We start from the raw sequence: 72089 nt of genomic DNA, 5'->3' as shown, positions 1-72089 counted from the left end.
CTCCCCGAAAGCTTGAACTCAGTTCTACGGGTGAACATTCTCTTGGAATATTTGGTACACTAGCAACGTATTTTTTTATTCCACAAATAGTTTTAAAAAATTGACATGTTTATATATATTTAATACTTTATCCTTATAAGACTCTTATCAACCCCCTAACTTTGCTTGTGGAATCTAAAATCTTTACTGACAGTGTATCAAATTTTTTCCCATATATATGTATGTATGTAGTCCAAGTGGCTATGTAGTTACCCATAAGCGCCCTACATGCTATAAGACATGGGTTCAAATATCATCAAGAGTAAATGTGAAGATTTCTTAGTGGGTAATCATGTGCATTTGTATGGTCCACCTTATTAGGCATTCGACAAGGCGCTCCCACTCTATGAACCAGTTGCATTTTTAGGACTTGAGCTCTTATTAGAATCAACAGAAAAGAACTCAAATTGGGGATAATACTGACCCATTAAGCGGCCCATCATATATCAATAGACAACACTTCGAATATTTCTCTTGACGAAGTCAATCTTCTTCAACAAGGCCTTAGCCTAATAGGATGAAGGCCTTGGGAACGTTAAGAGCCTATGATTAAGTCTTATTGTATATAAACCATGTGTGGGTTATTAATCTATATTCATTATAGTTTTTGTTCCATTGTATGTAGACTTTGCATAGATTTATTCTTGTATAGGTTTGAATATATTTGTGTTATCATTATGATATTGCTTTATAATGATTAATTCTAGTTATAATTATTCAAATATATTCTTTGTAATTGCAATTATGGCTATATGTCTTAAACAAAAATGAAAGATTAAAAAAATGATAAAATATGTCACAAGTTCATGTACTCTTCACAAATTTAGAATTTAGTTCATGTATTTTTAATTCTAGGAATTTATTGGCTCTATTTTTTATATTTCAAAATTCAGGTCCGATTTTTAATACTGTTAATTCTGTTGATGTAACATTAAAAAAAACTCATTTGATAGTTATATAACTGAAAAAATGATATTTTAATAAATTTAAAATTTTTAAAAAAATTTAATAGTATTAATAAATAGACTCAAATTAAAAATTTTAAAAAAATAGATTAAATTATTAAAAATAAAAGTATGAATATTAAAATTTAAATTTAGGAAGAGTTAAAAAATTATATTTGTAAATGTAATTGGACTGAATAAATGTGGATTGAGAGAGTGGGAGACAGTTAGTAAAGTAAGAGGTTAGTGTTTGTGGTCATCACGTGGTGGCATTTAATTGGTTCTTTGTCTTGTCTACCTAGCCAGCCTATCCTACAACCTTTGTGGACCCCATTTTTCTATTTACATCTTTATTATATTATATAGTTTTTTGTATTCCTCAATGGACCGTCACTGCCTTTTTTACATTAAATGCCAAATAAAAATACATGATGTTAATATAATTTTGTATTTTTTTCTATAATTTTTTTTTATCTTTAACAAAAAAAAACCTTTTTCTTCATTTTTATTTACTTTTATCCTATTTCTTAAATATGTAATTTTTATTTGTATGTATATTTATCAAATATTTTTAATTTATACATTTTTATATATTTACAAGTTAACTAATTGAATTGAGATTGAAAATTTTAATTAATTTAGCCTTCAATAAATGCTTTTGGAATTAGATCGCTGTGGAAACCGGTAAATTATTGTTTCTTAATTAATTTAATTGGTCTCATTAGTTTAGGTAGTTTGGATGGTTCGAAGTAAATAAATTATTAAAAGTTTAAAAATAAAAAATTATAAAAATCAATTCGTATCGATTTACAAGTTAATTAATTTTTTACTACACTAAAATAATGTTCTAACTGATTTAACCAACCTTAGAATGTAAACTTGACTTCAACTTGAGGGGAAGATTCTATTATAGTTTTACTTGTAGGACAATAGATTTTATATTATTAGCCATGAGAATATAAAAGAAAAAGATAGTGGAACATTTGATTATTTTTTTAAAGGTAAAATATACAAATATTTATTCAATTATTAAAAATTTTATTTTAGGCATTCAAAATAATAATAAGTTTACAATTTAAGCACTTATGTTATATAGTTTAATCATTTTGGTCACATAGGTTAAAATAACAAATGACATGCAATTTAAAAATTGGTATAATAATAAATTTAACCCTCAAATTTTACATATTATATCAATTTAGTTATAATTTTTAAAAATTAACCCTCATACAAATATTCTCAATTTAATTCTAATTCTAAAAAATTCAAATAAATATATAAATATATATAAAAATTTTCAAAAAATATAATAATAAATTTTTAAAAAATATAAAAACAAATAAAAATGATCAAAAAAATATAATAATATATTTAAAAGTTTAAAATAAATAAAAATAATTATATTAATATTAAATAAAATAAAAAATTCCTCCCCACCCTAGACCCTATATACTTCTCACCCTGTAATAATAAGCCTAAAAAAATTAAAAAGTCTCATGCCAAAATAATTAATCTTGCGATTAATGAATTATTATTATAGTATCTAATTATATTGTTACCGTTATTTTAACATTGACCGTAAATAAATATATCGTCCATCCAGACTTACCCTTAAACTCTTAAATAGAGTAAAATTCTTTTAATCTTATTTATTGATGATTTTTATACTAATAAATTAAAAGTGGAAATAGAATAATTGGGTAATATTATCTACGTTCTTCTATGAGAAAGGTTAGAGGAATCTAGAAGAAAAATAGGAAATTGGATTAAAGAAAAACATGGACCACATTGATGTTACAAAAGGTATGCATTCATACATAATTGGTGCAATACTTATCTTGTAATAAATTTGTCTATGGGAATAAAAGTGATGGGTAGGAGAGGTAGGATTAGGTCTTCATGAATTTCTTACCAACATAAAATATCGTTTTCCTTTTATTTTAATGCATGTAATAACTAATAACTTAAATATATTCGAACTTAAAGCAGAATAAATCTAGAAAAAACTCACACGTGGTGAGAATCGAACTCGTAATCTTAAAATTCAAGGATTTATTCTTTACTATTAAACTAAAATTTCACTTATTAATTTAATAATATATTTTTAGACTTTTATAAGTATAAATACAATTTAAGTACAAAATAAAATTAAATTATTCCGAACAAACAATCTAAATAAAATCCACACATACATAAGAATTTTATTGATAATTTAATAAATGAAGTGTAGATGTTAAGATTAGAATCTCACAACATAAACCAACATAACTAAATCCCTTTTCAAATTAATAAATTTGAAGGTATTTGCTTTTTTATAATATGGTAGCTTAAAGTGTCTAAGGATACTATTTAGCAAAGTTGTTTTATTATTATTAAAATAGGAAAGTGTAATCAAGAAGAAGTCAAGAATGTGAGGAGAAACTAGTTAATTATTTTATATATGGTTTGGTGGTATGTATGTACAATTAAGTTATTGAACTTATAAATTACTGTCCCCAACTTGGTCCAACACTTCCACTAGAAAAGGAATATTTATTTATTCGAATCATTAATATTTAGAACTAATTGCCTAGCTCACATGCCTTCTCTTGATTGAGAATTTGCCAGAGAAGAGGAAAAGAAAGAGATTCTCTTTCACCTAAGATCATACAATCTTGCTTTTTGTTATTGTATTCCCAAATTGAGTTGTGATAAATATCAATTATAAATATTTATACATAAAAATAATATTAATTTTAAATCTTAAAAGTCACCTTCTATTCGAATAGAGTTAATTTTAAATCGTAAAATAAAATAAAACACTTGTGATTATGTTAAAAAATAGTATGATTAGTTTTAGAGTCAAAATTTCATATAAGTTTTATGTATGTTGACACCATGCCTAGAGTATAAATCATGTATGTGAAAACCTTGCACCTTTTCTCTCAAGAATTGTATAATTATAATGTTTGTTTCGATAAAAAAAAATTAGGTTAAAATAAGTTACAAGTTTCTGCACTTTTTTAAAAATTAAAATTTAATTATTTTATTTTTAGATTTTAAAATTTAGGTCTAGCTATTAATATAGTTAAATTTTTTAATGTGACGTTTTGGATTTTAAAAAGAAAATTCACTTAGTAGCCATATAATTAAAAAAAATGACGTTATAATGATATTGAATTTAACAAAATAAATAACAGTGTTAACAGTTTGACCTGAATTTTAAAATCTAAAAAGTAGATGACTAAATTTTTGAAAAATAAAAGTATACAGACTAAAATCCAAATTCTTGAAAAGTACAAAGAATTATGGCATATCTTAACAAAAATACTAATATGGTATTACAAATACTAATTTCTTTTTCATATCCAGCTCAAATAAGAATTTAAGGTTGGGGAAAAGATTTTGATTCTTATTAAATTAATGTTTTCAATGCTTTGATTGATCACACATTGAAGGGATATTCTGTGGTGAAGAATCCTTGCAAAATTCCTTTTAGGTTATTAAGGAATTGAAAGTGCACATCAATGGCTTTTGGAGGAAAAGTTTGGTCCTTTTATTATGCTTTTTTTTGGGTCCCCTAGAGTAAGTTCAAAGAAGGCATAAAACAATGGTTGAGGGTACTTCTCCTTCAATAGGTCTAAAGCTACACTTTATCTATAGAATACCATTAAGGGTTTTCTAGTTTCTCTTTTACCCTTTGATTGAAGACCTCAATTAGTGGGAGGAATGTTCATTATTTTTAACATTTTGAATCAAAGTTGTAGTAGGTCTTTACCCTATTTTTTTTATTTGGGATTCACAATCATAAAATCAGTTAATTTTCTTTTTATGTCGGGCTAAAATTTAATGGAAGACATCCAAGAGTATATAATATATATATATATATAATGATTAACTCAACCCTTGACTTGTTAAGAGTTTATCAAAGCTTTAGATTGGAATTTTTTTGCTATACTTAAATTTAGTCCTTTGAAAAGGTAAGAATTATCTTTGATTTGAACCCAAGATTATATGTAAACTTATATTTTGATAATAATCGAAATTTTTTATTATTACACCAATGATTAATTAATTTAATATCTTTTGATCTCTATTTTTATAATGTCATTAGCTTAAATAGTTACACCGTTAATTATTCTAATTAAAATGTTTAACTGAATTTTCCTTAAAAACACTCCTTCTAACAACAAGAAGAAAATTGTGTTAACATGATACGTGAAAGGGTATTTTTTTTTAAAAAAAATTAAGGTTTTTTAATCAGAAAAATAAAAAAAAATCAAAATTTTCATCATTCCTATTAAACACATTCAAAATATACATTCTCTATCTTTCTATCCCTTCAATTTTCTTGCTTGCTTTGCTAACGCTACACGATCACATGGACCAATTCTACCTATCTAAAGATAGAGTTAGAAAAGGTGTGTGTGAGAATTTTGGGTCTTATCCAGTTTAAAGAGTAAGATGGGCTTTGTGCTTTGTTGTTTATACTGAAATTGTTAATATATCAGAATCGTCTGCCCAATCTGGAGTTGGTTTTTTGTTTATAGCAATTCTGGATCATCTACATTTTCATATATCCCAATGTAGTTTACCAAAGTGATTGACATTGAAGTATTTAAAAAGCCTAATTCTCATTATATTATTTGAAAATTTAGTTTCAAATACTGAAAATAAAATTTTCTCGAAAAGATTAATTATTATAAATTATAAAACCGATATAAAAAATACTTTAAATATATATAAAAAAAAGTTTTAATTAATAATATATCCTATCAAAACTTTAGAGACATTGACCAGGATATCCCTACTCCCAACATTATTTAATACTTTAATTTCCAATTCCAATTTTGATCTTGAAATGACTTTTTGGTTTCATTTAGATTTATTTTGAATTTTTTAATAGTGTTTTTATGTTATATCAATTTTTTTTACAAAATTAAACTAAATATATTTTATAAAATCTTATAAAATTACAAAATTGCAACCGGGATATATAAAAACATAGTTATAGAATTAAAATATATTTTATGATATTCTTTTATAATATTAAGAAATTTTGATTAATAAATAAAAAATAGTTACAAACACTAATAAAGAGGCAAGACATACCTTATTATTGAGACCGATTCTTTGAACATTGTCAAATGAATTTTGAATTCTGTTAAGAGACTAAACACTGACACATTTCATAATGAGATAAGAGATGTGCGTGTTACATTTATTTACATTAGCGAGATATTGTTTAAAAAAATTGGGAGACATGCTAACGGTGTGGCAGATTCATTGGCAAAGTCTGGGTGTTTTGAATCTCAAATGTGTTTTTTTCTTTGCCAGATTGGTGATTGATGGATGTTGTTGAAGGCTTTATGTAGTGATGATGGAGCATGGTTGAGTTGGATTGAGATAATGGCTTCATTGTTGTTCTAAAACTGTCAAGCAGCTTTATTCTGTACCTATTTGAATGTCGTTATTTTTATTTTAAGGTGTCTTGTATAAAGGTAGCTCCAAGTGTGTTTCTAATCATAATTTGGAAATCATGTAGAACTACCGTTCAGAAATCTTTAATGAAAAATTGATCTAACCTAATTAAATTAACTTAATTGGGAAAACGTTATTAAATATTAAAATATTATTTGAGGTATTGATTTTTTAATCAATTCCAATAAATAGTTTAAATTAAATATCTTAATTTAAATTTGACTGAGTTTTTTGAACAATACTAACTTTAAGTTGTTAAAAAAGGACACCAATAAATTAATAATTCTTATTCCAGAGAAGAGCTAACCCACCACTACGTCCCAATTCGTCGACACAGAAGCACAAGTCAAACTTTAAGCTGACATGAATCCCCTCCAATTTATTAGACGACACTAAAGTTTCAGACAAAAATAACACGTTTGCTTATTTGACTGTATAAGGTCCCGCAAGGATAAAATTGCTCAAAGATTAACCAGTCCTCAACAGTTCCAAGCAAGGCAAATCATTGTTCCTGGCAGGCCAGGAAGAAATTGAACTAGCCGACGTATTAACCTTTTCACCGCAAGCCACATAGTAGTGCAATGGATCGAGCATCGATTCTCTAGGGCATTTCTTTACTGCATCTACATCCATTAAAACCTTTTCTAAGGACTTTGGACATTGTATGCAGCTTTTGGATATCTATAAATATATGCAACCTCCGGATGTAATCCTTTAAAAATTACATGATGATTATTATGAAATTATTTAGCCCCATCCAATCTAATTATAATTTTATCCTTATTAATGTACCAAAAATAAAAATCTATAAACTATAAAAACTCACTAAAAACCAGACATCCAATTATAAAAATACTAAAAAAGAAAAAATATTCCTAATAGAATTATTCCAAAATTAAATATAATTGATTTCAAAAACATTATTTATTGATATTTATTATAATTAATTGGTTTTATTTTAATATTATAAAATGCTGATTGTTTATCAATGATGTCCACCACTTTTCACACTATGAACTCCTCCATTTAGGGCTGTTTCTTAGTTTGAATGAAAACTGTACTTTAGGTAATATATACGATTATATATGTGATATTAGATTATAAAATTTTCAACCTAACCAAATATTATTAAAATTTTTGATAAAATAAAATTTATCAATTTGATTAAAGAAAAAAAATGCATTTGATTCAATTTAACTCGATGCAATAATATAAAGGGAGGATATAATTTTTTATCCTTGAAATTAGTAATTAGGTTCACTTTGATGTTTGTATTTTTTTGGTCTATTTTAGCACTTGAATTTGACAACTAGGTTTATTTTAGTCCATGAACTTAAAAATATAAAAATTTGATGATGTGACACTTTAAGATTGTGCTACTTAACCACTTGAGAATTAAAAGAATTATATAAATTTTTAGGTGATGGTGTGGTATAATATCATAGTATCACATTCAGTGTTTTAATAATCGGATTGGTGGTCAAATTGGTCAGACCACTAGTTCCCAATTCAACCACTTTGACCACCAAACCAACAATAATTAGATAAATAATTAAAAATTCATATAAATCTAAAAATATAAAAAAATTATTAAACCGGTTTAACTTGTATAACTGTCGATTTTTGTCTTGATATTCAATTTTTACCAATTTCAAGTAATTTATAAGTCAATTGATACAAATCATTTGTTCAAACCGTTATATCGATCAGTTCTCAGTCTATCCGATCTCGTCTTATTCAGTAACATTGGTCATATTAAAACATAATTCAAGTTCAAGAACTAAAATAGATTTAATTGTCAAGTTTAATAACTAAAGTAGAAAAAAATACATGTATTAAAGTGGACCTAATTGATAATATTAAACCTCGTTTAATATAAAATCATTATACTAAATAAATAATCTAAAATTAAGATCAAATAAGAGACCTAAAGGCTCATATTCAAAGAAAAAGAAAAAGATTATCACTCCACGATAAATTTAATACTATCATTTAAGATGCTTAGCACAGGTCTAAAGGTCGGGGTTTTCTTTTATTAATTTTCAGTAAAAAAATAATAATAAATGAAGCAAATTCTATATAATGTTTGAATTAACTTTTGAGTTTTCAATGTGGAAAAGAGTATAGGTTAGGTTAGGGGGTTCCTCATGCATAGTAAACACCGGCCTACTTAACCCAGGTTAGGCCAAGAAACCAACTTCCAAGCTTCCTATTTGGAGAATATATATATATAATTAATAAAATTATTGATTGAATATATATAAATATTTTATATGTTATTATGATTAATTAGATTTAAATAATATATTTTACTATTTATTGTATGTGACTTTTAAACACACATCTATATTCTAAATTTATAGTTTCTATATGCATTCGTGTGTGATACGACTTTCAATCATTTATTTTCAACATAAATATGTATTTTTATCGACTAAAGTTATACGAAATATTTATAATTTCAAATAAATTATTTTACCATGGATGAAACTAAAATATCTTTGATAGAGCAACCATCTGTATAACTTATTTACATATAGAATATAGGCTACTTTAAGATATTCAATAATCACATTTTGCTCTAATTACTTTTAATTTAAATCAAGTTAGATCCAAGAGGAAAAATTTTCTGTATAGCTTTTAATGTTACGATAATTATTGTAATATGACATATAACACTGTAAGTGACGTTTTTAATAGAATGGAAAGTTAGACAATTTTGATTTAACTTTTTAATATTGAGATAATGTTATAAATATAAAATTTACTTGTAAAAGAAAATCAAATATTCTTAGAGTCCTTGTTTCATGGGTTTATTTATTATCCTTATTTGATACAATCACGACCTTGTGTTTGGATGATAAAGAGGTGATTAAGTGATTTGGGTATTCATCAATTCTTGTATTTATCTAGATGATGGTGATACGACTAGTTTATTTTACTTGCTTATAAAAGCTCGACATTGAAATTGAGATTGAAGAGAGCACAAATCAGTCAAATGTTAAAGAAAATTCGAGTGTATAATTGTTTTTTTTATTATTTCACTTTCTAATACATTGAATTTAGCATTTTATAGTAAGAGTGTATACAAATTTAATGAAATTGAGGCCATAATTATTCTTGTGGAGCTCAGGTACATTAGACTATTAACAAATGTTGTATTAAAATTTTGTGTTAAATATGACTCTTATTTTCAGTCAAATTTGAGAAATAATATTTCAGTTAAACTCTATTTACTTGTTTCAATCAAACACTGATTAATTTAGATTATTTTATTATTATTTGACTTATGAATTTAGCCTATAAATAGGCTCTTTTACAACCTTAGAATACACACCCATTAGAGATTAGAACTCATAACACATTTAGAGAATTTTGTGTTTACATTTTATGGGTTCTTTGTTTTCAGGTTTTCGAGGTTTAGTTTTTATCTCCATATTTTGTACTCTTCGTTTTTTTGCCATTATAGTAAAATTATCTTTGCCTGTGGTTTTTTATCCTCTTTGAAGGGGTTTTTCCATGTTAAATTTGTGTGTTTAATTTCTTAATTTATTCCGCTATTTTCTTGTTCGTTGCTTAACGGGTCGAAATCCTAACAAGTGGTATCAGAGCTAGTTCAATTTTCATATATCAGCCCGAGTGGCAGCAACAAGATTTGAAATTGAGAAGTTCGATGGTGAGGCAAATTTCAATTTGTGGCAAGTTCGGATGATGGCAATTCTAGTTCAATCTGGTTTGAAAAAGGTTGTTACTGAGAAAAAGCCTGAGAATCTAAATAAAACAGAATGGGAAGAGCTTGATGAAAAGGCTTTGTCTGCAATCCAGTTGTGCCTCGCGAATACGGTGTTGCAGGAGGTATTGATGGAGAAGACCTCATCCGCCTTGTGGAAAAGGTTAGAAACTCTTTATGGGACTAAGTCTTTGGCTAATCGTTTAGTGTTGAAACAATGTCTATTTACGTTTCGCATGAATGAAGGTGAGCTTCTTAGAGATCACATCAGTTAATTTATTACTCTTTTAAATGATTTAAAGAATGTTAAGGTTCATATTGACGATGAAGATCAAGCTATGCTATTATTGTGCTCTTTACCCCCTTCATACAAGTCTTTCAAGGAGACCCTGATTTATGGCAGAGACAAACTCTCGTTCGAAGATGTGAAGGGTCATTTGTTGAGTAGAGACAAACTCGGTAATGAGCTTCATTTGGATAGCAAGACAGATAGGTAAGCTTCCGTTTTGGTAGCATCAAAGAAACGAGACAAAATGTGTCGCTATTGTAAAAAGTTAGGTTACGTCAAAACAGAATGTTATAAACTGCGAAATAAAATAGCTGCTGAGAGTAACGAGGAAGATGTAGCTGGTGCTAATTTGGCTGATGAAAACGGTGATGATTTCTTGTTATTGTCAACGAGCGATAACTCCAAGTTCACGTCCTAGTAGATCCTAGATTCTGGATGTTTTTTCCACATGTGTCCCAATAGAGAATGGTTCTCCACATACAGTTCAGTTGAAGGTGGAGTTGTGCGCATGGGGAACGATTCATCTAGTAAGGTAATTGGTATTGGTACTGTTAAAATTAATATGCACGATGGGACAATTAAGACACTCTCAGATGTTAGGTATGTACCTGATTTACGAAAGAATCTCATCTCCTTGAGTATTTTAGACTTGAAAGGATGCAGAATTAACATCGAGTCGAGCGATATTAAAGTATCTCGTGGAGCTCTCATTTTGTTAAAAGGTAAAAGAATCAGCAGTCTTTATATTCTGGAAGGTTCTACAGTGACTGGTGAAATCGGACTTCCCTCGTTAGTTACGGAGTTGAAGTCAACTCGTTTGGAGCGGAGACAACTAGGTCATAGGAGGGAAAAAGATATAATCGTTTCGTTGAAGAGAGGTTCTCTTTTGGATACAGGTTTTGAAAAGTTAGGGCACTGTGTTCATGAAAATCAAACTCGGGTTAGTTTTGATTTGGCAGTGTACAAGTCGAAGGCTAAAAGTCTTCCAATTTCTAAGCACAAATTCGACTCAGTTAATTCCCTGCATAGTTCAAGATTGGCTCGTGGTGGGCTTTGGCAAAGATGACGTTGTGGAAATATGAGTCAAGGTGGAGATTTGTTAAATATGACTCCTATTTTCAGTCGAATTTGAGAAATAATATTTCAGTTAAACTCTGTTTACTTGTTTCAATCAAACACTGATTAGTTTAGATTATTTTATTATTATTTGACTTATGAATTTAGCCTATAAATAGGCTCTTTTACAACCTTAGAATACACACCCATTAGAGATTAGAACTCATAACACATTTAGAGAATTTTGTGTTTACGTTTTGTGGGTTCTTTATTTTCGGGTTTTCGGGGTTTAGTTTTTATCTCCATCTTTTGTACTCTTCGTTCTTTTGCCATTATAGTAAAATTATCTTTGCCCGTGATTTTTTATCCTCTTTGGAGGGATTTTTCCACGTTAAATTTGTGTGTTTAATTTCTTAATTTATTCCGCTATTTTCTTGTTCATTGCTTAACGGGTCAAAATCCTAACAATTTGTATAGTAGATCTATTCTCTATGCACATATTTAAGTTTATCTATCAAACTACGTAAATAATCTATTGTCTTATCTGTTATTTGTTTTTGCTATTCTTAATCATTTCACTACATTATTATAATCCACTGTTGCAAACATTCATCTAGAGTAATCTCTAGACTAGACATTTTTCAATTAGTATTAGAGTTTATAACCTAAATTATCATGTGAGATCCCGTGCTTGGTTTGTATTATGGAGGCAATGAAAAAAGGGAGTTTTGTTTCAAGTCTAACAATGTTGATTGGAGCTTCTAACTTGCCTATTAAGAAAAGATGGAGGCTTTTATGAAGGCTATTGATGAAAGGGACTAGAGAGCTATTGTCAATGGTTGGACAAGACTAGTTATTACTAATTGCTTATAGCACAACAAGTTCTAATAAAGAAAAAAAAAAGATAATAACTAATGGAAAAAGGCTAACCAACTTCAAATTGAAAGCCCTAAATGCAATATTTACTGGCAGTGATATTGGCAATACAAAATGATTTTAATGTGCAAATCTACTAAAGATGTTATGACAATTCTTCAAAATCAACATGAAGAGATTGTCACAATTCGCATATCCAAACTTCAACTCATCATTGCCAGGTTTGAAAATTTGAAAATGAATAAAGATGAATCTATTTTTGAATTTTATGCTTGATTATATCATAATTTTAGTGAGGCATTCTATCTTGGTGAACATTTTTCCGAGGTTAAACTGGTGCGTAGGGTTCTTCGATCCTTTCCAGAAAGAATTTCAATATAACATTAAGAAGATTCTCCAAAAAGGGATACACCTTAGATGTTAGAAAGCATTTAAGCAAGAACAAAGAAAAAGTCACGATGAAATATGGGAATTTAGTGTCAATATGTGAGGGGGTATAGTTGTTGGATCTGGTGCCCTGAATGAAGTATATTCATTTGTAAACTTGTAATTTTTTCTAATAGACTGGTTAATAAAACAAATTTATTAATTATATTAATATACTTTGTATGATTGTCCTCATATGGTTTTTGCACATAAAGCAAAATGGAAGCAAATGTTGCTCATTGGTTGTCTAATGTTTAAACTAATACTAAACGGTATTACATGGTCGAATCATAATACAAAAAGATAACTTATATTAGTAGACGAACCTAAACATGTCCTTAGTCTAATTAGAAATGAGCAAACTGATTGAAAAACTAATATGTTGTCTATTAAACCCAAATGAGGAGATGTTTTGTCTTAGGTATTGGAGTGGATGACTCCTAGAAGATAAAGACATAGATGTGACTGACTAAACTGATAGTACATCGGGCTAGACCCAAGAAGAATAGATCCTGAATCCATTTACGGATTTATTCACTTATGACGTTCATAGTGTTGCATACCTAAATCCTAAATGGATGACAAACTATGTATGTGTGGCTCATACACTTTGATGTAAGTAAAATCTTGAGTTTTATAAATAAGGAATCAAAAGTTGGTGCGTTGGGTGTATGACTTTTGCAGTATGTAGCGTCATTCACAGCAGTGGAATTCATAGCCCGAGACATGAGTAGACTATCCTTTTATTAACATTACATGATTGATGAAAAGTAAGCGTGGCCACGGGTCATTCGTCTTTGTGATAGATGACTTGATTACTATTTGATAGTAATTAACTTTTAATGAAGGAAAATATAATGGTTACCATGAGATAAAATAGGATCATATTGGAAGAATGAATATTATCCCCAAAAGATTAAAGATATCCTGTGAGGGTAACACACTTATGACAAGGTCACTGGATGAGTATTGATCGAGTTGCTTTCATAATGGTTTATCATTAGGGAGAACTCAGTCACGATACTATAGCGGAATGATTTCGTGACTAAATGAGTTTATAATTAATAGGTGAAAAGCTGGAACTTAATTATAAATCATTTAAGCCTCAATTACATATGTCCAATCAGTCCCTCCTCTAACTCTTTGAAACTATAAATGAATTGCATGTTTGATCAAATGAACAAATGCGAAATCATTTGGAAATGATTATAGTTTTCTCCAAAATAAAAATGAAAATGAAAATGGAGAAATAGAATCATTTGTAAATGAATGTGGTTTTCTCCAAAATGAAAAATGAATTTATATTTTTCGAATTAAATGAAGTTCGAAAATAAAAATAAATCATTTGGTCATAGTGAACCGTTAAATATAAAATATTAAATAAATTTCTCATAGATTCTTTTACGGTAAAGTTGTTATGATTTTAACGGAATTAGAATTGGGTTGAGAAAATTATTTAATTGATAATATATTTAAATTTATTTTGGGAAATAAAAAAATAAACATTGGGTTAGATCAATTTATAAAGTATTGGGTTAAAAGCCTAGAAAGTACTTGTAATTGGACCTGATATGGAAGAAGCCCAAAAGCCCCTTATGTAAAAAGGTAGGACGACACCATTAGTATTATTAACTAGGGTTGTCACCTCTCTATACTCCTAGTTAGACTAGGAGTTCATTTTTCTGGTTGAAATAAACTTTTACAATTTAACAAGAGTTCTACCTTCTCTCTTTATAAATAGATGGCACAATCCAATCCGGGTTCTACCCTCTCTCTTTATAAATAGATTGCACCAATAGCGCTATGAACACAAATTTAGAAAAAGGGTTTAATAACCATTTTGAGGCTTTGGCTAATTGCAATTTAAGTCTCTAAGTCTTTGACCAATTAAAAACCTATAGGGATTAGACTTTTACAATTTAGTTCCTGCACCTAAATTAACTATTAATTTGGCAAAATTAGTATACTAAACTTAAATATATTTTTATACCAACTCCGTAAATATTCATATTTGATATTTAAGAACTCAATTTATAGAAATGAGATTCTGAAACTGCATTTTTCGATACCATTCAAAATTGAGTTGTTATAGTAATAATTTTATATTATTGGATGAATTGTTTGCATATTGTGCATACATTGGTCTATGTTGGATTTGATTCAATGCTTGATGATTTTGATGAGGAATCAATATTGAGGGAGTTTTGATTATGCTTTGATTTGATTATTGGACTAATTAGCCAAATACAAGTATATTTATTTCTAGTTTCCTTATAGTTCATTTGTGTGGGTGTGTGAAACTTATTTTCTGCAAGTTTTGTAAAAGAAAAAAGAATGAAAGGAGAGATGGTTATAATAGTAGTTGTGTAGCTTATAATGTTGCAACATGATATTGTTAGAATAATGTTGCAACATGACATATAACATATTACACTAAGAAGTTGGCAATTTTTATTTGTAATCTTCTCGTTATTTCTTACTTACTTTGAAATAAAGCAGCAAAATATAAGATTTAGTTGTAAAAGAAATTATATAGTTTTAAGTCCTTATATTGTGAGATTATTTGAGATAATCAATGAAATTTTGCTTTTTTCTCAACAATACTTTACAGATATGACTACTCTATTTTACTTGCTTATTATAAAAGCATGTTGAAGTGTAGCACGTGTCAGTTAGTTTTAAGGGACATCACAGTGCATATAAATTGTATGATTTTGAAGACCTAATAATTATCCTTTTGCTCTATTTCAATTTGAAATTTTGGATTTTATTTATTATGTAAATGGTAGAAATGAAATGCACATATTATAATTGATATTCAATATAATGTATATAAATATGGATTTGTCAAATTAAAAAAAAATATTTTAAGAATTTCAAATTCATTATTAAATAAGTATATGATATATCCATGAATTTGTGAAATTATTATTAGAGACGAAGCTAGAAATTTTTTTTAAGAGAGTCAAAATTAAATTGTAATTTGTACGATAGTAAAAATATAATTTTTAAATGATTAAATCAAAATTTTATCGCTTTTTAGGAGACCAAAGTATAATTTTACCTTTACTAATTTAAAACTTTAAAGAACAAAAATAAAAAAATTTCTATTTTAAAGAAATCCATCTTAAATTTGTCCCTGATTATCATAATGTTACATTTTTAAATAGTTCACCACTCAATTTATAGTATTTTTAAAATCCAAATTTTAAAATCTCACTTTCCAAAGTTATCTTGGTATTAAATGTTTTACTAAAGTTTATATAATGAATTCATTCCTTTAATTAAGACATTTCAAAAATAAGTTTATCAAATGAACTTCATAAATATTTTTTTCATTTATTTTCGCAGTTGCTACATACTTTATAATATTGATGTAAAACAATCTTTAAATAATATGTTTTTCACATTAATTAAAAGACATAGTTTTGTTGATTGAGTCTTAACGCAATTTATATAATTATTATTATATTATACAATAAAATGTAGGTTCAAGGGCGCTTACGCATGTATTACTCTCTGATTTAGTTTGAGGGTTATGAATAGTTTTTGAGATTATATTAAAATGTATAGAGTTTTTTTTGTTATTGTTGAACCTTAATAAAAAGGTTAATATATGTTGTTAGTTTCTATACTTAGACAAAATTTAAAATTTAGTCATTATATTTAAAAGTTAAAAAATTAAGTCCTTTTACTTTTTTATTTAAAAATCTGTCTAACTATTAACATTGTTAATATTTTCTGTCAAAATTTACTGTAAGGCCCAAATTTTGCCCGGGGCCCAATAAACCAAATAAATAAATGCAATACCCAATTACAGCCCAACTATTAAAACCCTAAAAGCCCAATTAGCCCACAACCTTAACTAATTTTCAGTAAAAAAAGAAGAAGAAAAAACCCTAGCCACCTCCACTTGCTCCACTTACACATGCAAAAGCCAAAATAAGAAAAAACAAAAAAAAGGGGGCAGAAAAGAAGCAAGAAAACAAGGAAATAGATAATAGCAAATCCATGGTATTTCAGCTGAAAAGCCTGAAATCCCGGATTTTTTTGGGGTACAAAAACAAGAATATTGTAAAAGGGAGAGGATTTCTTTTTTGATTGGAAAAAAAAAGATTGAAGAAAAAAAGTGTAATCTCTCTGAAGATTTTTCTTTAAAAAAAACAGCAAGCAATACAAAAAAAGAAGAGATAATAACAAAGCCATCAAAAAAGAAGTGCAAACCGGCTTAAGGTTTTTCTTTTCTTTTTTATTTTATTTTATTATTCGAATCCATCTCTTCTCATTCATGTATTAAAATATATCAAGGTATATATATATAAGAAACATAAAAAAAAACCTTTTTGTAATTTCCGGCCACAATTCACCCCTATACCCATTAAATATAGGGAGTTGTACCAGAACCTGTTCAACGCTCATGTAGTATCCCCTTTTTACCTAGAGCCACTGCAGCCCCCGTATCCCAAATGGTATGACACAAACGCCCAATGTGAATACCACGCGGGAATTACCGGGTACTCAATCGAGAATTGCACTGCGTTCAAGAAAGTAGTTGAAAGACTCATTAAGGTGGGGATTGTGAGATTTGATGACCCAGCCACGCCCAATATAGCAGGAAACCTACTCCCCAATCATACCGACCAAGGAGTGAATGAGATAAGTGAAGGCTTGAACAAGAAGACCAAATATGAGGTGGCAGAAGTCAGGACCCTGTTGAGGCGGGTATGGAAGGAGATGGCCAAGAGAGGATTGATTGTGTTGGACTCGAGGGAAGAATCCAAAGAAGAGAGAAACTACTGTGAGTTTCACGACAAGGTGGGCCATGAAATCCAAGATTGCGTGGAGTTCAGAACCCTAGTACAAAACATGATGAACAATAAAGAAATTGAATTCTATGAAGAGACCGAAAACCCCGTACAAGGGGATATATGTGCATCGGAGGGAGAATCGACGACACAAAATCGAACGCCTGACTATCCCGTGGTGATCATTTCGAGACCCAAAAATAATGAAGCCGGAGTACAAATGCCACCGAGGGTCATAATCCAAAGACCTGCAGCTTTCCCTTACAAAGACAGCAAAAAGGTCCCATGAAATTATGATTGCAGTGTGATGATGCCGGGAAAGGAGAGCCCGGTTAATGCTTCAAGAGGGGACCAAGGCAAGGGTTTCTATACACGTAGCGGGAGGCGTTACGATACAGCGAATGAGGAGGTGCAGCCCACAAAAGGAAAAGCCCAGGTGGTTGAGGAAATGAAGGGAAAAGCAACCAAACCTATTAATGAGCCAGTTAACGAAGAGGAGGCCAATGAGTTTTTAAAATTCCTAAAGCATAGCGAATACAGCATGGTGGAACAGCTACGTAAACAACCAGCCCGTATTTCGGTGTTGGCCTTACTTCTAAGCTCGGAAGTTCATCGTAGCGAGCTAATGAAAGTCTTAAACGAGACATACGTTGCCAATGACATCTCCGTTAATAAGCTGGACCGTTTGGTGAACAACATAAGTGCCGACAATTATATCTTCTTTAATGACGACGAGATACTACCCGGGGGCATGGGGTCGACTAAAGCTTTGCATATTACCACGCGCTGTAAAGGGTACATGCTGCCAGGCGTACTAATTGACAATGGGTCGGCTTTGAACGTCCTACCTTTGACCACGCTAAATAGATTACCTATAGACAACTCTCACATGAAGGAGTGCCAGAATATCATAAAAGCATTTGATGGCACGGAGAGAAAGGTGATGGACAGAATCGAGGTACCTCTTCAGATTGGGCCAAACACGTATGAGGTGGATTTTCTCGTAATGGACATTAAGCCCTCATACAATTGCTTATTGGGAAGGCCCTGGATACATTCGGTTGGGGCAGTGCCTTCCTCGTTGCATCAGAAATTGAAGCTAGTATCGGAAGGGAGATTGATAACGATCAAGGCTGAGGAGGATATTATTGCAACTGTGAGTAATAATGCACCCTATTTGGAGACAGATGACGAAGCAATCGCATGCTCATTTCGATCTTTGGAATTTGTTAATGCGATGTTCATCCCTGAGGGAAGCAAAATTCTGGTGCCAAAATTGTCCAAAGCCACGAGGATGAGCCTCCAGCTGACGATCGGAAGAGGGGCCCTACCTGGAAAAGGGACTTGGGAGACATCTGCAATGAAGGGTTAAAACGTCAATGCCGAAAGACAAGAGAGACCGCTTCGGTTTAGGATTTAAGCCGGATGCAAAACAAAAGAGATGGGAGCTGGAAAAGAAGCAAGAAAGAAGAAGAGCTCGATTAACAGGGAAGGAAATCAAGTGGGAACCAATAACATTCCCCCATATATTGAAAACATTTGTGTCCGGGGGAATTATTCATCCCGAGAGAGACACACCAATGAAAGGAGCTATAGAAGAAAGGCTAGAAAGCTTGGACATCAGCGTCATATGCGAAGAGAAGACCGGAAGAGAGAATTTGTCGGGCATTTGCCTCTGCAAGCCTGGAAGTGTTCTAGACAACTGGACTGCGGAAGAGATTCTTGTAGCTTTTAGAACGGATTCAGAGTAATGTCCAAAACACACTTATTGCTCTAGGCCTAGGAGTAATAAGAATCTTTTATGAAATGGGCCGATGTTTAAAAACGACATTTCAATAAAATGCACGGTTATTATCATTTTTGAGCAAATGTTATCTCGTCCTTTCAATTCCATTCATAACCATACAAATGATTACTTTCGAATTCTTTTATTCTTGAAACATTCTTCTAAATATTCTTTCATTCGTCATTCATAATCATATCACGTAAATAAATGTCTCGAATTCTTTTGATTCTTTGTATCTGCCTTCGTCCTCATAACAGGTCCCCAGATATTAATGATACGAATGACACTGCTAGCGACTCAGAATTTCTTTTCGAGCAAAATGTGTGTATGGATGATTCTCAGGATTTTGAAGATGACCAAGGCTGTAACCTACCTCATGATTTGTTGAAGATGGTAGAACAAGACGAGAAACAAATCCTACCTCACAAAGAATCAGTCGAAATTGTGAGTTTAGGAGAAGGACAAGAGGTGAAGATCGGAACATGTATCACCACGGAGATGAAGCGAGACCTTATTGAATTACTTCAAGAATTCAAAGATGTCTTCGCATGGTCATACCAAGATATGCCTGGGTTGGACACTGACATCGTGGTGCACCGACTCCCCATAAAAGAAGAGTGTAAGCCTGTTCAGCAAAAACTCCGAAGAACGAGGCCTGACGTCTTGCTAAAAATAAAGGAAGAAGTTCGAAAGCAGTTTGATGCTGGATTCCTGAAGGTGGTAAAATACTCAGATTGGGTAGCCAACATCGTCCCTGTCCCTAAGAAAGATGGAAAAGTGCGAATGTGTGTGGATTACAGAGATTTGAATAAAGCCAGCCCAAAAGACAATTTTCCACTACTTCATATCGACACCCTAGTGGACAACACGGCGGGACATTCACTGTTTTCATTCATGGACGGTTTTTCGGGATATAACCAGATTAAGATGCATCCTGAAGATATGGAGAAAACCACATTTGTAACTATGTGGGGCACGTTTTGCTACAAGGTGATGCCGTTTGGACTGAAGAATGCAGGGGCAACTTATCAAAGAGCCATGGTAACCCTTTTTCACGACATGATGCATAAAGAAATCGAGGTCTATGTTGATGACATGATAGCTAAGTCTCGAACAGAGAATGAGCACATACAAGTCCTAGGGAAATTGTTCTTGAGGTTGAGGAAGTTTCAGCTAAAACTCAACCCCGCCAAATGTACCTTTGAAGCCAAGTCTAGAAAGTTACTCAGATTCGTGGTTAGTGAGAAAGGGATCGAGATTGATCCAGACAAAGTTAAAGCCATACAAGAGCTATCTCCGCCGCGCACTCAGAAAGAAGTTTGAAGCTTTCTAGGAAGATTAAATTACATTGCTCGATTCATTTAACAACTGACCGAGAAATGTGACCCTGTCTTTCGCCTCCTCAAGAAACATAACCCAGGTGAATGGAATGAAGAATGCCAAAGGGCTTTCGTCAAGGTCAAACAGTATTTATCCAATGCCCTGGTGCTGATGCCACCTAACCCCGATAAGCCGTTGATACTATATTTGGCAGTATTTGAGAACTCTATGGGATGCGTATTGGGTCAGCATGACGAGTCGAGGAAGAAAGAAAAAGCTATTTACTATCTCAGTAAAAAGTTCACGGAATGTGAGGTAAGGTACCCGCCGATAGAGAAGTTGTGTTGTGCCCTAATTTGGACAACCCGAAGACTGAGGTAGTATATGTTATATCACACCACTTGGCTTATCTCAAAATTGGACCCCTTAAAGTACATGATGGAGTCAACAGCTTTGAATGGAAGGATGGCCCGATGGCAGATTCTACTTTCTGAATTTGACATAGTCTATGTGAACCAGAAAGTAGTAAAAGAAAGTGCAATAGCAGATTTTCTGGCCAGTAGAGCCTTGGAAGACTACGAGCCTTTGAACTTTGACTTCCCGAATGAAGACCTAATGTGTGTTGCTACCATTGAAGAAGGTGCCCTGGAAGAACTTCCTTGGAAATTGATCTTCGATGGGGCGTCAAATGCTGTGGGCAATAGAATCGGGGCCGTCTTGGTATCCCCAAATGGAGATCATTATCCATTCACTAGTAAATTGAATTTTGATTGTACGAATAATATGGCGGAATACGAGGGTGTATCATGGGAGTCCGTGCAGCTATAGAATGCAAGATTAAAGTGCTAGAGGTGTATGGAGATTCTACGCTAGTGATTTATCAACTCAAGGGAGAATGGGAGACCAGAGACCTCAAGTTAATCGATTATCGGAAGCTGGTCCTGGAATTGGTTAAAGAGTTTGATGACATTACCTTCCACTACCTTCCACGAGACGAAAATCAGATGGCTGATGCTTTGGCTACCTTAGCCTCCATGATCAAGGTGAACAAATAAGAAGAAGTCAAACCCATCCGGATGAGCATTTATGAAACTCCGGCCCACTGTTATAATATTGAAGAAGATGAAGAGAGAGATGATCACCCTTGATATCACGATATATTGCAATACATGAGAATCGTGAATACCCGGACCAGGCAAACGAGAATGACAAAAGAACGCTAAGAAGATTGGCCATCGACTATGTCTTAGATGGAGATATCCTATAAAAAAAAGAAAGGATCAAGTGCTACTAAGATGTGTAGATGCTGTAGAGGCTAAGAAAATCTTGGAAGAAGTCCATGAAGGCGTTTGTGGGACACATGCTAATGGCTTTACAATGGCCAGGCAAATTATGAGATTCGGGTATTATTGGTCCACCATGGAAGGAGACTGTGTCAATTACGCTAAGAGATGTTATAAGTGTCAAATCTACGGAGACAAAATTCATGTGCCTCATTCACCGCTGCATGTCATGGTTTCTCCATGGCCATTCTCTATGTGGGGCATGGATGTGATTGGACCAATATCACCGAAAGCTTCCAATGGGCATCGGTTCATCTTCGCAGTTATCGACTACTTTACCAAATGGGTAGAAGTTACTTCGTATGCTAGTGTGACCAAGTCGGCAGTGAGCAAGTTTCTGAAAAAGGAGATTATATGTCGATATGGAATGCCAGAGAGGATTATATCTGACAATGCATTAAACTTGAACAATAGTACGATAGCGGAAGGCTGCAGTCAATTCAAGATCAGACATCACAACTCATCACCATATCGCCCAAAGATGAATGGGGCAGTGAAAGCGGCTAATAAAAATATTAAGAAAATTGTGGGGAAGATGACCGAAACCTACAGAGACTGGCATGAGAAGTTACCATTTGCCCTCTTTGCTTATCGAACGTCAGTCAGAACTTCAACTGGGGCAACCCATTTCTCTTTGGTCTACGGAATGGAAGCGGTGTTGCCAATCGAAGTCGAGATCCCGTCTCTTCGAGTGTTGTCAGAGTTAAAGTTAGAAGAAGCTGAATAGATCCAGTCTCGATATGATCAATTGAACCTAATTGAGGAAAAGAGGTTAAGAGCTATCCGTCATGGTCAGATGTACCAAAAGCGAATGATGCGGGCTTATGACAAAAAGGTTCGCCCTAGAGAATTCCACGAGGAAGACCTGGTTTTGAAAAAGATCCTTCCCATACAGAACGACTTTCGAGGGAAATGGATGCCTAATTGGGAAGTGCCTTACGTGGTGAAGAAAGCTTTCTCTGGAGGAGCATTAATTCTAGCCGAGATGGACGGTAGAAACTTGCCCAATCTTGTAAACTCGGATTCGGTCAAGAAGTATTTCACCTCAAAAAAAGGAGGCCAGAGTGAAAACTCGCAAAGGGCGCTCTGAATTCGCAAAAAAAAAAAAAGAGGCAAAGGTGAAAACCCACAAAGGGCACTTTGGAACCAAAAGGGCCTTTGAGTTGAAAACCCGAAAACGGGCAACTCAAATTTTGAATATGGGGCATATGACAGTCTTGTCCTCCCGAAATTAGCAAGACAGAAGAATGTTACACCTTGGAGCATCAACAAAAGACGCGGGATCTCCTGAACACACATTTGGTTCGAATGAGCCTTTGAGAAACTAGAATAGTGAAACTTGTGCTGCGATATCTGGGGCACCTTTTCCTCATTTTATTTTGAGCCTTACCAGATTTGTTGTCCTGTTTAATGTATTCACTTCAAGTTTTGCTCAATAAAATTCCATCTTGTCTACTATGATAATCTCTTTCGAGCATTTTTTTTTTAAATCACGATTTTTGGACTTATAACATTCACATAAAAGAGGTTACGCATATTACTCTGGAAAGTTTCTAAACAGTACAAGGACCTGAAGCAGAGCCACTAGGCAGAATTAACCAGACTCAAAAGCGGGAAATATTGGAGAAAGAATAGTCCAAGTTGTGACTATTTCTTTGAATCTTCTATCAAAGATAACGACTAAGCAAGAAGACACGATAGTGCATCGATGAGAACCCGGATGAACTATTAGCAACGATACCTTAAACATTTCAAAAGAAACCACTCTCATGATATTTATACATTCGTAATCATTCATTTAGTTAGGAGCATTTAGCTCAATCGAGTCATAGCATCCTAATCATTAGGCATGAACTCATATGCATTATACAGGTTAAGTCCTTCAAGGGACAATGAATATCGATGTGCCTTTATCCCCTAAACAGTAGGGTAACATGCTAAAGCGTAGTAGATCTGACCTTCCTTGAAACAGATAACAGATTTGGTGTCTCTGTAGCGGCGGAGAGCAGATCGAAGATCATTTGGCATCTCTGTAGCAGCGGAGAGCAGATTGAAAATAACAGATTTGGCGTCTCTGTAGCGGCGGAGAGCAGATCGAAGATAACAGATTTGATGTCTTTGTAGCGGCGGAGAGCAGATCGAAGATAACAGATTTGGCATCTCTGTAGCGGCGGAGAGCAGATCGAAGATAACAGATTTGGCGTCTCTGAAGCGGTAGAGAGCAGATAAAAAATAACAGATCGGTGTTCTTGAGTTTTTAAGAAGCAAGTTGAAGATAGCAAATTTGACACTCCTGAAGACATCAGAATACCTTTAGGGAAGATGAGGAGCAAGATTTTGAGATTTAACCAGACCGGGCAAATTTGGTCCTTTTTATAGTCTTTGCTCCATTCTCGTTACACGACAATGAGCAAAGAGGAGCAGCTGTAAGGCCCAAATTTTGCCCGGGGCCCAATAAACCAAATAAATAAATGCAATACCCAATTACAGCCCAACTATTAAAACCCTAAAAGCCCAATTAGCCCACAACTTTAACTAATTTTTAGTAAAAAAGAAAAAGAAAAACCCTAGTCACCTCCACTTGCTCCACTTACACATGCAAAAGGGGCAGAAAAGAAGCAAGAAAACAAGGAAATAGATAATAGCAAATCCATGGTATTTCGGTTGAAAAGCCTGAAATCCCGAATTTTTTTGGGGTACAAAAACAAGAATATTGTAAAAGGGAGAGGATTTCTTTTTTGATTGGAAAAAAAAAGAGATTGAAGAAAAAAAGTGTAATCTCTCTAAAGATTTTTCTTAAAAAAAAACAGCAAGCAATACAAAAAAAGAATAGATAATAACAAAGCCATCAAAAAAAAAGTGCAAACCGGCTTAAGGTTTTTCTTTTCTTTTTTTTATTATTTTATTATTCGAATCCATCTCTTCTCATTCATGTATTAAAATATATCAAGGTATATATATATATAAGAAACATAAAAAAAAACCTTTTTGAAATTTTCGGACACTGTGCGCGGTGGCCGGCGACGGTGGCCGGCGGCGGCGGATGGCGGCGGACGGAGCCGGAGTTTTGTCGAAGGGAGAAGGCCTTGAGAGAGTTTGAGAGAAAGGGGTTAGTTTTTTTTTATGAAATGGGAAAAATGAGTTTTTTTTGAGGAATTTTGACTTATATAGCCCCATCAAAACGACGTCGTTTTGGGTTTAAGCCACTAATGCCAAAACGACGTCGTTTTGGCTCTTAACCCATGGCCGACCCGCGACCCGACTCGCTCCAACTTCAGGATCCGCGTGTTTTCAATTGAGGGGCTATTTGCGCGTTTAGCCCCTCCACTTTTTATTACTTCGCAATTAAATTATTTTTTATTTTTAATTTGGCACCAAAATTTGTCGCAATTTTCAATTTAATCCTAGCTGATGCTGTGCATTTTATAAAGGGGGTTATTGCACTTTAGGCCCTCTGTTGTTTCACGCGCATTTAAATAGGCCCTTTTCTTTTTTTATTTTTTAAATTTACCCCAAAACTTCGTTTTTAATTCGAATTTAGTCTCTTTTTTAATTTAAGTTGATTTTTATATTATCTTTGCTACTTTAATTTTTAATATTAGTTCCAATAATATTATATATATGCTTTTAAATACACTCTTTTATTTTCTTTTATTATAAATATTATTATTTTATTTTCTTTACGTTATTATTATATCGTATCGTTTTTTTTATCATATCGTTATTATTTTTCATGTACACATTATTTATATTATTTTCATGATTATTATTGTGTTTATTTTTACTACTATTATTGTATTTATTATTAGTATTAGTATTATAATTACTATTATCATACTTATATGTATATATATTTATAGTGAAAGTTATCAATGGTTATTTTAATATTATTATCATCTTAATATTAATATGTACTTATTTTTAACATATATATGTATATATATATGTATGTATATATTTATGAAGTATTATTAATAATTGTTTTGTAACATTATTATTATTATTTCTAATGTGTATGTATTATATATATTTTTAATACTATATTATGTATATATTATATTATATATATATAGTTATTATATTTTTATGTATATATTTTTAATATCACATTATTCATATGTTTTTTTATATATTATCCCATGTAAATACTTTCAATACTATATTATGCATATATTTTTGTCTCTATTATATATATACTTTTAATATTCAATACTATTATTATGAATATGTTTTTGGTATACGTATGTATATATATATTCATATATTATTATCATTATTTTCTACGTTGCATTATTATTATTAATTATTATTGTTATTATTATTATTTTTATCATTGTTTGTGTTATTTATTTACGTATATATCATTTACTTAAGTTTTTATTTTACTTTTCATTATATTTGATCTGTGATTATTTCGCGTGTTAGCTAATTTTTGTTATTCTCGTCTCTTATTTTATTTTATATTAATGCATCTATTATGCTCATGTATATTATCCCGTTTTTTTATTTTATTTCGATTTACAAATATCACTTTATGATTTCTAATTCTCTAAATCTAATTCAAGTTAAATTAGTGTATTCCAAGCCGGTTTATAATTATTCGTTTAAAAATTCTTTAAAATGGAGACGATGTTCGATGTTTAGCAATTCGGGGAATCGTGCCCTATCGTGCTGGGTTACAATTTCTTGTTTGCCCAAAATAATCGGATGTCTCTTTAGAATTTCGTTCATGTTTTCTAAAAACTTTTTAAAAACAAAGGAAATGTTCGACGTTCGGCAATTCGGGGAATCGTGCCCTATCATGCTGGGTTACAATTTCTCGTTTGTGCAAAATAATCGAATATCCCTTTGGAATTTCATTCATGTTTTCCAAAGCGAGACAATGTTGAATGTTTGGAAATTCGAAGAATTGTGCCCTACCGTGTTGGGTTTCGATTCTCTCGTTGGACTAAATAATTGGGCATTCTTTTGCGGTTTTCAACATATAAATTTTTGAAGTCAAAATTCATCATGTTTTCGAGGGCTTAAAGAATCATGTCCTATCGTGCTGGATGTGATGTTATATTCCTCTTAGGCAAGAGAATTTTGATGACTAACTTGAGTTACTCAAATGTTATCAAAAAGGAATCACATTTCAAAAACATTTTTTAAAGCTTAGACATAAAGACAGTATTTAATCGATTTGGTACCAATTTTGGGCGTAGTGAGGGTGCTAATCCTTCCTCATGCGTAACCGACTCCCGAGCCCTTTTTCTAAGATTTTTGTAAACCAAAATTGTTGTTTTAGTAAATCATAAATATTTTATTAAAATAACCAAATTTTTAGGTGATTCGATCACACCAAAACAAAAGATCGGTGGCGACTCCATGCATTTATTTTTCAAAATTCGATTACCCCTTTTTTTAAAATTTTAAAATTTTTAAAATGAGGAATGGTTTCGACATTTACCAACTTGTTATGTTTAGTAGAGTGCTCTTATATGAATAAAGGTGTTAAAACGATCGGTTCGATTCATACTCAAATTGAACTAACAATTTTTTTCTTTATTTTTAATTGAAAAAAGTGTAAAATAAATTAAAAAACAATAACAACATTAAATTAAAAACATACTAACAAACATTACATTAACAACATTAATTTTTACTTTTCTTTGTTTATTTACTTTTTGTTGATTTTTTAGTTTAAATTTTGTTTTTTTAAAATACTTTTTTCAACTCCAATATTTATAAATTCATTAATTTTTATATAGTGAAATTATCTATAATATATTGGACCTATAATATATTATTAATAATTTAATTTAATTGGTTAATTATATGGTTTTGAACTAAATTAACTGATAACAAAATTTTTTAAAAACCTTTAATCATCTCTCAATTGAATTTGATTTGGCGATCAACCGATTAATTGAAGTAATTTAGTTTTATCGGTTAATTCAGATAACATCGAAAAATACACACTCCTAAATATGATGTTGCGTATGATTGATAAAAATAAATATATTAATTTTGATAAAATTACAAATAACAGTAATGATTGAACTAAAAAAGTAAATGGATTGAATTTTTAACTTTTTAAAGTATAAGGATTAAATATTAAATGTGAATAAATACAAGGATTAATAGCGTATTTTAACTAAATAAATAAAAAGAAGATTCATAAATCTGCAACCGTCACACCAGAAGATACCGTGGATAATCGAGAAGGAGATAACAAGGAGGTGCTGTCTTACAATTGATTCGGACACGTAAGTGGATAAAAAAGAGCCGTCGGTCACCGACCTTTCACCATCTAAACACTGGGAAGATTACACGTGGCTTAGCATTTACATCATTCCATTTTTTAATTTCTGAGTATAAAATTAAAGTTAAGATAGCATGGGATCACTATGATCTTGGCGGTCAATCTATCACAACCACGTCAAAGCCACTTGTCACCTCGTACAACGGCTCCAACCCTCTATCTATTGGCTCTATGACTACATACAGAACTAGGGGTTAGTCATTAGTGTGGGATGATTTAGTTCAGAACTCATCATGGGCATGCTAGGTTTGGGTTACTACAATATAAAATTTTAGGTTTGAATTCAGCTCGATTTGAAAAATAAATTTAAATTTTTATTCAAATTTAATTTAAATTAAAAATATTAAATTTGAATTTAATTCAGTTCGTATATATTAATTTTTTAAAATTATTTTTATAAAAAATAATTTTAAAAAATTAATATATAAAAAAAAATAATTTTAAAAAATTAATATACTAAATATACTAAAAATATTAAAATAAATATTCTCTAATAAATTAAAAATATATTAAAAATATTTTTATACATAAAAATAATACTAATATAATTATAATTTATCAAGCAAATGTCTCTAAAATAGTAAGAAAATTAACAATAAAATTAGTTATATAATATCCAAAAAATAATAACAAAATAGTAATATAATAGCAAAATGATAGTAAAACAATAGCAAGAAAGCAACGAAACAATAACAAAATAGCTGATTCGAGTTGAGCCGAGCCTAACCCAAAAAAATCTTACTTGTCTTGACTGTTTAGAAAATGAGTCTTATTTTTTATTCTAACTCATTTTTTATACCTATATTTTTACCTAAACCCTCCAATCCATAATCAAATCTAATTTAATTATTAATCGTTGAGACGAAGACTCTCAAACAATCACACCCAAACAATCATATCAACCCTCACTCATCGTTATATTTGGTTCTAGTCATAGTGTCTGGTTTAGAATGATTTGAATCATATCATGGTATCACTCTACCTTAATATATAGTATTAGGCCACTTGCATTCAAGGTGAAATTAGAAATGTGTTTAACAGGGATTGAAATTTAATTATAATTTTTTTCATAGATCAAAAGATAAGTTTGTTATATATTAATTTATAATTTCATCATTTTTTAAGGGACTAAACAGTTTTTTTTCATTTTTAAGAGGATTAAAATATAATTTTATTATATATTATTTTATAATGTCTTTATTTATAAGACTGGATTAATTTTTTTTTCCTTTCCCTGTGCCTTTAGATTTGCCTGTAGTTTCTCTATTTATAGGAAAGGACCATTACCTTCCTTCCTTCCCATCAAAACCTCTATTCCCTTTATCTACAACTTCGACCATCCTTCTCATCAACCCCCCACGCTGTCATAGATTAGGTGAACCGACCATCTTTACCGTCAACTCGGTCTTGCATCAACATTACCAGAAAACACATATCTTTTGGAAGAAGAAAAATTTTGTAAAAGTCACACAAGTGGGGTATAAGTTAAATTCCTTTATTAAGGATTAAAATTGAATTATAACTTTTTTAGGGGATGAAAGTGTAACTTTACTATTTTATTAACAAGTAATTTTACAAATTTAAAGGATCAAAAAGAAAATTTAACAAAATCAAGGGGCCAAAGACTCCCCTGCCCCTGTATATATATATATTAGGGTGACTTCATCTTCATTCTATTTTTCCTTCGCTTTGTCTTTGATATCATCAACTAACCATAAACTACTTTTTGTCTCTTTATTCATCTCTATCCCAATCTCCAATTTCTCTCTTCTTCTTTTTTCTTTGTCCTATTAAAACTTTCCCCTAAATCCACAATAAAACAACACCATGAGTCGTTTCTGGACTTTGCTCTCCAATCTTCATGCTTTAGCTGGGTATGTTTTCTCCTTACATCCTTCTTGTTTTCATGTTTCAATAATTAAACTTTCTATTTGATTTTTCCTTTGAATTTGTAATACCCGCAGGCCTGTGGTGATGTTGCTGTATCCCCTGTAAGTAAATTTCAACTATACTAATCAATTTATATGGGTTTTCTCAATTGTTTTCTGGGGAAAACTTTTGGATTTTTTAAATTAATTTCAGATATGCCTCGGTGATAGCTATAGAAACACCAGGGAAAGAAGATGATGAACAGTGGCTTGCTTATTGGATCCTATATTCTTTGCTAACTTTAACAGAGATGGTGCTTCAATCAGTCTTAGAGTGGTAAGCTACAAAAAGGAAATATTTTTTACCATATTTCAGACTTGGTTTAATTTTGTTATTAGTCCCTCTACTTTTACAAATTTTTAGACTTAGTACCTAGTCCAATCATCATCGTTCTTAAAATAACATGTCGATCGGATGCCACATAATATAGAGAGGGCAGCTTAATCGATAAACCTAATTGATTAAATTTTGATAAAAGAAATTATGATTTTAATGGTTGGATTGGGTTTTTTAAATAAAAAATTGGAAGTATAGGGACAAATAACATAATTTAACCTATTTCAAATTTATATATATATATTTAGGTTTACAAATTGAGTTTGTGAATGGAATGAATTATAGGATACCAATTTGGTACACAGTGAAGCTAGTGTTTATGGCATGGATGGTATTACCACAGTTTAGGGGGGCAGCTTTCATATATGAAAGGTTTGTGAGGGACCAAATCAAGAAACAAGGGTTTTTGAGAGAGAATAATAATAATAAGAGCCATCATCATCAAAGTGGGAATACTAATTCTCCAAATGGTAAAGGAAAGAAGAAATTTGTGCACTTCATCGTCCCCAATAAAGTAAGTTAAGAATGGTGAAATTATTGTTTTAGTCCCTCAATTTTGGATGATCCAACTGTTAAAAAGATTCTTATGGGTTTGATTGATGTTGATGTGGATGGCAGGCGGAGCAAGAGGCTTACTGAGGGAGTGGCCAGTGGGGGTAAATGACAAGTATGTAATCAAAATATGATATGATATACAATCACTGTAGTGTACACTATACATCGTTCAGCGTATGAAGAAGTTGTTGACAATAACTTCACTTTCAAGTTTCAGTTCAATTGTGTGTCTTGTCATAATGGTAAGAATTGTTGGAAGTGGTTTACAATTTTTCTTTTTATCCATGCACGTTCCCATTATTGGTGGGTCCATGCTCTTCGATGTTGCCAACCATGAGTACATATCCAACTACTTGTTTACAATTTTCCATATAAAAGCTAATTATTTGTCCCAACGTCTCAAAGCACAAGATTTATAAAATATATTTCAGGTTATTCGGCCAATGTCGCCCTTCATCTTCGAACCTACCAATTCGGTTTCTTTAATCTAGTTTTAAAATTTTAAGAAAAATATACGATTACCAAACCAACTTTACCTTTTTAATTTCTTCAGCTTTATTCAAAGGAGGGATTCATTTACATATGGTTTTACCCTCTTTTAAATTTTTTTCTATAATTGATATTTAACAATTCAATTATTGAATTTTGAATTTATCAATTGTACTAATTATGTATGTGAAATTTTGAATTAATCCGATATATATGGCTCAAAAGTGTTTATGAGTTGGGTTTGAGTTGATTTTAAACATAGTATACATACATTGTATGTTTACTTAAGTTTGACTCGATTTAGAATATAAACTTTAAATTTTATCCAAATTTACTCTTATAAATGACTAACCAAACTTTATTTTAGGCATACTCATCCTATTTTAAAATTTTAAGAATATTTATATTATTTTTAATTTAATATCTAATAATTTTATATATTTTTTATTTATTAAAACTATAGATAAGCAACTTAAAAAAATTAATAAATGTACAATATAATATTATATATTACTATATATTTAATTTTTATGTGTGATAAATTATATAATATATAAAAATAATATATTATAAATTTAGAAAACAAACTTAATTGAATTCTAACCTAAATATTGAAACTTCATTTCGATTCATATTCTAAATTAGCTTAATTTTTTTAATTTAATATTGTTTTTACCAAAAAAATTTTGCGAAAGGTTCTCATACCACACTAGAGGAGCCTCCATGATCCATAGATCAACAATAGATTTCCTATACAATGGGAAAATGGAACACTTGACTTATTTACGATTAAAAGGAAATTTTCAACGCTAGAGGTACATAAATTGGATAAGGCAGAATGATGTATTTTATCATCCAACTACATAAATAATTAGCTTCTCAAATTTACCTTTTTTTTAATTATCTTAAAATAGATAGAAAAATTAATATTTTTTTATTTTGTTGACATATGCATGAATGACATGTAAACATTTAATTAATTTTTAAAATTAAAAAAATAATTAAATTATTTAAAAAAGTATTAAAAATATAAAAAATTTTAAATTTTAAAAAATTAATTATATGTTGACGTGTCATCCGCATGTATGCCGCGTCAATAAATGTAACAAATATTAATTTTTCCATCTATTTTGAAATAATTTAATAAAAAATACAAGTTCAAAAATTAAAAGAAGTGAAAAAATTAAATAAATGACTAAAATGACTTTTTTTTATAAAATTGGAAGGTAAAAAAATCATTATGCCTTTGCATAATAATTTTTAAAATTATTAAAGAACTCAATACTAATTTTACCAATATTCTTCAATTTTTTAGGTTTTCAATGATTTGTTGTTACCTTTTATTTTGATTTGAACTTAGTAATACTTGATTGAAATGGTTCTCGAGTCATTAAACTTTTCATATTTTGTATTATTAAATTACGATGTTACTCGTAATATATATGATTAACCCTGTGCTTCTCAAAAATTGGTAGGTTAAAATATGTGTATAGCCCATGTGCTTCTCAAAAATTAGGAATTTAGTCCATGTACCTGTAAGTCTAGAAATTTAATCCCTCTAGCTACTTTTTAGATTTTGAAAATTTAAGCTTTTTTTTTAAAGTCAAATTAATTATAATATTTTTTTAATTACATGATCAATTTTTTTTTATTTTTAAAATGTCACAGCAATAAAATTAACTAAAAAAATAACAATATTAAAAATTTTGAAATTAAAAAAAAAAAAGAAAAACTAAATCCCTAGAAATATAAATATAACAACTATAAGCATATTTTAACCAAACTGATAAATAAATTTAATTAAACCGAATATGGAATTCAAGTTTGATATTAAGAGTATTGAGAATCAACCCTAATCCTACCAAACTCTCAATGTACGTGTCGAATTCCCTACATTCAAAACTGCTACGTTTCAAAAAGTTGTAGACCTTGAAAGCCATGAAATTTCAGTTGTTCTACAAATCTTGAAAAACTGGCTTCCATCTCAAAGAATAACATTTCCAAAAGAAGCCATGGACTTGGCCCATAAGTTGACCATGCTCTTATTATATAACAATTGATAAATTTTAATAAAAATTACTTAGGATGATGATAGTGATTGGATTATAATTTTTAAATTATATAAATTAAATTTAAAATGTTAATAACATATTATAACCTTATTTAAAGTGAGAAATGGTTAGGTGAAATTTAGAACCTTATTAATAACATATTAGAACCTTAATATGATCCAAATAGTCCAATATCAACACTTTGGAATGTGTACTTCCTACCCTAACGTTAGGTGAAATTTATGATGGTGGTTTCCCATTAAAAAAAAAAACCACCAAAACATATCTTACAATTACACATGTAAGATGTGAAAGTTGGGCAGCAAAAAAAGTGGGGAGCATTCCCATAAACAAAATGCATGTCCAACAGATTTAAGTATTTTGAAATTTTTAAATATTATAATTTTTTTAATTAATTATAATTTAATTATAGTCATATAGGAATAAATTCATTTATTCAAAATAATTTTTTTAAGAGTCTCAAAATTTTCATGTGTAATAAAAATCTATATATTATATATTTCCCACTCTTTGTTTTTGATATTAAATAAAGTTATAACTGTATTTTTATATGAATAAGTAAAATATTATTTAAAAAAAGTTGATTATTGCGTTTTAATTTTTTTGTCTTTAAATTTTGCTTTATTAACCCAAATATGATTATTTTTATATTATAATTTTGAGTCTAAAATTTAATTATTGCATTATAAAAAAATAATTAAGTCAAAGTTGAAATGATAATGCAACTTTCATGAAAATGAAAACTATTACAATATTTTATTTCAACCTAAAATTATAATATATAATTTAATATTATATTTTAATCAATACTCTTTAATATTAATAGTAAAAATATTTAATTTAAACTTTAAATTTGGAAAAAAAATCATTTTATGAAAATATAAAAGCAACTTTATTTTTAAAATTTAAAAGGTAAATCCCATTATATTATAAAACCAATTCATCCATGTTTTAAATTCATTATTCCTTTTTTGGTAGATGAAGATAAAATGTGTCTCATACAACAACCACCATAATAATGATGATGCCAACTCCATCCACCACAGTCATTTTTTTTGTAACTTCAATGATAACCTTTTCTATGGGATATCAAGAGATTTTGTCTGATTTCATATGGCATAGTGCCCCATCTACATTTATTACGTTTCAACTCTACAATTTAAAGCATATGACACGTACTCTGATGCACATCAAATATATGTACAGTGTGACAATATAATTTTAAGTATATTTTAATGTTTAAATATTTATTTTATAATTTGATAAAAATTATAATTAATCATATTAGTATGTATAAAGATAATGTACATATAGGTAAGTTATACATTAACAATAAATTATGTGACGATACATCTATAAAGTTTTAATTATTTGTATTTGTTTTTTAAAGTTAAAATCCCGTATGAGACATTAACCCTCTATAAAAACATCGCTACAAACAAGTGTAAAACAAACCACCATTTTCGGTTCTCTATACATCTCTTGAGTTTTCTTTGGCTGCAATATCAATGGCTAATCATATAGATGTGATTACAAATATCATGAATGTGATAGTGCCTCCGCTTATGCTCATTGTTCTCCTTCTTGTTTATCCACTTTATCTTATTTACAAGTTCATCAACTTCATAACAAGGCTCCTAACCAGTGAAAATGTTGCTGGAAAAGTAGTGCTCGTCACTGGTGCAGCTGCAGGGATCGGAGAGGTTTCATATCCCATAATTAATCTTAAATTCCTAAATGAGTTATAACTATTGCATGCATGGTTAATTTTTTTTTTTTCATTTTTTGAAGCAAATCTCTTATGAATATGCAAGAAGAAGAGCTCGGTTGGTGTTGGTGGACGTAAGAGGGGATCATCTAGGAAGGGTTGTGGAAAATGTTAGAAGCTTTGGATCTCCGGATGTTATTGCCATTACAGCTGATGTTTCCAAGGAAGAAGATTGCAAGAAATTTGTTGATGAAGCAATCAAGCATTTTCATCGATGTAAGTTAAAACTTTACACTTTTTTTTTTGTCAAATTTTTATTTTAGTTCCTTTCAGATTTGGGATTTAGTCCATAAAAGTGCCATTAAGTCAAAAAGTAAATTGATTTTTTTGTTATAAACTTATCTTTATATACCAACATGACGTATATGTGGTACGTCGCATATCATTATCTGATTATTTCATTAGCTACACTAATTTTTAAGTTTTAAACGATACAAATAGATAAAAATATTATAGGAAAGGACTAATTATTTGCTCATTGATTTAACGTATAAGGATTAATTTATCTAATTTTTTAATAAATAGATAAAATACAATTTAATTCCTAGTGTAAGTTCCTCTAAGGTATTTTTTGGATTTAGTCTTCAAATATGTCAGGTCATAGAACTAACCTATACAAAACAGTGGAATTTTTTACTAAAAGAAAGAGGATTGAAATATGTTGAAATTAAAGTATATGAATTAAATATTAAATTTTATCATATTAAAGGACTAAAATCATAATTCGACCTTTGTCCCTTTTGTTAAATTGTTTGATTCTTGATTATTTTATAATTGAAATTTGAAACATGCATGGAACAGTGGATCACTTGGTTAATAATGCTGGCCTTGCAAGAGTAAAATTGTTTGAGGAAATCCAAAACTTCTCTGATTTCTCTTATCTTCTGGTAAGATATATTACTTCTTTTAATTCCTTCTCAATTTACATTTTAAACCTATAGCACAGTGGATCAAATTATAATTATCAAAAAGTTTTAAAAATAAGTACACTCAACTTCATATTTAGTGACTTGTCATCATTTTGTTTAGGGGAAGTTAAAAAATCTTTTTAGGGAGGGATTGAGATTAAATTTTATATTTTTATGAGACTGTAATTTTAATTTTATCATCATATCTTTATAGTTTTTAAAATGATTAAATCAAAATTTTATTATTATTTGAGGGTAGATTATAATTTTACAACTATTAAGTTATAATTTTATAAACTTTAAGGGGTTAAAATAGAATTTTCTTATTTTATGGAGTTATAACCCTTGCCTACTTTGCTGTTGTCCCTATTTAATTTACTGACAATACATAAAATTATATAGATGCATTCGATATAGGTTTAAATATAAAAGAGTTCGATGTATTTTTTTAAATTTTAAAATTTAATTTTTATATTTTAATTTCAAGACATTAATTCTCTATATTTCTTCATTTAAATATAGGTTTTAAAATCATGATTTTCTCATCCAATTTTACAATTACGAAAAAGGTAATAATAATAATAATAATAATAAACCCTTAACGCATATTGTTTCTGCCAATTTTGTTTTTATTTTTTACAAGAGCATAAAAATTTATAAATTTCTTATATTTTCTATAAAAATCCTACATTTATTTAGAGATATATTATTTTTAAAAACATATATTAAAATTCAAGAAATATATATATAATTTCAAAAATTGGAAAAATGTGTTCTTTATGGTAATAATGTCTTTTCAAGAGCTATTCCTTTGATTAATATTAAATTGGATTTTAATATAATTTAAAAAATATTTGTTTAAATCTGAATTTTAAATTTAAAAAGTAGATAATATACTCCTTTTGAACTTTTGGAACTTTATGTTATTTATAATTGATACTTTTTTTTTCCATAAATTTCAAAATTTTTATCATTTTTAAAATTTTTAGGATTTTTTTATTGAAAATATATATTTTTTATTTTTTTTATAAATTCTAAAGAAAGGATCAACAAAAAAAATATAAATATAAAGCCAAAAAAAACTTATTATGAGATTTTTTTAAATAAAAATATAGGGGACTCAATGTGAAGAGTGAACTACATGGATTAATTTTTATATTTAAACTCATAATCATTAATCTTTAAATTGAAAAATAATATGTGTTTAAGCATGCTTAAATTTACGTCTTTTTACATAATGTAATTCAACTAAGACTTAATTAAAAATTCAAATATAAATTTATTTTTTATTTATATAAAAATTAAAAAATATATAAAAATCTTAAATACGCTATATGTACTAATAAATTTAAATGTATACTTTTTCCATATGTTGTAGGACGTGAACTTGTGGGGAGTGGCATATGGCACATATTACGCCATTCCACACCTAAGAAAAACTAAAGGGAAGATCATTGTCATGGCTTCCTCCGTTGGATGGTATCCTTTCCCACGCTTCAGTTTTTACAATGTAAGCCATTTTTCTTTTTTTGTCATTTTCTCTATTTAACCCAAAATTTATTCTTTTTCAAAATTAGATCATAAGTTAAACCAATCTCTAAACTAATACTTCAATTTATTCTCAATCTGACTAATCAATCTATATCATCCAACACTACCATACAAATGTAATATGAAATATTTTGCGGTTCAGGCAAGCAAGGCAGCATTGATCACCTTCTACGAGACGTTGAGAACCGAGATTGGCAATTCCAACATTGGCATAACAATTGTGACCCCGGGATTGGTCAAGTCGGCTTTGTCACAAAACGAACCTGCAAAGGTACACTCATACATCTATTTTTATATTTTCTGATGCAAAAACTGATAGCTAAATTGACAGAAATATATAATTGAAAAAGTATATTCTAAGATTAAATTAGAACCTTCAATTTTTGTCCAAACAAAACCTGTCAATTCTACCCACACTCAAAAAACTCAGCTTGATTAATTCAAAACTAAAGTCGATCAAATTTAAAGATTATATTTGTCTTCAAGACTCAATTCGGTACTTAAGGTTTTTCTTATCTAATTAGGTGCTTAAACTTGGCTTAATATTTAATTTAATACCTATTTTTTTCTCCGATTAGGTAGTTGCATGAATTTGATCTTTTAAATCATATTAGTACTTGAACTTGACTTTATAAATTAAATTTATTCAAATAAAATCATTTATTGCAAGTGTTAATTTAAATTAAAAAGTCAAATTTAAGTATTTAATTGAACAAAAAAAATTAAATATCAACTTTGTTACATCCTCAAAATCCCCTTAGTCGTCAATAATATGAGATAAAATCTTAGTGAAATAAGATATAAGATCAAAGAAAATGAAAGGCGCAATATATCAAAAAAGAGTTAAATTAAAAAGCATGACATGATGTATAATTGATTTCTCGATAAAATGAGGAAAAGATATAAAGATGATAAAAGAGGATATTGAGTATTAAAATAATAATAATAAATTATTAAGAAGTAGGTTTTAGTATATTGATTAATAATAATATATTGATTAATAATAATTAATAATTTATTATTATTATTATTATTAAGAAGTAGATTTTAGTGTATTGATTTAAAGTAAGGACTAAATCATAAATATGTGAAAAGTTTTTGGTTCAAGTGTAAATATACAAAATTTAGAGAATTAGCGTGGAAAAATAAAAAATTTGAAGGACCAAAAGTGGAAATAATCTAATTTACTATGATATGAAATTGGCATGTAGGGACCAAATTGAATAGGTGAAGAATTGTGAAGGACTAAATTATAATTTTATCAAATTAAGTGATGATTTTAAAATATCATAAAGGATAAAATGGTCAATTAGAAAGAAAGAGAACTCTAGAAGACAATGATGATGTTGGAGATATTTTGAAGATATTTTATAATTATTTAATAAGATAAATATTATTTTATTAATATTTTAATTAGATATTTTATTATAAATTGCTAGTATAAAAGGAGAGAAAGATGAAGAAGGAAAAAAAAAAGAGATCCTCTCATCTTTTCAACGTGAGTAAAGGGGAGAGAAGAAGAAAACTTTGTTGTCATTATAATTTGGTTCTTTTATCAAAAATTTATCATTTCACCTAGAATTTCAAGGAATTTTCATAATCACGAAGAGAGAAAAGTGATAAGGAGACTATGGAGAACAAGAAAATTACATTGGATTCAAGAAAATGAAAGTTGGGGGAGAAAGAAAATTAAGTTAAAGTTTGAAATTAATAGGATAAGGTAAGAACATCAGGATTTCAATATATTTTTAAGTTTGATATTATTGAAAAAAATATGAAAATGATGTTATGTTAGTGAAGGAAAATAAGATGAAGTGATGGGAAATACTGTAGAGAAAGGAAAGGAGAGTGTTATAAAATTGGTTATCAACATTGTCTCACAAGAGATAATTATTTTTTAGTAAAGAAGGTCGAAGCTGTCAAGCAGCAAACCCCGTACTAAGAGATAATTAATTTTTAGTAAAAAAAGGTCGAAGCTGTTAAGCAGCAAAATAGGGACAAGTTTGAAGAATTTAATGTACTTATTGGCTAAATTATAAATTTTGAAAATTTTAAGGTAAAAAGATATTTGAGTCTAGTTTCAAAAACATCAATCTTAATTTCAAATTCTATAGATCAAGATGTAAATAATTTAGTAATTATGACTCAAGTGGATAGTTTTGATATGAACACATAAATAAATATTGGAATTATAACTAATGTTCAATATAAGCATGTTATACTAAAAGCTAAAGATTCAAACAAATCTATACATAAATGATGTGGAATAGAAAGGAGGTGGAGGTGGAGGTGGAGGTGGAGGTGGAGGTGGAGGAGGAAAACATATATGAATGTATATATAGTAGATGAATTTGAAATGTTTCGAAATGGTTGTAGGTGGTGGAATGATTAATACATGTGAGTATGATTTAAATGAATTGATAAAATAATAAGTAAATGATTGTTAATTGATGTAATATTGAATTCTTTGTTGAAATTTTATGAAGAATTAAATTGATTGACACAATTTAGAAATAAATATGAAATATACAGGTAAACTAATTTTGCAAGTGCAAGTCCTCCAATGGTCTTATTTGTAAAACTTTAATATTTGTGTTAATTTTATAAACCTTGTTATCTTTGATTGAATATCATGTTTTTATAACTACTTGAGATTAGAAATAGATGTAAGTGGATGACATGTAAAGTGAAGTGGTGGTTATGATATCTGAATACGGTTCGGATAATGATATAAAATAAATAAATAAAAATAAAGCGTGGAACTTGTAAGAAAATAGAGACGATGTCACGATGACAAGTTCGTCATGTCGCAACGTTGGTTGTGACAACAGTTTAAAAATCTTTATGAACTTTACAGTTTTACATTTGATCAATTGTAAATATTTTAATGAGCTTCTTCAACTCATAATTAATTCTATCGTAGATTTAATTATTACTAATTAGTTAATGATCTATATTAAATAAATAATATAATACATTGATTTAAAATTTTCAATAGTTTATTCAGAATAAATGTGACATTTTGATGTCTTAACTCGACGATCGAGTACAATATAGAAATATTACAAACTTGAATCTTAAAACTAAATTCAAATATTGAATCATCAAATTGAAGTATAAAACCAAGGTTAGATATCCCAAATATAAAATCAGCCTAACCAAAATTTTTAGAACTTGAGTTAATCCAATCTAAATTCACCAAATCCAAAATCAAATGGATAAACTTGAATAGATTTTAAATTGATAATTCATACATTTCTAAACTTTGTTTTTCTTTCCTGTTATCATTGTTCATTGGAAGTAACAAATACAGTGGACTGGTGTGCTGACATTTGATTGAAACATATGGTGGGTATAGGCAGCACTTGGATGGATCCCAATGGTATCAGCAGAGAAATGTGGGAAAGCAATAGTGAAGGGTGCATGCCGAGGAGATAAGTACGTGGTGGAGCCATCATGGGTTAACTCACTTTATGCATTGAAAGTGATGTGCCCTGACCTGGTTGAATTTTGCAATCGCTTCTTATTTATTACTTCAGAGAAAACTGCACCACACACCTTTAATGCACCCCCTAAAAGCTTCATACCAACGGAATTAAAATCTGATTGATTCAGAAAATAAAATTTAATCTTTCCGTATATCAATAATTTCGATGACTCGTGTTGGTACATTTTATTTCGTACTTTTTTGTTTTATGTATTAAAGTTTTAGATAAATTACATTTAAGTCGTTAAAATTTATATTTTAACTATTCAATTTTAAAAATTATAGAATAATCATTAAATTATTTAAAAAAATTATTCATTTAAATTATTGATTAAAACATTAAATTTTTAAATATGATAATATGTATGGAAATTTATATGTAGTTTATGTTTTTTTTTCTGATTTTTTTAAATTTTGAATTTTTATAGTTTTTCAAATATTTTTTTAATTTTTAAATATTTTATATAAAATAAATAATATTGTGTCAATATAAAATATATGTGAAATGTCATGTGAGTTGTTATGCCAACATCATTAAAAAATTAATATTTTAATTAGTATTTCTATTAAAAACAAGTTGACTCTTTTTAAAAAATTAAGGATTAATTTAACTCAAAAGAATAAGGATGAAAATTGTGCAAGCCCAATTTTGGCTTGAAATAAACTCTCACTACCCAATTACAATAACTAAACCTACCCAAACCCAATACCGAAAACCAGCCCAAATTAGAACTATCCAAACCCAAAATTAAAAAAAAACCTAGCCCAAACCTAAACAATTTTCAGCAAAGAAAAGTGGTGATGAAACCTAGCCGTCGCCCCACCTTGGCCACCTACTCCTCTACCAGTTGTCTGCCACCAACACACCCATTTCCAACCACTACCAACTTGCACCTGCGGAGAGAAGATATAATCATCAACAAGCAACTTGTAAATGGCTATAAAAGCCTTTAAAAATTCTATGTAAAGGGGGGACAACCGGATTGTAGGAAAGAGTTTTTCTTTTTTGAATGTAAACAAACAGTGATTCAAAGCAAATAATAACAAACCAAGCAGAAAAATAGTCCCAAACAGAGAGTCAAAATCAAAATAGCCCAAGGTGATTTTATTTAATTATTATCGTTGATTTCTTTTTTTTTAAATCTATTTACCCATATATACAAATATTATAAATATACTTTAAAAAATAAAAAAAAAATCAAATTTTTACCATTTTTTCGATTTTCGGCCACCGTCGGCACCTACGGCGGGCGATGATCGGGCCTGTGGCCGGAGTCCTCGCCATCTGCAGAGAATAGGAGAGGAGAGGGGAGCTCTCTCCTGCTTTTTTTTTTTTAAATCTGATGAAAATAAATTTTTTTGGAAAATTTTAGGCTTTTATAGCCTACTAAAACGGCGCCGTTTTCGTGCCAGACCCAGACCTAAAAACGGCACCGTTTAGGTGCCGACCCAAAGACCTGACCTGCCTGGAAGAGATCCGCGTGTTTGTTTTGGCGGAAGGGCTATTTGCGCGTTTAGCCCTTCCGCAATTTCTTGCTTTTAAATTTCTTTTGTTCTGTTTCTAATTTATGCCCAGGAATTTGACTCCTTTTCCAATTTGGTCCCTTTGAAGCTGCGCGTTTTGGGACAAAGGGCTATTGTCCGTTTTAGTCCTTCATGGTTATTTGCGTGTGTGAATTAATCCTCTCTTCTTTTATTTATTACGATTTACCCCAAAATTGTGTTCTCAGATTCAATTATATCCTTTCTATTGCTTTTGATTGTTTCTATTTATCTTATTTATATTATTATGTTTGCATTTATTTTTATTTTTATTCTAATACTAGTTTTATTAGCACTTCTATTGTTTTCCTGTTGATTAATGTATGTTTATTACATGTGTACGTATGTAGATTTCTATATATAATATTATTTTAATTACTTTATTTTAATATTACTATTATATCATGTTTACTTTTTTGCATTTTAATATTATTATTATTACTATTATTATTATATATTAGTGTATATTTTTATGTACATACACGTATATATATATTTATTATTATTATTATTATATAGTAGTGTGTATTTTCATTACATGTATATATATATTGATATACGGGATTACTTTTGTTTACTTTACTTTAATATTATTGTTATCATCCTTATTGTAATTACTATGACCATTATTATTAGTATTAGCATTTTTTTATCAATATTTATATGTATGTATTATGTTTTTTTAATACCATTTTTAATACCATGCATGTTGTGTATATTCTTAAAACTATATCATGTACATATATTTTAATATCACGTATATTCTTATTATTATTTCTATTATTACATATATTTCAATACGTGCATGTACGTATTTATGTATCGTTATTATTAAGTTACTCTTGTATATATTATCATTGTTTTCAATAAATATTATATTTTTATTTTTAATCTAGTACTACGTATTTTACATATATATGTTCCATGTTTACATTATTGCTATTATTATCATGTTTAATACTATATGTATTATTATCGCTTTATACTATTATTTATATTATTATTGTTATCGTTTTCGTTATCATTGCCATTTGTTGTTCCATGTTTTATTCATTTTTTATTTTCGATAATTTACTTATGTATTCGATCATTTCATTTTTCTCATGCTTTTGTTTATTAGCCTTGCTATTGTTTCACCTTTCATAATTGCTCGTATTACTATGTTTGACACTGTCGCGCTTATTATTACGTATTAGTACCGTAATTTGCTTTTATGTTTTACTATAAATCACATTATATTTTTTACTCGGCGCCTTAAAATAATTCTTTTATAAAAGTGATATTCTGTATTTGGTAATTCGAGACAATCGTGCCCTAACTTACTGGGTTTCGATTTTTCTCCTTTAACCTAAATAACGGAATACTCTTTTAAATCGCGATACGAGTTTTGAAAAATGTTTATTCTCAGAGATACGAGGTGTTGTGCCCTAACTTACCGGGTATGACATTTTGTTACCTCGAAATAAGATTCTTCGAAAATAAAAGGCAATGTTCGGTGTTTGAGAATTCGAGAAAACGTGCCCTAACTCACTGGGTTTCGATTTCTCTCGTTTACTCTAAACAAACGAATATCCTTTTAATAAGTTAAAATAAGCAAACTTTAAGAGGCGAGCTTGCTCTCGAAAATTCAAGATGTCGTGTCCTAACTTACTGGATGTGACATTTTATATTTTGAGACGAGAAGGTCTTTAACATTTGAGCATTTTTTAAAGAGGGATCGTATTTCAAAGTCTTTCAAGTTTTCAATTTTCGACACTAAGACACTAATTAATCAACTAGGTACCAATTTTTGGGCGTTACAAGAGTGCTAATCCTTCCCTGTGCGTAACCGACTCCCGAACTTGTTTTCTTGATTTACGTGGACCAAAATTGTTGTTTAAATAAATCAAACCATTTATTAAAAACAACCACTTTTACAAGGTGATCCAATCACACCTAAAAAGATTGGTGGCGACTCCCGTTTTCGTTTTTCTCCAAATCGATACCCGTTTTTTTTTCAAAAAAATGGTTACGACAAAAATGATTAAAAAAAAAATCCAAATAAAGTTGGTTTCTAGTGAAGAAATAATCCTAATGGAGTTGTACTTGTGGATTAATGAGCAACTATTAAGTTTGTTTTATTTTTATAAAATATACCATACACAGATTATAGAATATTGATAAAATAAATAAATTAGCAAAAGATAATATATTTTAATAATTTTTATAATATTTTACTACAAAAAGTTTACTACAATGTATCAAATAAATCATTATTTTTTGAATACATAAGTTTATAAATTTCGAATTAAAGATAAAAGTTTTTATGATTGTAGATATTTAATTTTCTTTTGAAACAAATTAATTATAGGGTAAATTATATAGATATTCTCTTTTAACTATAAAAAATTTTCATTTTAGGCACTCAAAATAAAAAAATTTACAATTTAAGTATCTACATTACATAGTGCTGACATTTTGATCACTCTTGTTAAAGTCACAGACATCAAGTTAACGTGATAATTAAAAAAATAAGTATAATAACAAATTTAACCTTCAACTTTTACATATTATATCAATTTAGTAGTAATTTTAAAAATTAACTCTCAAAATTTACAAATATTCTCAATTTGATCAAAATTCTAAAAAATTCAAAAAAAAATATAAAAATACATTAATATTTTCAAAAATAAAATAAAAACCTTCCCTGCTCGTGCCTCTCCCCCCACCGTCCCTCTCCCCGTATCCCATTTGAATGATTCAAATATCAGTGTAATTTATGTTTTGTTAGCTCTCAAATTGCATGCATATAATAAATCTCAGTGTTCAATAAATAGAATTTTCCTGAAATCCCAGAGTTTCCTTTCATTTTCCTTGATTTTCTCATCCACCAAATCAGAAAGAAGGCCAAGCTTTTCAACTATATATTCACTTCTGTTTTGATACTTGAATACTAAAATAAGAAACCAATATAATTCAGAAGCTAAATAATGAATAAAGCTTTTGAAAATGAAGGTTTGTGGAGTGAGAGTGCTTACTTGGCTGTTTGGGGTTGGTGAATGGTGGGTTAATAGTAGATATTGTAATAGGCCAATTTCGGCTTGGTCCGATTTATAAAAATAAACTAAATGAGTAAAAATCTAAGATTTATTAACATGTAAATGGTCTAAATTTTGTAGGCCCAAAACTCAAAAACTCCCTGTTGCACGACCCCGATCACCAGCTACGGTGGCTTCACGGCGGTGGCGATGATGGGTGTATAAACCCTAGCAGAGCATAAACAGGGGGCTGCTCTTTGTTTTTGAAAAGAGAAAGAAAATGAAAATTTTTAAGAAAAAAAGGGCTTTAATAGCCATGCAAAACGACAATGTTTTGTTGTTCCCCCACACACCTCAAAACGGCGTCGTTCAAGGGGAACCCGCGCGAACCGACCCGGATCTTATAGAGGATCCGCGTGTTTTGGACTAAGGGTATATTTACCCTTTTAGTCCCTCCTCTTTTCGGCGTGCTTCAATCCTGTTCCTTTCTTTTTTTAGTTTTTACCATTAGATTTTATTATATTTTCATTTTGATCCTCCATTTTTTGAGGCTTCCTGGAACACTACGTTTGGAAGGATCAGGGAGTAATTTCCCTTTTGATGCCTCCAATTTCTCGCGCGTTCGCGTTTGATCCTTTATTTATTTATTCATTAGTTTATTTTTATTTTGCAGTTCACCCCTGTTAATTTCATTTTAGTCTTGAATTAGTCCTTATTTTTTATATTATCTGTTTATTATAATTTAGATTTCGAAATTTCATTTTAATCCCGATTTGGTTCTTTATTTATTTGAATTTCAGCCCTTCAAGGATTTTATTTTATTCTTTATTTGTTTATTTATTTCCTTGCTTATATATTCATTTCATTTGTTTGTTGGTTTGTTTGCTATATATATATATTATTTTATTTACGCCTTTGTTATTATTATTATCTTTTTATCTATTATTATTCTATTATTATTAATTTATTCATCTATTTGTTTATCACCTCTTTCATGTCATTAAAATTAGACATTTTTTTACTTATATATATACATGTATATATTATTCCTACCATTATTATGAATTATTATTATTATTATCACATTCATTTATATATGCTTTAATATAAATCGGGCCATCAATTTTATTTATGTTTTAGCGCCAATATTTTTACAAACCTTTTTCTTATATTTATATTTTTATTTGTCTATTATTTTGTTAATATTTCCATTGCTATTATTCATTCATTTTGTATGTTTTATTGTTAGGATTAGTTGGCTAACATTGCTATTGTTATAGTACATTAGTGCTGTTATAACGTTCATTTATTTATCATATATACTTGACTCATATAATTATTTTTGTATTAATGTATTATTATTACCATATGCACTATGTTTAAATATGATTGATTATCTTCTTATTATGCTTCAAAATAACCCATGTTGTTTTAAATTTATGTTTGATAAATTTTTTTAAGAAATAAAAAATTTTCAAAGTAAGGCAATGTTCTGTATTTGGAAATTCGAGAGATTGTGCCCTAACGTACTGGGTTTCGATTTTTCTTGTTTGATCCAAATGACCGAATAACCTTTTAAAATTAAAACACGTGAGTTTTGAAAATCAAAAGACCAACTTATTCCCGAGGGTCTGAAATGTCGCATCCAACGTACTGGATGTAGCATTTTATTATTTCGGGACAAGGAGGTTTTTGGAATCCATTTCGATTTACTCAAGTAAATTCTTCGCATAGATCAACATAGAACAGGGATCGTGTTCTAAATTCTTTTCGAGTTTTTAAATTTCGATATTAAGACATTAATTAATCAATTAGGTACCAATTTTGGGCGTTACGAGGGTGCTAATCCTTCCTCGTACGTAACCGAATCCCAAACCCGTTTACTCAAATTTCGTAGACCAAAATCGTTGTTTTAGTAAATCAAAATGTTTTATTAAAATGACCAAATTTCTAGGTGATCCGATCACACCTAAACAAAAAGGATTGGTGGCGACTCCCAATTTTCGTTTTCTTTTCAAAATATAAAGTCGATCCTTGTTTTTTTAAAAATGGTTTCAACAGATATGATTGTGTTGTGGTGGTGAGGGGTGGAGATCTCCATATTTAAAAAAAATAAAATTAACACATAATTATAAATTTAGCTCAACCTTCATATTTTTTGTTAATTAAATTTTTTTAGTTAAATTTAATTATTAATTCTTTAAAAAGATAAAATTACTTTTTTAATAAAAATGTTGATTAAAACATTAATTTTTTACAATGTTGGCATAGTAATCAGTATTTTAATTTCCTTATAGTTCATACTAACATGGCACTATCAGGTTATCAAATAATTTAAAATTTATAAAATATTTTGAAATAAAAAAATAGTATGGAGTACATGTGAATTGTTATATGGGCTATCATGTTTAAAATTTTAATATTTTTAATCATTATTGTCATTAAAAAAATAAATTGACTCTTTTTCAAAAGTTAATTGTTAAATTCGACTCTTTTTAAAAATTAAGAATTAAATTTAACTCAAAAGAATAATAAAGATCAAATTAAAAAATATAAACATTAAAAACTAAAATTTTCATTATGACTAAATTTAAAAACAAAAGTAAGGAATTTGAAAAATAAATCAAACAAGACAAATCAAAGGATACCAAAACGAAAAAAAAAACCAAATAAAATGATGCCCAAACAAAAATATATTACTAAAAAAGGATAAAATTTAAGGACTCTTTTGATATTTTTTAACTCGAACTTTAACATATTGTTAATTAATAATATAGTCTTATCTAATATTATCTAGGGGTGTAAATGAGATATTGGTGTTCGAAAGCTATTCGAATTTGATTAGAAAAAATTTGAACTTGATTCGGTAATTATTGAGCCAAGTTATTGGTCAATCTCAATTTGAGCTTAGTAATACTTAACCAAATGGTTCTCGAGTCTTATCGAACTTTTCATATTTTATATTATTAAATTACAATGTTACCCTTAATATATATTATTAACCCTAAGTTTAATTATCAAGTCGAGCTCGAATTGGAGCTTCGGTACAAAAATTGGTAGTTTAAAATATACGTATAATCCATATACTTTTTGAAAATTAGGAATTTAGTCCATGTATTTGTATTTTTAAGAATTTAATCATTCTAATTTTTAAATTTTAAAATTTTAAATCTATTTTTTTGTTAAATTTAAATTAATTATAACATCTTCAAATTCAAGGTGGAAATTAACAGAATTCGGGCTCTGCTGATTTCAATTACAACCCTAATACCCAAACCCGCAATGAAATAAAACATTAAAAAAAACGGAGGTACGTGTCGAATTCCCTACATGCAAAACTGCTACGTTGCGAAAAGTTGTAGACCTTGAAAGCCATGAAATTTCACTTGTTCTACAAATCTTGAGAAACTGGCTTCCATCTCAAAGAATAATATTTCCGAAAAAAGCCATGGATTTGGCCGATAAGTTGATGGATGTTATCGTGATTACTATATCCCTTCTTGCTCTCTTCTTCCTTCACCAATATCGTTTTCTCAACTCCCTTATCTCTGTTGGGTATGGGTTCCACTATGTGGGAAAAACCATATTTTCTGCCACAATGTTTTGCCTTCTTTTTTGTTTTGTCAAAAGCCAATTTTTTGGCCTTTTAACATGGGACTGGGCAGCATTCTTAATTGAGAGCAAAATTCTCAATTACATCCAGAGAGAAAGAGAGTGAAATTGAAGCTCGTTGGAGAAAAAAGAGAATAGAAAAATCAGTTTTTCAAGCTTGGTGCAGCAGTGATCAACTCTTCGATCGAAGGTCCATCCGTGGTTCGATTGAGCTGATTTTTGGACAGCAGCTAGGCGATAAGGTGTTCTTAACTCTGTACGGTCGGATTTTTCATCCGAGTCTTTTAGCGTCGGAAATACCCATTTTTCAGCAGCTGCGTTTTTTGGTGATGTTCTCTCATTTTTCTCTCTTTTGCTAAAGATTACATATTGTTAGCCTTGTCGGAGTTGAATGCTTGTTGTAGGCTTGATATTGTGATCTTGTAGTTGAACATTTGATGATAGTGGAACTCTTGATCAGACTCTAAAGTCCCGTGGTTTTTACCCTTGATTTAAAGGGGTTTTCCACGTAAAAATACCGGTGTCTCTATTTATTTTTGTTGTGGTTGCATTAGTTGATTTGTGGTTGATTAAGGTTGCTAGAGAACATATCTTGTGCTATTGTGCTTGCCATAATTTTTGACAGGAGTTATAGGGAGAGAAAGAACACCGGTTGTGCTTTCGCTTTGTTTCGGTTGTTCGGTTTCTTCCCAACAATCTCCACTGTCAGAACCTTATTCAAAGAAAATTTGACCGGAAAAGTTGTGCTTATTACCGGAGCATCTTCCGGCATTGGCGAGGTTTGAACTAAACCAATCCCTAAATACATACATATATATATGATTATTCATTATTGGACTAATTATTGTTGGGGTTTTTTGTTGAAGCATTTGGCATATGAGTATGCAAGGAGAGGAGCTCGATTAGCACTCGTTGCACGGAGAAATCAACGTCTGCAAGAAGTAGCGGATGTGTGTGAGATAATTGGGTCACCTGAAACTGTTCACATACTTGGAGATGTCTCTAACAATGATGACTGTAAGCGGCTTATTGATGCCACTGTGAACCACTTTGGACAATGTAAGAAGCACTGTACCACCTCATGATGTAACATGGAGGCCCTTATTTGCTTCTTTACTCAAAAAAGCCAAATTAGTCCCTATTAAACTGATCGTTCATCTACTCAAACAACAAAAATACTCCTATTAAATTTTAATTTCTGGTCATAAGTTCTTAAATTATAGGAGGCGTATTGTATTTTATGAGGTAAATTAGTTAATTTCTTTATTTTAGATGAAAAAAGTAAACGGATGATTTTATTAAAAATTTTATTTATTTTTACTGGTCAAATATTTTTGCATATCATTATCAATTGTATCAGTTTTTAACAATATAAATAGAAGAATTTTTAGAAAAAAAGGATTAGGATTAATTTATTATTTTTTTAGTACACTCTTAGTACAAAGGTTTCTATGATACTTTTATTTTGTAAGTAATTATCTATTATTTTGTCATTCATTAACGGTAAAAATGAATACTATTTTTAAATTTTTTATCAAATATATAAGAATTAATTTATCTTTTTAATAAAATAAAAAAATGTCTATTTTAGTAAAGAAAAAAATGTATTTTGACTTGTAATATAAAGGCTTTTTTCATGATATTTTGCGGATTTTATACTTCTCTTGGGATTCTTAATTTGGTGATGTTTTTTTAATAATGTTGATAACAGTGGATCATTTGGTCGCCAATGCTGGAGTTGCTCCGGTCTGCTTGTTTGAAGATTATGATGATATCACTAAGGCTTCACCAGCTATAGTAATCAATCATTTGGCTTTAAATATTCAACATGAATGGATGAAATTGATTAAAGATTAAATTAGGGATAAAATAATATTTGCCTTTAGACTTGACAATCTTTTTCGGTTTTCATGAAGAAGTGACACTATTCAAAAAAAAAAAGGTTTTAGGTGATGATACTGTACAATATCATAGTATGGATTAAAATCGGGAAAGATTGTCAAAGTTTAGGGATTAATGTTGACAAGAAATTTAAGTAGCAAGATGAGAAAGTTACTTAGTTTAGGGACTAAATATTAACTTATCTCAGGACATAAACTTCTGGGGTTCAGTATACAGCAGTTATTTTGCACAGCAACACCTAAAGAAGAGCAAAGGGAAGATAATAGTGATATCATCATGTGCTGGATGGGTATTTGCACCCAGAACTGCCTTCTACAATGTAAGATATCTCATCATCATTACTGTTATATATGAACTTTGAGCAATTCTAATAATGAAGTTGATGCAATAATTCAAGGCAAGCAAAGCTGCACTGATAAGCTTTTACGAGACATTGAGGATTGAATTTGGGACTCAAATCGGAGTCACAATCGTGACGCCCGGATTTATTGATACCGAGATGACCGAAGGCAAATTCCTATCAAAGGAAGGCAGATTGGAAGTTGATCGAGAAATGAGAGATGTAAGTAACTTGAACTTAGATCTTTCTCGTTTTTGGTCAATATGATACTAAAATGGTTCTTAAATAATATACACTTTATTGTGAGACCTAAAACCAAATGAGATTAATAGTAATGAGTCAATGTGGAAAACCAAAAATGCATGCCTTCAATCATATTTTTCTATTTTTTATATAAAACACAAAAATACTTTCTAAATAATACTCTAATAAGTGAGGGTATTTTTATTTTTTAATTAAATTAAATATTTATTAACTCATGACATTCATTCTATAGATCAAATATATAAAATCATTTCAAAATAATGTCTTTTTTCAATTAAATTGGTACTTAATTAACCGTGACATTAACTCAAGTCAGTGATTTATAGTAAATACATATTCATTTTACTTTATCAATGAATATTTTTATTTTTTTAATTGTTATTCGATTAACTCACGATATTAATTTAATTAGTGGTTTAAGTGTAGATTCACTTTATTTTATGAAGCAATGGAATTTTCATTTTCTTTCTTAATGTTTTTTTTCAAATCAGATCGTTGGTTGAACTAGATCGACTAGAGGTTTGTCAATGCAAACGATTCAACCAGTTTGATAAAATTTATTAGAAGTTCAAAAAAATAATAAAGTTGGCTCAACGCAATTGGTTTATACTAATTCTTAAGTCTAACTAGTTCAACTTTTTGGTCCAATCTGGTTCAAATAATATTGTTGTTTCTCAATTGCATTGGAACTCGGATTTATAATGTAACGGGTTTGTATGAATTTGTGGCAGGTCCAGGTGAGTTTGATGCCAGTAGAGTCGGTAGAGAAATGTGCAAAGGCAATAGTTGAAAGCGCCAGGCGTGGGGACAGATACTTGACGGTGCCGTCGTGGATGGAGACCACCATACTTTGGAAGGTCTTTTGCCCTGAGATTATGGATGGGTGGAACCGGTTCATGATATTAGGGCCTGGATCTTCTTACAGGGATTCACCTAGCAAGAAGATACTCGACGTAGTTAATGAAATCAAGCAGCTTCTTCTCCCTTGATGTCGAATATATAAAGAACTTAATTTAAATAGAAGTTTCTGTTTTTCCATAAGTTAAATCATACAATCTATACATTTGAAATCAATTAGCAGCTGTCTTTGTTCTTCTAACCAGTTTTCTTCTCAAAATTTGTCAATGGATCCATGTAAATACATGCCTTGTTTCTTTCATGTTTGCCGTTGCAATGAAGTGAAGCTCCATGGATCCTTGGTTTTTATGCAAAACAAAGGATCATGGATTCCAATACGAAATTTGAAAACCAGTTGTAGTTGTAACATGCAGGCAATTAAGGGGATATCTCAATGGGATCCGATGACCGGTGCTCTGGTGTTCGAGGAGGAGGAGGCTTCAATCTTCTAAGAAGCAACCGTGCATCAGATGCAGAACAGCCTTGGGTCATCTCCTTGGCAATTGGAAGAGATGATGTTTTGTTTATTTCTACAAGCATCATTCCCTGGAGAATAACATTTTTGCACATAATGATAGAAGTACCCAACAATAAAACCAATCATTTACAAGAGCTAGGGTGTAAATAAGACATTTGTGCTCGCGATCAAGCATCTTAATGTTCAATTTGAGCAACTCACAAGCTTAAACGAGTTTTTTTAGTTATAATATTTAAACTATTAACTACTATACCCTTAATGTATATGAACGCACTAAAACCTCGAATCCTAAATTTTGTTGTTAAACTATAATATTTCTGTATATAAAACAAGTTCAAACTTGAGCTTGAGTAAATTAATCATGTGAATGAGCTTAATCTACCCAAGCTCAAATAGTTTAATTTTACTTCGAGCTTTGCTCGAGCTTCCATAATAATATTCAATTGAGCGAACCGAGTTTCAGCAGCAAATTCCTGATCAAGCTCTAGTTTCTTGCTGTTTTAGCTCGACTCAGATCAATTACAGCCAAATGAGTAAAACTAATAATTGTTGATAAAAAGTTGAAGATTGGCAAGCTTTACCTCAAAATGTGCTAAAAATGCCTGAAACTGCCTCATAATCTCCTTCATACCACTAACTTTTTGTTTGTCTGAAGAAGAAAGAGCAGAAGTGACCTCCTGGGGAGAATGACCTATTCCTTTCTGCACAACCTGGAATTCAGAAATACCACCATATTTAAGTTCTCAAGTTGCAGTAAAATCATAGCATTGCAGGTAAAAAGGCATAAGACCTACAAAAAGGTTTTTAGAAAGAGAGAGAACATTGAGGATTGATGCAAATTAGCAAGTCAATATTGAGAGTAAAAGAGAAAATTCATGTTTCTCCTATTTGCTTTACAAAATCCAGGTTGTGTTGCTTCAGCATAAACTTACATTGTGATCAATAAGGATCTCGGAGATGAGACTGCCATCATCAACATAACACAGCAGCTCGTAAGTTGTCCTTTGCTTATACCGGAATCCCTTGACACCAGTCAAAAAGCACTACAAAAATATTTCATAAAATTAAGAAAAATTTCAGAAAGATAAGATATTAGAAACCAACTAAAAATATGATGCAAGGCGATTCTAAACTAATCCTGGGTTATCCATTTTAAAATCGCTAGACAAATCTTGAATGCTAAAATATAAGTCATCAAAGATTGAAAAGTATTAGAAATAGGAAACTACGGATACCTTAATTTTTCCCTGTACATGTGTAGCTTTATCTTTAATGGCAGCCCACTTGGCTGACAAACTAGCCAAGTATGTAAAGGGTACTTCTCGGTCTCCAGACAGTATGAGAGGATGCTCAACCACATCAACCATATGGATGAGCTCATCATCTGGAACAATACTTGAATTCGAGTTTGATGCAGCATGTTCTCTGCTAATGGGAACACTATCAATATGCATCCTCTCAACATCCAAAGCAACATCAGATGATGAATTAGGCACAGCATTCGCCCCACCCACATGAGCAGTAGGATTCTCTGTAGTTCTTAGAGTAACAGTGCTAGATGAAACCAAAGTAGCACCTGCAATGTATGGATATACGGAAAAGAAGAAATTGTCATAGAATCAATCAAATAGGTCCTCAATTTGCCAAATCACCATATAAAATTTCATGTGCCTTCAAACTTTCGTCATACTAATTCATGTAACTCATAATTTTAAGTAAGTGATGAAACAACAGGTGCAAAACAATTAGGGTGTATCACCAACTAAAAGTATTTAAGAGAAGTCCAAGCAAAAGAAGTCTCTCACTTCTTCAACGAGAAATGTCAACCTCCAGTTCTTAAACTCAAGTGAAGCAGTAAATGCTTAACTCTTAAGAGTTAATATATTTAAGCTGCCTGTAGTTGTCAAAGATCAGGCAGAAAGAACGCAAACTACGAGGGAAAGATCCTCTTTTTATCCCACTATTTTCCATCTTATTTTCTGCTCTATAGGACTTCTCAAATATTACTATACATAAAAAGGCATTGATCAACATCTCCCCTCAAAATTACATTTATAACAAACATAAACAGCATGCAACCAACTTTTTGTGTACTCATTTTTTTTCTTTTTTACTTTGGAAAGTCAACCCGTTGCATTTGATTTAAAAAACAAACAAATAATAAACAACCTCTTTCATCTGTCCGAAGAGGAGCTGAATTTGAGATATTAAATTGTTAGTTGGCTCAACAGCATTAACACCATTTGGTGGCCATGCAGCAAGAGTTGCTCTAGTTGCTAAAGGAGGAACCACTCCTGACTTTGTTCTGCATAAGATAGAGAGAAAAGAGGACTCGCAACAATGAAACATTCATTATTCAAAGTAAATTTTTGGGGCTCATCAATTCATTCATAATCTGTAAGATCATTCCAAGTTTCAAAACAGTTTAAATAGCAATCATTAAACTACAAACACACAATTCTGAACTAGAAACTAAATACTCCTTACTGTACAACCTTTAAGGCCAATATCTTTTGATTTTGATTATGATAACATAAAAACATTTGTAATGCACATGAAACGAAATGGTAGATACATTCTTGGAATTCAATAATACCTTTTACCCCTAGGTGGCTTGTTTACTTCAGTAACAAGACGCTGTCGTGCTGCTTCTAAGTCCTCAACCACTCCCCCTAGAATTTGTAAACTTTCAGGGACCAGCACAATAAGCCCATGTCGTATATGTACATTACAGATAGCAACCTACAGAATAAAAGATATAACCTGAGTACATCAAAGCTTTGGAGATCAATAGGACTTATAGGTTTTAGTTTATGGGTTGACATGAATAAATGTTTCAGTGGCAAACCAAATAAGGGCTAATCTAAGTGTTGTACTAACAGTAAAAGGAAAAGAGACTTTGCCCAACAAATTAAGCAGTTTGGACAGCAACTCATTGCGAGAAACAGTAATGAATCATTCGACTGAAAATTAAAGGTATGTCCCATCATACAAATCAAGATAAAAACGTTGCAGAACAATGTAAAAGAAACTCTTTCTTAGAAAATGGGAATTTTTATGGATCCTTTACAATTTATGAAGTAGAGGTAATATTCTCTTGACATGAATTGATGAGACAGCATAGCTTGTCTTCAAGTAGCCATGCAAACAACTTATATCCAATGTCACACACCATCACCCTGTAAATATAGAAGAAGATTTTAAAAGATCCGTATATGACCAAATTGTTAAGTCAAAAGTCAGAAACTAAGACCAAAAGCTGTCAAAATGTCATTGATTCAAATTCATGCATCCAAATCATGTGAAGATCATGCAACCGCTGGTTACCCTTCTGAAAGGGACTCTCTAAACATATTATGGACGGGAACTATTTACCCATATGATTTATCTTGTAAAGTGACATTGTCTCAATCTGTTACGTATTAGATTTCCCATGGTCTTATATTGAAGTTGAGCCCCTCCACCTATTACCGATTAGTTTTAGCTAGGATGTTTAACATGGCATCAGAATCCTGGTTTTGTTCTGTTGTTTTTTTCCTACCTAACCTCATGTGAGGTCTTGACGAACCCTGATGAAGTTGTGCACATATAGACCATGTGAGCTACACGTGAGGGGGAGTGTTTAAGTGGCATTATCCCACATCTCTTAAGTATTAAATTTTAGTTAAGCCCCTCCGCTTATTATTAGTTGTTTTCAAGTTGGACTCTTAACATATCTCAAGCATAATAAGATCATCAATATTGAAACTAGCATTCCCTATTAGAAATACCACACAAAAATCAGCAATAGCACTAGAGAAGAACCTTTAATCCAGCAGGAGCCAAAACTTGAAGATCTTTAATAGGTCTGTATTCCATGCCAAACACACGTTGAACACCATCTGTCATGGATAACTTAAGGCACCTCTTAATCCCAGAAGGTGTCTCCTGATACCTTCCTTTGAGCGGACAACTGATATTTACGATTTCATCAACCTAGAAAGATACAAATTCAACATGAACAAAGATTTGCAACATCAAAGCATTCATTTATATAATATTTTTGAATATTTGGTGTCCTTATGACCGAACCTGCAAGACAAAGGGTCCTTTGAGATCAACAAGGTGCATTGAATCAACATTTGACGGAAGAATACCGCCTCCGGAATAATTCATATCAGAAAACAAGAATTGTTGAAAGCAAAGCTTAGCTTTTGCAGAAACATCGAGAAACGAAAAACTAGGGACCGAGCTCTCTAGTCCTTGTACGCAAGATCCAGCCATTCTCTCCTTAATTTGAGTCCCATTCTTAAAAGAAAGTCCCCAATCGGAGAGCCAGAGCTTTCAACTGATGTAACCGGTGCAGCCATTTCCTCCGCCGGAGGAGGAGGAGGAGGAGAAGGAGGAGTGAAACTTTCATGGACATCGACGAAATCGTCGTCGGAGATTGGAAGTGGTTCGTCGGGGTTAGGGTTAGTAGGAGATACAGTCACGGACTGGTTAGTGACGGCGGAGCTTTCATTTGCAGGTTCGTTTTCTAGTTGTTTTTGTGGTGGTGATGGTTCTTCGTCTTCTTCATCGGAGGAGCGGTGCAGTCTTAGTCGTCTTCTCGCCATTGACGTTGAAATTTGTGGGGATTTTAGATTTTCCCTCCACTGTAAAAATAATAGGGGTGGGCGGCGGGCGGGAAATTTGGGGTTAAATGGAGACCCGTATTAGATACCGACCCGAATTTTCTGCCCGAATTAGAGTGGGCTGCCCAATTTATTAAATTTGGGCCTATGACTCGTCGAGTGCTTAATGGAATCAAACATCACAATTTTGGAGTTTGGACCCACAGTTGTAATAAACATGATTAACACTGGAAATTTGAGACCCCTGCCTGCATAAAAAGAGAAAGATGTTGGATTTAATTGAATGATGACGGATGTCGAGATGGAGAAGCAGTCATCCAAAGATTTTGGTGGTGTGTCGTGGAAAAGAGTGTGGTGGTAATAGCACTCGGTTCTTGAATCGAGCGCATAATTTGATTGACAAAAAGTATAGGGATGCAATGATAGGTCGATTGTACTTATCAGGAGAATTAATTGATCTAGACAAAAGCTTCCCTATGGAGGGACCATGGATAATTTATGGGAGTTACTTCACCGTTCACCTATGGAGTTGGGATTTTTCTACTAAAGAACAACACCCCCTCCCATGTTGTAGTTTGGGTGAGATGACTTCATGAACAAGTTGTGAAAATTGACTATAACACTACAGTGGATAAAAGGGTGCCTTCGAATTTGATTGAATACAAGGGATTGCCGACCATTTGCCATGTTAATGAATGAAAAGGGTGATAATCAAGATCAACCGTGCCAAGCAATTTGACCCTGGACAGTAACTATGAGCATGAGTAATCATACTAATTTCGTTTTGAGGAGTCATGTAATGGTAAAGGGAGCATGAGTAAGGTGACCCAACAGGATCTTTTATTCGTCAACCTAGATGATGTGTTTAGATATGAGAGTACAATTTGAAAATAATATTTGATTTAATCAGGAGGAGTTTTTTTCAAATTAAAGTTTTCTATGTTTTGTTATATAAAAAAGGATAAGATTGTTAACTTTAATTTTTAATTGTTTTGATATAATAAAATAAATTATAATTTTTTTAATTATATTTTTAATTTAATTCGACTACACTTAAATTATTCATAAGAGTTATAAAATTCAAAAAATAAATTTTCAAATGTCCTAGACTTGTTATAAATTTTTGTCCTTCTACAAATATTTTGAGGATTTTTAAAGTAAATTTGAGGCTATGTATCATTATCTAGACATGATCTATTGGTACATGATAAGCCAATAACCAAAATTACAAAATAAGGGTCAATGTATTAATACTTGCCTGAAGGTACATGCCTTACATGCATTGAAACTTGGCAAGCCAATGGCAAAAATTACCAAATAAGGGAGCACGGTATCAATATTAACTCTCATAAGTATCGATACTTGCTAATGAGGTACCAAAACCTCTCTTCTTGGTTCCGATACTCACGAAGCTCTAACAATTATATTTTTCTTTAAGTACCTTTTATGGTTTCGATTCATGACCCTGCAAACTACATTAAATTCGTAAATTTAATGTCTCCAACAGTAGAAACTCTCTCCAACAGCTCCATACATCTCCAAATCAATAAGAGAGTAAATATAATTGAAATATACTCAAACAAAGACAATAAAAAAGCTTACAAAGTTTGAGCAAAAATCCAATTTTTCTTTGTTATACTCATGTTCTTCTACAAAACTTGTTGAGCCTATTCATTGTATATTTTGCTTTTGAGAGGTTTTCATTTATTCTTGATTTTATTTTTCATTTTTTGAGGATTTATTTAAGGGGGAGTAATTCCATCTTACCTATTCAAAAGATAAAATCTTCCAATGATTATACCTTCTCTTTGAAACATACCAATTATCAATTAGTGAATTGAGGGAAATCCAAAAGTTGATGTTGTGGTATCTTATATATGTATACACGGTAAGATATAAATATATATAGGTGATATGAAATATATATTAAATCTCTTGTCAATACCTATTTGATATGTGTTTAAACCATGTTGCCCTCATCCACACCCTTAATAATAATACATCTTTTTACTCATTATTTTTATATTAATTCTTAAACATTTTCATTTTATTAGATTTTAACATCTCTTTGTAATTTTGAATATTGTTCCTAATATCAGTGCTCTATGCACAATTCTTGCTCAATATCAATACTACCTATAGTTTTTAGGTTAATTTCTTGCAACAGTATTATTACTAACAAGTATTGGGTGTAATGATAAATAATTATACTCTCAAAATAAATTCAAATTTAAATTTAAAGACGATATTATTGGAAACGATACCTACAAACTTTAAATATAAATTATAAAATAAAAATAAATAAAATAAAATAAAACCCAAAAGAGTGGCTGTCTGGCAGGACAAATAGCATCAGAATAAACCCAACAACAACAACAAGATCCATATCTTTCCTAGTTAAGTAATTGTAGTAAAGCATATGCATATGGAATTGTGGGAAGTGGGTTGGCTTGTTATGGCCTTTGTGCTTATCTAAGATTGGCAGATGGATTTGGAAATACAATGCCAACACGTGGGATAACATAGCACCGATTAGCAATTATAATCCAAACGTTGAGCCTTCATTGGTTAACACTTCACTAATCCATGGGGGGAGAAAGTGGCCAAATGATGCCCCCGTTGGTGTTTTTTGGTGGATCCAAAAGTTAAAGCACACAATACTATTATAAACCATAATGGGGTTGCCTCATAGATGGAGAATCTCCATTAATATATATTCATATACCTTTCATCTCTAATCTTGTGCTCTTTTCTTCAACTTTATTGGTTTATCACATGGACCCTCCATTATTATTTGGGGGATCATTAAGGAACTCTTATACTTAATTATATTTTAACTATAGTTTTAGTCTTTTACTATGTTAAACTTGATATAATTTGCTCTTTTTACTTTGATAATATTATTAGTAGATCCAAATTGATAACACATTTAGTTGTAGTTGTTGTTAAGGTGATGATATAACCATTTAGCTGATATGTAAATCTGTTATTGGTTGAACATGGCTAATTGAATTTGGATATATTAATAGCACTATAAAATAAAAGAATCAAATCACGTCAAACTAGAGTAGAGGGATTAAATCGTAAAGTTTAGTATAATAGAGGGACTAAAACATAATTAGACCAACATATTCTCTTTCTCGCTATAAATATGTAATGAGACCTGCTGTTTTTGTTGTAAGGAGCGACAAAGGGTGTTTGTTCTAACTTTGAAGATATTTCCAATGGAGGCTAAAGGAGTGAAGTTCGAGTTAGTGTTGATTGTCATTGCAATGGCAATGGGGGTGCTAGTTTTGAGTCCGAGTCTTGTGGAAGGTGCATTCGGGATCCAGCTCAATCCATGCACTCTCCCTCAATGTATTGCTGAATGTAAAAAGGCTTTGCATGAGAAATTCCTTAGTGCAACTTGTGCTTCAGGCCCTCAAGGGAAATTCTGCATCTGCTTAGGTTGATATAACTTGCTTAATGCTACTTAAATTTGCCGATTGGATATGTATCTTATGATAAAAAAAAAGGAATAGATATAAATAAAATGTTTATATTATGTTTATATTGTTTTTTTTTTAGCTCGTAAGTCACACATTCACACAAGTTACATGTGAATTGAACCTAAATTTAAGAATAAATTAACACCATTTCGGTTAACAGGCCTAGTGTTTATGTTGATGTAATTTATGTGCTTGATATATGGTATAGTTAGTTAAATGTTGATGTATGATTTTTGGACTCCTTGTTTTCCATAAATCACTTGTCCTGGACTCATATATGGGGTAAGAACAGTGGACTGTTTCATTTTTTGCTTGAAAAGAGTTAAAAACATATATATTTGTCCTTGAGTTAGGTGTCGAAACCTTAATTCGTACACAATATTTAGGAGATTTGAAAAAAATGTTAAAATCAAAATTGATTTAAAAAATTTAAATTCGCTTAAATATGAGTTGAATTTGAGCTCCAACATCTAGAGTTTAAATTTGACCTAATTCATTTTCAAATTTATAATACACTATTTATTTATTTTTTACATATTAAATAATTTATAACATGTGAAAACTATATATATATATAATATATAATTTAAATATTAAGTGGTTTATATTTAATATTTTAATAAAAAATTCAAAAAAATAAGATGCACCAAAATTTGGACAAATAACCATATTTCATATGGAAAAAATTTAAATTAATTATTTATAAATATGATGAGTTTGTGTACAAAGTTTATATTTTAATTGGAAAAATATCGAAAGAAACATGTGTAATGTTAATACCATATATATATATAAAAGTTCGGCCCAAATCTAGCCAATGTGTATTGCAATAAAATATAAAGATTCCGAAACCTTGCCACCTATTTCTTTCAATGTTGTCTGAAAAAATGTGACAGTCGATAATAATCAGCCCCATACATATTTCAATCTAAAAAGCAGCCAGTCATAATTCATGCTAATGCTAAACGCAACAAATAATGGTGTCTCCATAGATTGTGCACTCAGTATCTTAAAACCAACCATTTCAACTTCACCTCCTAAAAGGGTGTCTGGATTAGCCACAAAAATGGGTGGTCTCCTAATGGCGATTTTTATGATCAGACCAGACCAGACCAGACCAGACCAGAGATTGAAGACAAAAGCTTAGCTACTGTGTTTTGGCAAGTCATGAGTGATAGACAAGTGGGGATGGATGGTGAATTCATTGATTCTTGGGTATCAAATTGTGATGATTTGTGGTCGGTGAAATGGTTGGTAAGCTAGCTTTGTAGGCTTTATCCTGTAATAAAGACAAAAAAAGCTTCAATATGTTGCTGCCCAAATTGGTGGCATGCATGAATGTTCATTACCTCGTCCACTACACTGTGCTTTGACCCTCTTCTTAGGGCACCACATATGCCTTTAATTAGAATTTAGATTGTATTTATTTTTTACTTAAAAAATAAGTAAATTAGTCATTTTATGTTAGACCAAAAAGTAAATTAATTTTTCTGATTAAAATTTCATCTATTTCTTCTATTAAAATCTAGTCTCTGTATGTAGCATAAGATACATGTAGCATGCCCCATGTTATTGTTTGATTATTTTATTAGCCATGTTAATTTTTAATAATAGAAATTGATGGAATTTTAACAGAAAGGATTAGGTCACTTTTTTATTTAATGTATATTGATCAATTTACACATTTTTAGTAGAAGAGATAAAATATAATCTAATAACTTTTACCAAATACAAAACATGTTATTGTGGTTATTATATTATTAAGTTTAAGCAAAGAAAAGGTAGTAGATGTTAATGTTTTAAGCGGTAGAGTTGGTGAAGTCAAGAAAATTAGTGGGTTTTAACATAGAATTTACTAACGAGGCAAAAATGTCCGCATGCTAGGTCGTAATTGGACTTTTTTGCGATGCTTCAATACTATTCCAGCCCATGATTATATCGAATAAAACTTAAGTCTATAATAATATATATATTAATTCGTGTATGTTTAAAATTTTAATAAATATATATTAATTAGTTAAATATTTTAAAAGAAGTATGAATAGATTTAAAATAGATTTGAGTTACTAATTATAAATATGAATAAAATTAGGCAAAATCTAAAACCTATATTTTGGGTCAAACCGAGCTTGGACAAATATAGATTATGTTAATACTATGCAATAATTCAACTCAATCCGACTTATAAACACATTTACCTTACATATTCTTTCTGGAATTTAAAGACATCATCGTTGAAAAGAATCACTTCGGACCTCCAATTTTCCATTCAACTAAATTGACAAATTGAGATTTCAATATTTCTTAAAAACAACTAAAATCAGTCATCTTATAAGTAGACATTAAAAATCATAAAAATAAATAAGAAATATATTAAATTTTAAAAATATATTTTAAAAATCAAAACATAAAAGTTTTTTTTTAATCTAAGAATAAGAATAATAGGAAAATTTTGATGTGTTGTTTGTTGGGAATTGGCCCACAATGATAGGTATCATCCTTGAGTCATATTAAAGTTGCTCCCATTTTCACTTAGAGCCATGTACAATTCACGATGGGGAACACCTTGAGGCAACAGGTTGTATGTGGGCACACAACCACTCATGAAGGGGACATGAGCATCTTTGCTCTTGGTGGGGTTTGAACCCCTGACCTATGGCATATGGGTCACCACTTAGGCAATATGGCACCATTTGAGCTAATTTTTATTGTTGAAGAGGTCAGCTTTTCGAGATAAGTCTTTGAAGTGTTGTCCCGTGGCCAACTTACCGAACTCCTCAACAATGTAAGATATTGTCCTCGTGTCAATATTTTGTCTCCCTTCTCCACCAAGAACCCTATAGGGGTTTATGAAGGGGGAACGCCCAATTGGCAGAGGTGTGAGTTGCAAGGCTTAAAGGAGAGGTATAAGTATAGTGCATAACATTAATTATATAGATCATTTACATGTAGGGGGACTCGAATCACCAAATATAAGCCACATACTTGCAAGTCCATTGGCATTCCGATAACGTAGAAGCAAGAACCAAGATTACTAGAAAAAAAATATAAACTCAACCACAAGTAACTCAAAATCTACCTCAAACCAACGCCGGACAGTACCAACAATCTAACTAAATCTTCCCAAGATCCCAGCGTCCATTAACCTCAACATATTCTTACTAGGAAACTACCCCAATACTACCAAACCCCACCTTATTATTATTCGCAATATTATCAGACAACACCAACGCCCCTCAAGATGAGCAAACCTCTCAAATCCCCTATCTAGACTTATAGCAATTTATATAAATGCAGGGAAAAAATAAAAGTATTAGAAGAACAACTCTCTACATAGCAAAGGTCGTATCAAAAGCAACAAGAACACAACAAGAGCTCAACCTAAGAAATAAGGAAATCTTTGAAGAGTTAAGGGTTGGAAGGGACCCTCAAGAACAAACCTCCTATCCAAGAAGAAGAGATGGTCCAATCTTACCCCAACAAGCGACAAAACCAAAGATGTGAAGATAACCCGACATTCGTATGCTCACGAACAACTTGTTGCCTCGAGACACTTCTCATTTGTGAACCATACATGGCTCTTAGTGGAGGTGAGAAACAAACTCTGACATAACTCAAGGAGAATACTTACATAGTAAGGAGTTCGACTAGCTTCCTAACATACACTACTTCGAAGGTTTTTCTCGAAAAATCAATCCTCTCAACATGGTTAAATCTCAAACCAATCAATTAAAGAATATCTATTTTTTATTTAAAAAATCCAAAATAAAATAAAATAAATCCGATTCTAATGATCATCAACAAATTTTTCTTGTTCTCGGTTTTCATCTTTTACTGATTTTAATATAATTATATAAGAAATCAAATAGTTGAATAGACCAACATGATTTCCTTTCTCAACCATGCTTTAAAAAAAAAGCGCAAAGAAAAGAGATTAAAGAAACTTTAATGTCCTTGATACAGTTATCTGTCATGTAGATAAGATCCACGTAAACATCTTACAAAAAACGAAATTTCTCAGGAAAGTTCCACACATTTCCCCTGGAAAATGCCAAAAGAAAACTGAGATTGAGAAGATATTCTTGTTGTTTGTTTTTCTACAAAGTAGTCCTACCAAACAGCAATCGACTCCCAACAATGTTAAAAAGTAAGCCTTTTGCTGTTTAGATATGGCCACGTTTATAGTCTCCTAATCACTGTAGTTGCTTTCATGCTTTATCTTCTACATTTTTCAGCTTTTAACTGCCTGATCCAGTTTTTAAGATTGGGGTTCCTTTTTATAATTAATCTCCGAAAAATAAAATTAAAAAATTGGTAAAAACTCATAAGTTGTGTTGTTATTATTATTTTTATTTACGGATTCTTTTAGCAATAATATATTTTATTATGTCTTGATTTATTTTCATCCTTGGTTTTTTAATTATAAATTTATTATTAACAACAATTTATATTTTAAAATTAATTAAAAAATTTGAAAAAAATTCGAAAATTCAACTTATTTAACTTTTGATTCAGAGTCATGCTAAAGAGCGAAACAAGAAAATTTAAGAAATCGAAAGCCTACCCAAATTAGGTTATTTGGATAATTTATGGAATAATAATTTTTCCTCTTAACTATATTTACAAGAATCGAACCAAATGCTATTTTTATTTAAATATGTTTATTTTATATAAAAAATTATGAAAAAGTTATTAATTATTTTTCTTTGCTTGAGAAATTGTTTCAGAAATTTACTAAATAATATCGAAAAGGTTAAAAGCAAAATTCACTCTTTCAAAATAAATCCGAAAATAACTGTTCAAAATTATGATGACGAATTCAAAAATAAAAAATATTGGATGGAATAAATCAATCTCACTATTAATATGCTCTACTTTGTATATAAATAAACCCTGGAAAAGTTTTAAAGAAAAATGATATTAAAAATAAAAATAGAATGGGATCTTGATTTAACAATAAAAAAGAATGTGAAGTTGAATTTTGGAATTTAATACTCTATATTAAGAAAGATGTTAGCATCTCTAATGCTTTTCTTTCAGTTCAAACTCCAAACCTTTCTTCATACTTTCCGGTTACTATATTGCCGCTGGGAACCACGTCCAGCTCCGGCAGACATGGCACGTGACATTAAGATGAATGAAGCAACGTAATTCTCACATTGTCACGTGGATTAAACCCTTCCCGCGTACGGTACGGACTCTTTAATTCGATAAAGGTGGGGTGTGATGATGATTTCACCCAAAGAATAAACCTTCTTTTTATTCAGTTGCATCGCAAGTAACGTCTTTTAACTGTTTACATTAACCAATCAATAACCGACACGTGGATACCAAGCTCCCGTTGTACCCTTTTAGCCTTCTCTCTGTTTTTTCCTTTAGTCTCTGTTATCTCCTCCATTGCCCATTCTAATTTCTATCTTCTTCTTTATTTTCTTTTTCCTCTTTCGTTTGAATATTTTGAGAAACAAAAAAGAATGGATGATGAATTGCAAAGCTTAATAGGAGAATCAACCCTCCAAGGTATTTTCTCTGTTTTCTTTTGAAGTTTCAATTCAATTCAGTTCAATTTAATCCATTTTCCTTTTCTTTTTGTTTTAGATTTTATGTTGTTTTTTGTGTTGCTTTTAATGGGCTGAATTCCATTTCTTTTGTAGAGTTATTGTTGACAATGGTGCTTGTGGACATGCTACCTTTATACAGGTATCATTTTTTTCACATAAGACTGTGTTTAAGCATGTTCAGACTCATGTAATTGTTACAATAATAATGGTGCTAATTGAATTAAGGTTGAATCAGTATCAATAATCATGCTATAGATGGCATAAGGTTGTACTAATAAGCTTTGGTAATTTGTGTTTTTTTTTTAGGTTGATAGTGTGAACAAGCATGAGATTCTCCTTGAAATAGTCCAAGCTCTTTCAGACCTTAACCTTAATGTAACCAAAGCTTATATCTCTTCTGATGCTGGATGGTTCATGGATGGTATGTTTCATAATTTTTGTATTTATAGGCTCTAAGCAAGTTTGCGAAATGTTGTTTATAGACTCTTAAAAAGGCCTCCCGACAATGGTTGGTATTGTACCCAAGAATAGGATGTCTATGCTTGGTTTTACTTCCGGATTTTATCTTCCAACTCTACAAAAGCTTTGAGGGTTCACGAGTGAAAACACCTCCACCAACCAAAGAAATGTGAGCTAATATAGCATTTGTGGGTAAAATGTGTTCAAATCCGACCAAGTGCAAATACTCATATTTCCTGGTGGATGGAGGCCTCCCATTCCGTGAATCTTTCAAGGCTCTTTTGGAGTCAAGAGACCAAACCCGAGGATAAATAGAGCATAAACACTCCACGCCCAATATTATCTCTTTTGAGGGATCCATCAGCTCCCTATGAACACACTTGGCAAACTTTTTCAGAGCAAGCCCGACCTCCCCACAACAGTGCTGTAATTATATCAAACTGTTTGGTTTTTTCAGTGTTTTATGTGACAGATAATCGAGGGAAAAATTACAGATGAAAGACACTGTTATATACAAAAAGTAAGCGTAAATTGGTGGGATTCCATGTATGATATTAATATCATTACGATACTTTTAAAAATTTCATTGTTAAATTCTACAGACACTGAAACCAAAGTATATATCTTAAATTCAATGAAGAGCTCAGCTAATTTAATCCCTTCCAAAGACCATACCAGTACTACAATAGAACTAACCGGCAATGATAGGCCGGGTCTTCTCTTCCGAATTATCCGCGGTTTTAGCTGATATGGGATGCAATGTAATAAACGCCGAGATATGGACACACAACGCTCGAGCCGCCACCGTTATCCATATCACCGGACCGGTCAACAGGTCACGCGATCGAAGACCCGGACCGGGCTTTCAACAATCAAGGAACTACTCTTCAATGTAATGAAAGGGACAGTGATTTTAAGAACACCAAGTGCAAGAATGTTTGTTTCAACATCAAGAGAAACTCATACAGGTCGAAGATTGCATCAATGTTGTTAGCAGATAGAGATTTTGAGAGACATAATGACAAATGTTCGATGGAACCACATGTAACTGTGTTGGATTGTAGTGATAGGGATTATACAGTTGTGACCATAAGATGCTTGGATCGACCAAAGCTATTGTTTGATACTGTTTGTTGTTTAACGGATATGGAATATGTTGTTTCCATGGAACTGTCATTATTTAATGAAATTTAAAGTGGGTATTTATTGTAAAATCACTTCTTTCTTTTTGTAGGAATATTATATCAGACATGTTGATGGGTTCCCTATAAGTTCAGAAGCTGAACAACAAAGAGTTATGGAATGTCTTGAAGCTGCCATTGAAAGGAGAACCACACAGGTTGGTTGGTTACCTTCAAAATTTTTATTTTTATTTTTATAAAAAGAAAAATTGTTGTTAGTTGCTATAATTGTATAGAATTTGAGATTTAGTCCTTCTATTATTCTACTTTTTTAACCTAAAAATCCTAGTCCGATTTATTAATTTATCATATTTATTTCCTATCAATCATATGTCAAGTCATATGAGAATTGAGGACAACCTAATCAAATTTTAATTTGATAATTTTTGACAAAAAATACTTACAATTTTAATGGCCGAGTTGAAATTATTTAATTTTAAAAAAAGAAAAGAAAAAAGTAACACTTGATTTTTAATTTTTAAGTACAAGAACTAATAGCATACTTTAATTTTTTTTTTTAATCTGTCGTTCTTCCCAACAACACACTCTACAAGGTTTAAACTTTATCTCCTTAAGAGTGTATAGTGGTGAAGTTAAAAGAGTGGATAGTGACTTTGCCCCCCTTTGGTTAAATGAGAAAAACTTTCTATTTAGCCCTTCTCAACTTAAATAATTCAAATTAAGTTTTTAACACTTGAATAAATGAAATATTTACATTTTCAGCTCCCCAAATCATGTAATTTAAGCATTTTAACACAAAATTTTTAATTAACTCCCAAATAAAATTTCCGCAATGTAGCTTAGTAATCCACAGTTCAAAATCTTGTTTTAAAGCTCTTCATAACTATAAAAAGAAAAAAAAGAAAAAAAAACCTTGGTCAAATTACAGTTTGAGTCCTTGTACTATACTCAAGTTGGGTTTATTGTGCATACAGGGTGTGGAATTGGAAGTGATAACAGAGGACCGGTTTGGGGTACTATCAGAAATCACAAGAATAATTCGTGAAAATGGATTAAGCATTAAAAGAGCAGAAATAAGGAGGAATGGTGGAAAAGCAAACGACAGGTTCATAGTAAGTGATGTGATGGGAAATGGGGTGGTTGATCCCAAAACCATGGAAATGGTCCAAAAAGAAATAGGAGGATTAGGAGAAGAAGAAGGTTGTGGTATGAAGGTTGAAGGGAATAATTCCTCCCTTTTATTATCTACGAAACTTCCCAAAGAAAAACACGAGACAAGGACAAGTTTCTCGTTTGGGAACTTGTTTAAAGGAAGAAATTTCCATAACTTCAATAAACTCATCAATCTTGTTCTTAAATTATTATAATATTAATCTGTCTTTGTTCCCTACTGGTTTTTGGAGGGGAATTATAGCTTATTGCTTGTGTGTTTCCCATATACATGTATAGGTTTGGTTTTGTATGTAAATTAATTTTACATAATTGTTGCAATGAAACTTTGGAGGATTTAAACTTAGATGATGATGCGAATTCAAATATTTGCAAGTATTCAATTTATTAGATAAGTCCTTCTTATCATATCAGCAATGACCCCATGCAATAATAAAATGTCTCTCAGCTCAACTTTCTCTAATCTCACCCTTCACCATTGCAACTAAGTCTAGGCTCCCTCTACTAACTCATTCCATCCTTGATTTCATGAACTTGACCATTGCGATTGACTCTAGCTTTGCTCTCCCTTTGAATCATTGATTCCACCCTCGATTTCCCTACTTGACAAAATAACTCAAATATCCATCATGGGAAAGTATTCATAGCTTCAAAAGTTAAAGATAAGTGGAGTATTTTTCACTGCAAGTTCATCTGCTATATGTTATCATTATCAACCATGGAAATATAAAATACATCTTTTTAGAACCATATATTGTTGGAAATTAGGTTGGATTTTGAGGATCATTCGTCGATGACGAAAGAACAGCTTCTTTTTAGTATCAACGTTAGAGGCCAAGTCTGTAAACATGATATTATAGCAAAACGTTCATGTTAGGGTGCGCACAAATAAATGTTAAGACTTGATATTATAACAAAACATCTTCATGTTTGGATTTTGATTTCGACAGTGAAAGCTGGGATTAGAGAAAGTTGAGTTGAGAAGTGAGGTACATGACATTTTATTGCTGCATTGAATCATTGCTGATGTCTCTAGTTAATGGAATAAAATTAAAATTAAAAACCTTCATAAATGGTGGTGTAATTTAAGCTCTATGTGTCATTTTCTTTTATCTGCCTAGGTTTTTTTTTTTAATTCATATTACAAACTTGATAACATCTTAAATCGATTTGTACACTTCTTAACAATATATAAATAATTACTCAATATTCGCTTTATATTTATAAACAAATCTATTTTATATTCCTAAATAATTTGAATATCCATCCTTGTACCTTACTTACTTTTTAAGTCATTAATTTAAAAAAACTCACTTAATAAATTCAAATATTCAACAAATTAGAATGTTGAACGAATAATTTATTTGATTCGGATACAAATTTAAATAAGTTAATTAAATGCAAATAATAAATATATTTAAACAAGAATATAAAGATAGTATTTGATAAATAATATTTTCAGCTTTTTTTAGCTGGTTGTAAGTAGTTGGTAAATAGAGGTTTGCAAGACTTTCTTCAGTTAAAACTTCAAAAACAAAAAAAAAACTTTAGATAAATAACTTTTTACTCAACAAATTGAGAATGAAATATATGGAACAACGTATATTGCCATATTTGTTCAAAAATTACTCTCTATAACATTCTCTCAAACCTAATAAGAATGTCAATATATCAATAACTTCCATTCTACTACCTCCAAGTTCAAAGTAAATCTAAAAATATTCACTAATTAATTTCCTTAATAAATATTTTAATTCCTTAGTAATAATATTTTATTTCAATAATTTCACCCATCCGTGGAACCAAATATTTTAACCCAAACGAGAGTCCATTCAAACCCAGTCTTATCCCAACCCTACCCGTATTAAATATTATACCATATTACTTCTATTTTATAATTTAATGTATCATGTAACTTTTCATCACATATAGATAACATATATGTTAAAATATTAATGTTAATAAATATTTCAGCTACCAATGTTTATAAATTTAGTGAAATAAAATATAAAATTACTAAAAGTAAAATAAAAATAATATACTTCCATTTTTGGGGGGTGAACTTTAATGAATTTATATTATCCACCTATCTATATGGTTGGATTTGAAAAAAAAAATTGAAGTAAATCAC

The 72089-nt window shown here is 30.5% G+C and overlaps 4 protein-coding genes and 1 pseudogene across 7 annotated transcripts; 4 read left to right on the top strand and 1 right to left on the bottom strand.

The window, feature by feature from the left end:
* Window positions 1–30018: 30018 nt before the first annotated feature.
* LOC107926119 (HVA22-like protein e) lies at window positions 30019–31464 on the top strand. Of its 2 annotated transcripts, XM_016856922.2 has the most exons (5): window positions 30019–30252; window positions 30343–30369; window positions 30461–30583; window positions 30929–31157; window positions 31262–31464. In XM_016856922.2, the coding sequence occupies exons 1-5, from the start codon at window positions 30206–30208 to the stop codon at window positions 31280–31282; spliced, it is 447 nt and encodes a 148-aa protein (XP_016712411.2). In that variant the 5' UTR covers window positions 30019–30205; the 3' UTR covers window positions 31283–31464. The 2 variants fall into 2 exon arrangements, with proteins under 2 accessions (XP_016712411.2, XP_016712412.2); XM_016856923.2 differs by lacking the exon at window positions 30343–30369 and having other exon boundaries at window positions 30049–30252.
* A 1879-nt stretch (window positions 31465–33343) lies between these two features.
* Window positions 33344–41726, top strand: LOC107926129 (11-beta-hydroxysteroid dehydrogenase). 3 transcript variants are annotated; one of them, XM_016856930.2, is made up of 6 exons: window positions 33344–35462; window positions 35551–35743; window positions 36329–36414; window positions 37814–37945; window positions 38129–38257; window positions 41345–41726. In XM_016856930.2, the coding sequence occupies exons 1-6, from the start codon at window positions 35268–35270 to the stop codon at window positions 41594–41596; spliced, it is 987 nt and encodes a 328-aa protein (XP_016712419.1). In that variant the 5' UTR covers window positions 33344–35267; the 3' UTR covers window positions 41597–41726. The 3 variants fall into 3 exon arrangements, with proteins under 3 accessions (XP_016712419.1, XP_016712421.1, XP_016712420.1); XM_016856932.2 differs by having other exon boundaries at window positions 34983–35462; window positions 41288–41726; XM_016856931.2 differs by having other exon boundaries at window positions 35183–35462; window positions 41300–41726.
* Window positions 41727–50213: 8487 nt separating this feature from the next.
* Window positions 50214–53249, top strand: LOC107926190 (11-beta-hydroxysteroid dehydrogenase-like 6; the record flags this gene model as incomplete). Its single annotated transcript, XM_016856984.2, has 6 exons — window positions 50214–50423; window positions 50511–50703; window positions 51356–51441; window positions 51734–51865; window positions 51944–52108; window positions 52882–53249. Coding segments are annotated over 6 exons (1044 nt in total), but the record flags the coding sequence as incomplete, so codon positions are not given.
* Window positions 53210–58183, bottom strand: LOC107926105 (recQ-mediated genome instability protein 1-like). Its single transcript, XM_041118063.1, is given in 9 exon segments — window positions 53210–53593; window positions 54107–54235; window positions 54458–54568; window positions 54761–55141; window positions 55695–55830; window positions 56122–56267; window positions 57330–57500; window positions 57597–57778; window positions 57781–58183. Coding segments are annotated over 9 exon segments (1764 nt in total). The 5' UTR covers window positions 58121–58183; the 3' UTR covers window positions 53210–53425.
* Window positions 58184–67100: 8917 nt separating this feature from the next.
* On the top strand, window positions 67101–70304 carry LOC121232318 (ACT domain-containing protein ACR4-like; annotated as a pseudogene).
* The last annotated feature ends 1785 nt before the right edge of the window (window positions 70305–72089 follow it).

This window comes from Gossypium hirsutum, chromosome A07 (assembly GCF_007990345.1).
Source record: "Gossypium hirsutum isolate 1008001.06 chromosome A07, Gossypium_hirsutum_v2.1, whole genome shotgun sequence".
Taxonomy (NCBI): domain Eukaryota; kingdom Viridiplantae; phylum Streptophyta; class Magnoliopsida; order Malvales; family Malvaceae; genus Gossypium; species Gossypium hirsutum.
This window is presented reverse-complemented; position numbering and strand designations above follow the sequence as displayed.

Excerpts from the sequence above, each read along its gene's own strand:
- LOC107926119 (XM_016856922.2), top strand. The coding sequence starts at position 30,206 with ATGAGTCGTTTCTGGACTTTGCTCTCCAATCTTCATGCTTTAGCTGG. Across the intron at positions 30,370-30,460 it reads GTGATGTTGCTGTATCCCCT|ATATGCCTCGGTGATAGCTA; the intron begins GTAAGTAAATTT and ends AATTAATTTCAG. Across the intron at positions 30,584-30,928 it reads CTTCAATCAGTCTTAGAGTG|GATACCAATTTGGTACACAG; the intron begins GTAAGCTACAAA and ends AATGAATTATAG.
- LOC107926129 (XM_016856930.2), top strand. The coding sequence starts at position 35,268 with ATGGCTAATCATATAGATGTGATTACAAATATCATGAATGTGATAGTG. Across the intron at positions 35,463-35,550 it reads CAGCTGCAGGGATCGGAGAG|CAAATCTCTTATGAATATGC; the intron begins GTTTCATATCCC and ends CATTTTTTGAAG. Across the intron at positions 38,258-41,344 it reads CACAAAACGAACCTGCAAAG|GCAGCACTTGGATGGATCCC; the intron begins GTACACTCATAC and ends TGGTGGGTATAG.